The 70,634-nt window shown below is 54.5% G+C and overlaps 2 protein-coding genes across 2 annotated transcripts; both read right to left on the reverse strand.

Moving 5' to 3' along the window:
- Positions 1-380: 380 nt before the first annotated feature.
- Positions 381-3,987, reverse strand: LOC127212823 (cytochrome b-c1 complex subunit 10). Its single transcript, XM_051173007.1, has 2 exons — positions 3,821-3,987; positions 381-546 (listed from the first exon to the last, which is right to left on the reverse strand). The coding sequence occupies exons 1-2, from the start codon at positions 3,868-3,870 to the stop codon at positions 426-428; spliced, it is 171 nt and encodes a 56-aa protein (XP_051028964.1). The 5' UTR covers positions 3,871-3,987; the 3' UTR covers positions 381-425.
- Positions 3,988-6,605: 2,618 nt separating this feature from the next.
- Positions 6,606-31,025, reverse strand: Tcf3 (transcription factor 3). Its single transcript, XM_051172808.1, has 19 exons — positions 30,724-31,025; positions 28,284-28,418; positions 25,055-25,127; positions 18,634-18,707; positions 18,411-18,489; positions 17,242-17,309; positions 16,719-16,851; positions 15,732-15,784; positions 14,456-14,558; positions 14,226-14,383; positions 14,009-14,138; positions 13,595-13,653; positions 13,427-13,505; positions 12,415-12,488; positions 11,953-12,111; positions 11,747-11,873; positions 9,864-9,996; positions 9,477-9,712; positions 6,606-7,305 (listed from the first exon to the last, which is right to left on the reverse strand). Exons 2-19 carry the CDS (start codon positions 28,353-28,355, stop codon positions 7,163-7,165), a joined length of 1,953 nt encoding a protein of 650 aa, XP_051028765.1. The 5' UTR covers positions 28,356-28,418; positions 30,724-31,025; the 3' UTR covers positions 6,606-7,162.
- Between the last annotated feature and the right edge of the window lie 39,609 nt (positions 31,026-70,634).

Below are 70,634 nucleotides of genomic sequence, written 5' to 3' on the forward strand. Positions count from 1 at the left end.
ACCTTGCTTCACATAAAGGGGAGAAGACAGAGGAAGGCCCCCACCGCAGGCTCTGGCTCCTTTACCTGCGCATGCACATAAGCACCAGGCGAGGCAGGAGCGCCCTGAACAGGACTGTTTTATGGGCAACAAGCCACCAACCTATGCAAAACAGCTAGTTTGCTGCGGTTTGATGGGGGACACAGTGTCGCATGCCCCTCGGCACATCCCAAGAGGCTCCTGGCTAGGGGCAGCCCCCACTCTCCCATCTGTACAAAGGGCTGTCAGCATCTCACCCACCTGCTCTGCTGGGTGTCCACAGCTGACACAGAGTCCAAAATGCGAAATCCCGTTCCACAGCCAGGCCACCCCAGAATTCCCAACCCACGACAGACGGCCCAACAGGCAGACTCACCTGCGAGGCCTGCAGCTGAGGAAAGGGGCTCCTAATTCTCATTCTTAAACTTGCCGTTGATGTAGGGCACCCAGTCCAGGATGAGGCGCCAGTCCGTGGCCCACACCAGCCCCACGGCACCCACAGTGCCCCACATGCTGGCTGTGGGGATCCTGGGAGGAGAGAGACAGTCAGTCTGCTGCCGACTTAGCCTCTGAGAGCCCTTCTCCATCACGTCCCGCGAGTCAAAGGTCCTCGATGATGCTTCCTTCCCAGCGCCAGGGCGGGTGCTCACCGTCCACCAGCGTGCTCGGGAGGCAGAGGTGTGGATCTATCAGCATTTTAGCTCAGCTCAGTGGGAAAAGGCCCTTCCAACCAAGTGTGTTAGGAGTTGGAGCTATGTGGTGGAGAACCTATACTTTCAAGCTGCCCTCTGACCTCCATGCACACACAAATGTAATACATAAAACTGGGGGTGGGGGCTGGAGAGATGGCTCAGTGGTTAAGAGCACCACCTGCTCTTCCAAAGGTCCTGAGTTCAATTCCCAGCAACCACATGATGGCTCAGAACCATATGTAATGTGATATGGCACCCTCTTCTGGCTTGCAAGAGTACATGCAGAGCACTGTATACATAATAAATAAATATTAAAAATGGGAGCAGGGCGTGGGGCAGGTGTGGTGGCACACACCTTTAATCCCAGCACTCTGGGAGGCAGAGTTTGCTGTGAGTTCGCGGCCAGCCTGGTCTACAAAGTGAGTCCAGGACAGCCAGGGCTACACAGAGAAGCCCTGTGTCGAAAAAAAAAAAAAGAGAGAAGAAAAAAAGGTGGGGGATGGGGGGGGGGGTAGGCGCTGGAGAGATGGCTCAGTGGTTAAGGGTACTGCTTGCTCTTCCAGGGGTCCTGAGTTCAATTCCCAGCAACCACATGGTGACTCAGAACCATCTATAATGAGATCTGATGCCCTCTTCTGGCCTGCAGGTGTACATGTAGGCAGAGCACTCATACATAAAATAAATAAATCTTAAAAAAGAATTTCTTAAAAAAAGACAGAGAGAGAGAGAGAGAGAGAGAGAGAGAGAGAGAGAGACAGACAGACAGACAGACAGACAGACAGACAGACAGACAGACAGACAGACAGACACAAGACCCAATATGCAACTCAAGTGCACCTGGAACCTGTGATCCTCCTACCTCAGCCTCCCAAGCCTTTGGATGAGACAGCGACATGCTGCTTTAAGCCTGTAAACTCAGAGCCACTTGTTACACAGCATTTGTAACTGATACACTTGGCACTCGGCTTATGTCTGTGAAACCCCTGTGTGGGTCGAATGGGGGCTTGGGGCCGATTCATCATGGGACCCTTCCCTTTTGCGTAGTAGGACCAGGTTGCTGGGGTTCCAGTTCAACCACCAGTCTCCCTGGCTGTGTCCAGTGGGACATGTGCCAGGCTGGACTGGAATGTGAACTTGGATGACAGAGAGCACCAGGATGCCAGCCACCGAGCTACACACTCACCAGAACCTTACCTCTCCTGCCCCTTATGAAGACACCTAGCATGTCCCTTGCAAGCCACAGATACAAACAGTAGCTCCCACAGGTGGCTCTCTCTCCTGGTCTCCCAGCAGGTGGTCTCTGCCTCATCCGTGCTGCCTCCCACTGAGGTCACCAACCCACCCACCAGAGGCTGGGTGGGCCTGACCTCTGGTGGGTCAGGCACGGCATAGCTGTAGGCACTTACTTATTTGTTTATTGAGACAGGACTCAATGTATCCTACCCTGGCCTGGAATTGAATATGCCTCAGAGGGCAGCCACAAACTGCAGGTTCTCTGCCTGGGTCCCCAGTGGAGTGACAGGCATGCGGTGCTGGGGGTAGACCCTGAGACCTCAGAATCACATCAGACCCTGGAAGGGCGGTTTTGGGCCTGTTATATTAATTTGGTAACTTTAACACCCATACTCTGTTGCTTTTGAGATGGGGTCTCCTGTATCCAGGGCTGGTCTTGAATTCCTCATCCCCCTGCCTCCACGGCCTAAGTGCTGGGCTTGCACCACCATGCCAAGTTTGCTTACGGTGTTAGAACCCAGACCCTCAGGCACATTTTTGACACTCTTGGGTGACAGTCCTTCAGGGGACTGGAGGTATCACTTAGTGGTGTGAGCTCAACAGTAGTTCTAAGGCCCGAGTCTCACTGTCATCATTGCAAAAAGCAAAAACTAAAATTAAATTTAAAAATTTTGTGCCAGGTGTGGTGGCGCACACCTTTAATCCCAGCACTCAGGAGGCAGAGGCAGGTGAATCACTGTGAGTTCTAAGCCAGCCTGGTCTTACAAAGTGAACCTAGGTCAGCCAAGGCTACACAGAGAAACCCTGTCTTGAAAAACAAAACAAAAAACAAAAATTTTAAAGCCAGGCAGCAGGGACTGGAGAGATGGCTCAGTGATTGTGAGAGTTCACTACTCTTGCAGAGGACCCCAGCTCCAAGACACGCAACACCATATTCTGGATACTTCCCGCCCCTGCACTCATATGCGCAACTACTAACACATACGCATATAATTAGAAATAAGCTAAGCCGGGCGTGGTGGCGCACGCCTTTAATTCCAGCACCCGGGAGGCAGAGGCAAGTGGATCGCTGTGAGTTCGAGGCCAGCCTGGTCTACAAAGTGAGTCCAAGATAGACAAGGCTACACAGAGAAACCCTGTCTCGAAAAAACCAAAAAAAAAAAAAGGATAAAATCAGCTGGGCAGTGGTGGCGCACGCCTTTAATTCCAGCACCCGGGAGGCAGAGGCAAGTGGATCTCTGTGAGTTCGAGGCCAGCCTGGTCGACAAAGCAAGTCCAGGACAGCCAAGGCTACATCGAGAAACCCTGTCTCGAAAAAAATCAAAAACAAAATAAAATAAACCTAAAATCTAAATGGGAGATGATTCTTCTTCCAGAGGACCCAGGTTCAACTCCCAGCACCCACATGACCTCTTCTTGTCGACGCAGATACCAGGCACGCACAGGGTACACAGACATGCAGGCAAACAAAACACTAAGGTGATGGTGGGTGCCTGAGATTCTAGCATTCAAGGAGTGTGAGGCAGGGGGATTGCTGGGAGTCCGAGGCCAACTTGGGTTACAGAAACACTGTTTCAAAAAAAATAAATAAATAAAGACCGTAAAATCAAAGCCAAGGGCCACAAGCGGCTAGGCTGAAAGTCGGAGTTCCGGGCCGTAGGAAGCCAGGGTACCCGCGCCCCCCGGAGCCGCACAAGGCTCTCCAGGTCGGGCTGGGGAAACTGAGGCTCGGAGCAGCTCAGACATCGGACGAGGGTGATCGCAGTCTGACCTCGGATCCTCCACCACCAGCAGCTCCTGGAACACTTCTCCTGTCCCAGCCTCAGTTTCCCCCTGTCCCCAGGACGCACGGGTGGGACGGTGGGCGGCATCCTCACCAGTTCTTGGCCAGTTCCCGGTAGCGCGGGCCTAGAAACCTGGTCAGCATCGCCGCAGGGTCTCAAAATTCAGGGTCACCCTGTTCCACCACCCTGGAGCACCGCGCATGTGCAGACCGACGGCGCATGCGCAAGGGAAACGCAGCCTCTTCCGGGGGCGGAGCGGGTCGGTGCCTAAGACTTCCGGGGAGGAGAGCGAGGTAGGCCCCGCCTCTGTGGGCGGGGCTTCTAGCCTGCTGGGCACGCTGGGGTCGGGACTTTGATCCCGTGGTACTAATCTGGTAGCTTTAATAATACTAATACTTTGTTGTTTTCGAGACGGCGTGTCCTGTGTCCAAGGCTGGCGTCGAACTCCTCATGCCCCTGCCTACCCCATCCCCAGTGTAAGCCTGGTGTAAGCGGGCAGCGTGGGGTTGGCCCCCAGGGCCATGGCGTGCCACCGGGGTGCTGTACCCGGAGACCCAGCCCTGCCCTTGATCGGTTTAAACTGCAGGAACTCTGCAGAGTCCCCGAGGGGAGAGGCACGGATTTGGACCGCGGCTTTGAATGTCACCGAGTCCTTGTGGGACTCTGGCCTCACAGCAGGGCCCCTCCGAACCTCCATTTGTGTGGCCGTTTGCTGCAGAGACACCTTGTGTCTGTCCCCTTGGCCTACGCACAGGCAGGCTTTCATTGGTCACCTTTCCTGCTCAAGTTTTGGTGGTTTTTTTCCGTTTGGTCTGACCTCCCAAAACAGGCACCTCCTATTCAGTCAACCTCCTGACCAGACCGCTGACTGGCAGAGGGAAAGTGGGCACATCCCTCAGGATGCGTGGGGTGGGGGTGGGGGGCTGTTTAAGCCAGGCCCCGGGATGGAGAGACACAGAAACCCAAAGGAAGGGTGTTAGCGACTGGCACGTTGGAGTCTCCAGAGCTCCGGGACTTCGCTATAGGTTCTGTCATTGTCCTTAGCCAAGAACCAACACAGTGCTGGGACCCCAGGGGGTGCCTTGCTACTTGGTTGGGTTGTGGGGCGTAGAAGGAATAGCTCTCGTCCTCACCACTTAGGCTGAGAGCAGGCAGCTCAGTGGCTGTTTGTCACACAAACACGAGGAGCCGCATAAAAAGCACCCCGTGTGGTGGTCCACACCTGTAACCACAGTACTAGGAAGGCGGACACAGGACTCAAAGGCTGAGCCACTCTGGCCTAATAAGTTCCAGATTCAGTCAAAGACCGCGTCACGTGGCTAGGAGCACTGGCTGCTGCTGGCAGAGGACCCGGGGCTGGTTCCCAGCACCCACATGGCGGCTCCCAAACACTTGTAACTCTAATCCTGCCCACACACGGTACAGATACATATACAGACAGAACACCCATACACGTAAATTTAAAGAGAAAGCTGGGTACGGTGGCCGAACCTTTAAGTGCTAGCACTTGAGAGACCGACGGATCTGCGGCTGAGTTCATTATCAGCCTTGTCAACAGCAAGCTCCAGGCCAGCCAGCCACACACATACAGTGCGATTTTATTTAAAACAGGAAAACTCCCAAACCCGTTGAGGTAGAGGGGCTCAGGGACAAGGTGCCTGCCACACAGACTTACGGACTTTGGGTCTCCCGTACCTGTGTACAGATGTGGTCAGACACCTCCCTCTGTGACACTAGCTCAGGGAGGCAGAGACTTGTTACACTGGTGGTCCTCGAACCCACGGTTCACGCATACACGCTGAGTGCTCAGTCCAGCCCGCCCCCACCCCGGTCTTGCAGCTGGGCAGTAATGTGTGTGGAGTTGGCCTATGGGCCCTTCTGGACAATGACCAGATCGCCTGCCCTAACAGGGTGTTACCATGGTTCCAAACAAATCTCCCTCGCTGGAGATTTCTGGGGTTTTCCAGGGACAGTAGCTTATGGGGACAGAGGTCAGCACAGAGCAGGTATGAACAGTGTTGTTGGGGAGCCTCAGGGGCCTAACCTTTATCCTCTGCAGAGGCTGCTGGGATCTGAAAAATGGGGGGAGGACACTTGGGAGGGGGAGCTCTGGGGTGGAGGCATGCCTGCCGGCTGACCTCAGTGGCCAGCTTTCCAGCAGCAGTCAACTAGCCCAAGCAGCTGGCCACACCTGTGGTGGTGATGGGGTCTCTCCGCTGGACGCACCCCAAACCTGGGCCACACCTCCCGGCGGCAGCCCACATAAAAGGGGATGAAGGAGGAAGCGGGGGGGGGGGGGCCCTTTTGTTCTCACTCTCGCTGGCGGGTTCATCTACCCTGCCGCTGAGGCATCCTTCGCTGGGGTTAGAACCCAATTCTTCAGGACTCCAACACAGACGCAAGACCAGCGGTTCCCTCCAGCACGGGATCGGGACCGCGGAGACAGTCACCAGTGGGAATACCCAGACTATGGCCCGTAAGCCATACGAATACCCTCCCCACAGATCTACATGCCAGTGCGAGCAACTAGTCAGGCCCTGCCTCACGTGAGGCTTAGCTACAGACCACAGGCACGTGCCGATGGGCCCTGGGTGTGGTGGTGGGAAGTGGGAGGGGACACAGGCCATCCATACTGTCAGGCCTTTCGGTGGGGGTGACCCTTAGAGCAACACTGGGTCCTTTTTTTCCCCTTGTGTTTTTCGAGACAGAGTCTCTCTGTGTAGCCCCAGCTGTCCTGGACTCGTTTTGTAGACCAGGCTGGCCTCGAACTCACAGTGATCCGCCTGCCTCTGCCTCCCGAGTGCTGGGATTAAAGGCATGCGCTGCCACTGCCGGCAACACTCGGGTCTTTTGAATGCTACTTGTAGACCATGAAATAAGACGCTGAATTCTAGAAACAGAACAGACAGGAGACTTTTATACAAAAATTTGTTGCTTACAAAACATACGCAAAAGAAAGCTTAAAAAAAAAAAAACAAAACACAGAAGGCCTCGTTCTTGCTAACTCTTGTCTACATTTTTTAAAAAATCTGGTAACTAATGTTCTTTTATTCTTCTTTTAAAAAAAAAAACAAAAAACAAAAACGCTTAGGCACGATGTGCTGGGGCTCTGAACTAGAGGCCAGTCCCAGGCCGCCCCTCGCCAGGGCACGGTCCCGATTCTCCCGTCTTACATAGTTAAGGCATCTTTTCTTCTTTTCTGAAAAGTGAGCATGCTGCTTTGTTTCCAGTTTCGGTTAATCGAGGGGGGAAAGCTCCCTTCAGCTTGGTTAGTGGGGCCAAGACATGTGGGCTGCTCAGTGGCGCCCGAGGCCCCGCAATGTCCAGGAGCCCTCAGCTCACACCACGCTGGAGACCTGCCTCGTCCAGGACCATCCTGGGTGCACCCGGGGTAGAGCGCGGTGGTCCCTGGTCCCACGAAGACCCTGCGTCGTCTCACAGGTGCCCGGCCGGGTTGTGGGCTTCACCCAGGCCGGGGTGGGTGGCTGACAGCGCCAGTTGGGGATCTCCGACCACGCCAGACACTTTCTCCTCCTCCCGCCGCTTCAAGCAGGCCGCTTTGGGGTTCAGGTTGCGTTCTGGGGGGGTGGAGGAGAAAGCAGTGGGAGACGGTCCCCAAATGAGGACGGGGGTGGGGCAGGGGCTGTGCTGTGCTGTGGCCACCCCCAGCCAGCAGCAGGCCAGGGCGGAGCAGAATGGGGTGCGCGCAGCCTACCTCGCACCTGCTGCTCCAGGCCCAGGATAACCTGCACCGCCTGCTGCAGGATCAGCAGCTTGGTCTGCGCCTTATCCGACTTGAGGTGCAGCTGGCACATGCGGCCCAGCTCCCGGAAGGCCTCGTTAATGTCCCGCACACGCACCCGCTCCCGCGCGTTATTGGCCATGCGCCTCTCCCGGTCCCTCAGGTCCTTCTCCTCCAGGGACAGCGCCTCGTCCGTACTGCTGGGTCACAGCACCGAGCCTCCATCAGGGGGGGTCGGGCCACTGCGTGCCGTGTGCAATGTGTGAGCGCAGAGCTGGCGCTGTGCTGCTGGTGTGGGGACGTGGTTGGCGGCCAGCGTTGGGAGGAGTGTGCGTGGTGAGTGATGGCAGATCTGCCATGTGGACAACGGGGCCCTGTGCAGGTATCTGTCTGTGTGTGTCCTTAGATTCATGTCTCCGGGAGGCCGGGTGGTCGTTCTGGGAAGGACCGGGGCCTTACTGTGCCCTAACACACGCGGAGGGGCCCTTTCGGGGCAGTGGGGGTTTCAGCTGTTCCTATGCATGCTGACTAGTTCCCTGCTGTTCCCACACGCAGTTCTGGGTGATACGCTGCCCTGCAAGGCAGAGGCTCGGCCCCTGAGACAGGGCTCACAGGAGCAAACAGCACTCGGGCCTCAGCCCTGCCACCCTAGCTGGGCCAGGAGTGTGGACTCCCAGGCCCAGGGACCTGACTGATGTCTTCTACCGTGACAAAGCCCATGGCAGCAGCTCACAAGGAGAAGCCCTGCCGGTGTCTCACGCTGACCCAGATGCTTCCTGACCGGAAGCTGCGCAGGCGCAGTCCCTCCCTCTCCACTGAGCTGGCGGATGACCATCGAAGAAAGCCCTGGCTCGCAGGCTCTAAGGCCCAGCACCATACCCTTTGCTACTCATGTCTCCTGGGCGGCCACACTGGCCCCAGACCTCAGGACAAGCGCGCAGACCAAACTGCAAGTGGGCACCAGAGGTTGTGTGCTCAGAGGACTCTCTCCTTCGAGGCCCTGCAGGGCCTCATGGGACAAAAGGCCCCTAGGTCACGGTGCGGCCAGCCCTGCCCACAGGGCAGCAGGTGCGAGGTGAGGGGCGGCGGGTGGCAAGCGAAGGCATGGGGCAGCTAGGGTAAAGGGGACAGCATGAAAGATAGACAGCAGATAGGCGGGCTTTGGGGACGTGGGGTGGGCTATGCGCACGGCCCACCATAGAGACCTTGGAGCCAAGGGGACAGTGGGCGGCCGGGCAGATCCCACCATGCTGCAGAAGAGAAAGGGTTAACGGCAGGCAGGCCAGGACAAGTGCAGGTTAGGGAAGCAGCAGGGTCTGAGCTGTTGTCCTCCCTCACCGGCCCTGGGGCAGCTGGCTTAACACCATCTTGGATGGGGAAACTGAGTCAGGGACATGTTCTTGGGGGCAAGCTGAACAGTGAAGTTAGCTCAGATACCAGCTGGCACCTTTGGATTCTTGGGGGATGGGGGTGTCACTGGACCGTAACAGCCGGCCTCCAGGCTAAGGTTGGGCTGATAAGAACTGTAGGAGAGTCCAGGCTCATCAGAGGCCAGGAAGGTGGACAGCAACTCAGTCAAAAGGGGCCAGTCAGTGTGGGGAAAGCAAGTGTGGGACCAGTCAGTGTGGGGCCAATCAATGTGGGGACAGTTGGTGTGGGGCCAGTCAGTGTGAGGCCAATCAGTGTGGGGATAGTCAGTGTGGGGACAGTCAGTGTGAGGACAGTCGGTGTGAGGACAGTGTGAGGACAGTTGGTGTGGGGACAGTCAGTGCAGGGTCAGCTGGTAGGGTCAGTCAGTTATGAGGACAGTCGGTATGGGGTCAGCAGGTGTGGGGTGAGGACTGGCCATTAGGACAACAGTGTGGCAAACTGCGGAGGGGCAGTCAGCTCCGGGAAGAGCAAGTACAGGAGGGAACCGTCTGTCTGAGAAGGGGTGCAGGGTTGGTCTGGCTTGGGCAGCAGGGAGGGGAGCATCGCGGAGGCGCGGGGCGCGGGCCGCCCACTGACCTCGCACCTGCTGCTCCAGGCTGAGGATGACGGCCACCGCCTGGTGCAGGATGAGCAGTTTGGTCTGCGGCTTCTCGCTGCTGAGGTGCAGCTGGCACATGCGGCCGAGCTCCTTAAAGGCCTCATTGATGTCGCGGACCCGCAGGCGCTCGCGGGCATTATTGGCCACCCGGCGCTCCTTCTCCCGCTCGGCCTTCTGCTCTGGGGGGAGAAGGTCGTCCTCGTCCTCGTCTGGGCTATGGGGGAGGGGAGCCAGGGGCCAGAGGAAGACCATGAGGTGACACGGCGGCCTGTGGGGCCTCCCGGGGGTCTGTGTGCACGTGTGATGTACATGTGCTTGTAGCGTGTGACGTGTGCGCGTGAGACCCGCGGGGAGGGGCTTGGCACCTGGTACGCGTGCGTGGGGCCTTCAGGTCCTTCTTGTCCTCCTCGGGGTCTGCCACTGACGCATTCTCGTCGTCCTCTTTTTCCTCCCGCTTGATCTCACTGGTGCCCGCTGCGGCACCTGCCCTCCCGAGTCCTGCAACAAGCCTGGGGTGAGGGGTGGCGGCAGCAGCCAGGCTCATCTGAGGAGCCCCTTGCCAGGATGCAGCTTCATTTGTGGAAAATAAAACAGAGCAGCCAGGACTGAGCCTCATCTCGCCTCACCAACACTAGAGTATCACCCTGCCCTCAAGTCAAGGCCAGTGGCGCTCCCTCCCCACCACACAACCACCAAACGGAGCTCTTTAGAAAGCTCAAAAGTTGGGGAAACAGCTGGCCAGTGTTGGGAAAACTGCTGGCCAGTGGCGGCGCACTCCTTTACTCCTAGCACTCTGGAGGCGGAGGCAGAGGCAGGTGGATCTCTGTGAGTTCAAGGCCAGCCTGGTCTAGAGTGAGTCCAGGGCTACACAGAGAAACCCTGTCTCAAAAAATCAAAATAAAAACCAAAACCAAAAAAGAAAAAGTAAGAGGGGGAGAAAAAAAAAGGCGGGAGGAACAAGCAAACCCTGCTGGAAACTCTGGGACAGGGGATGAGTCTGTGGAATGCTGTAGGAGCTCCCAGAGGGCACCCTGCCTGTCAACCCTAGCTCTTGGAGGTTGAGGTAGGAGGGCCACAAGTTCAAGACCAGCCTGTGACACACAGTGAGGTTATCTAAACACACAAAACCATAACCTGATGTGACAGCGCTTGCCCTTGGGTGATGAAGGCCAGAGACCAGAAGTTCAAGGTCATCCCAGCCTGGGCTACATGAGACTGTCTCAAACAGTAGAAGACTGCACGGTGATAGCGAGATGCACAGGCGACAACGAGATGCACAGATGAGGCGCTGAGCCTGAAGCAGCCTGGAGACCGACGGCTTCGGAAATACTGAGGGGACTTACACAAGGCCATTCACAACTGACACCCAGGCCTGGGCCTTCCTCAGCTGACGTCATCCCTGGCCTCAGCCATGCCAAATCTCGTCCCTAACACTGCCAGCAGCAGTGGCTCCCGACGGCCACCTGTAAATTCTAAGGTAAGCCATTCTGGTCTTACCTGCTGCTTCCGTCCCACCACAGCACCCCGGGGCCTTTGCACAGGCTGCACGGCCTCCCAGACTCAGCAGCCCTGTCACCCCCTCTAGGACACTCCTCCTATTTCCTCCCACATGTACCCTACACTGTCCTGCTGTCGCTCATGAGAAACACACCTGTCCTAGGCCCCCCCACCTTGAGCCTCAGGGGCCTCAGATCGAATCAAAACACAGTAGTCGCAAGCTTGCAGGCTACAGCAAGGGTCAGAACAACAGAGTTAGGCTACCTGACTGCTCTTGGTCCCTTGGTGGCAAATGGCCGTGCGTGTGTGCATCTAACACTCCAGACTTATCCCTGAGACGATTTCTCACTAAACCTGGAAGTTGCTGATTTCCAGTGAAGCTGGCTGCGAGCTCCCAGCATCCTCCTGCCTCTGGCTTCTCAGTGCTGGGATACAGGCTGCCACACCTGACCCTTCAGTGTGGGTTAGAGATATGAACTCAGGCCACCATGCTCATGTGACAAGCACCAACAGAGCCAACTCTCCACCACTGCCTTTTCGCTATAGGCAGGGGCTTCTCAACTGCACCCTGTGGCAGCTGAGCGGCCTGTCCCTGCCTCCCAGCATGCACGTCCATGCGCACACGCCTGTGCCTTCTTCAAGGCTCCAGCAGCAGGTTAACTACCACTAAGTCACCCTCCAGTCTCGGGGACAGTAGTTCTGTCCCTCCTGATTAGGACTGAAAGGCCTTCAGCTCCCCATGGGGACTCACCGCTGTAGGAGTCAGGAGGCCTCTGGGAGAGGTCGGGGAGGGAGCTGGGTTGGCTTGGGAGGCTGGCGTGATTATGCAGAAGACTGGCACTGCTCGTGAGGCCGTCCTCAGGGTGGCTTGCACCGACCTGCGGACGAGGAGAGGGACGCGTCAGGGTGGATGGAGTCCCGACACATCACCCTTCCCTGACCCTGGCTGCTACTCACCAGGCCTGCGTGCCGCCCGCCCAGTGGCATGGGGCCCGGGAAGCTTGTGGCCAGCGCCCCGTGGCCAGGAAGGAGTCCGTGGAGTTCACTGGCTGTGCCGACAGCGTGGCTGCGAAGAACGTGGATCGCCTCGTCCAAGCGGTCCTCCATCTTGCTCTGCTGTGAGGGTGGGAAGGGCAGGCGCTGACGGACATTTTTAGTTACTCTTCCTCTGTGGCCCAGGTTACACCCAAACTTACTCCTGCAGACCCTCCGCCTCCCCAGCATGGGCATGAGAGGTGGGCACCCTAGAACCTCTTCTGCTGTGCATGTGCCAGGCAAGCACTCTGCTCACTGAACCCCCGGCCTGCTGTGGCAACTCATCCCTCCCCTCCTTAAGGCCTGCACTTCCGGAGGGTTCTGCACTGCGTTGGGGATGGGAGTGGCAGCTGGTGCCCTGGCTGGTGGGGAGGGGACACTCACCAGGCCATGGAGACCCCCATCGTAGTTGGGGGATAAGGCACTGGGCGCTCCTGCCCGGGGCCACTGTGATGTCCCTAGAGAGGACGGAAGGCTGTGAGTGGGCAGAGAGGCAGCGAGTGGGCAGAGAGGCAGCGGGGAAGGGAGGAAAGCCCTGCCCTCCACGCCTGACACGGTCACCTGGACACAAGACACTGCTCGCTATTCGAAGCCTACCTCTTCCCTGCCTGGGGAACATGTCCCACCACAGAGGAGCACCCTGTGGGATATAGAGGGGCCTCAGGAGTGGTTTCTATCCGCACCCCCAACACCTGGACTCACTGCTCCCAACTAAAGCAACAGGTAGTTAACTCCCGAGAGGATCATACAGACCAAGGTGAGGACAGATGTGGCACTGCAGACCAGGCTGGCCTCAACCCCATCCGCCCCCCTCCCCTTTGGTTTTTTGAGACAGGGTTTCTCTGTGTAGCCCTTGAACTCACAGAGATCCAACTGCCTCTGCTTCCCAAGTGCTGAGATTACAGGCGTGCGCCACTGTGCCTGGCTCAGAGTGGTTTTTTTTGTTTTTTTTTAAGATTTATTTATTTATTATTTATATAGTATTCTGCTGCATGTGAGCCAGCAGGCCAGAAGAGGGCATCAGATCACATTACAGATGGTTGTGAGTCACCATGTGGTGGCTTGGAATTCAACTCAGGACATTTGGAAGAAAAGCCAGTGCTCTTAACCTCTGAGCCATCTCTCCAGCCCAGAGTGGGTTATTTTTAACCCCAACCCACAGGACTTATAGAAGCCTCCAGCTCCTGCTTTCATGTGTCCGTAGGTGATGACCCCGCACAGCCACCCTAGAGCAAGCAGTATGGCTCACGAGAGCCAAGCCTGGAGCCAAGAGGTCGGAACCCAGGCGGAGGCGAGCCCACCTCACCCAGGTGCCTGCCACCTCTCACTACTTGGCCAGGGTCCCAGAATGGGGGTAGCCTGGGGACCACTCAGGATTCCCGTGTCCCCCACACACCTGGCAGGCCCTGGGGTGAACCCACAGGGGTTGAGGGGCTGGGCGAGAAAGTATTGCTGGAGTGGTCCGGAGAGTAGATCTGTAGTGGCAGGGACAGAAGGACGGACAGTCAGGGCCACCGTGAGGCTACCAGAAGCCCCGCCCGGCGCTGCCCAGGCCCCTGCTCACCGAGGCCAGTGCCTTCCCAAGGGCATCCCCTGAGCTGCTGGCTGTAGTCCCTCGGGTGCCTGTGGGAGAAGACACGTGAGCCCCACGCTGGGAGTCTCCATCCTGAAAGTAGGATAGGACCCCTACCCCGACCCCGTGTCAGCATCAACAGAAGCAGCAACCAGTGTTTGGGTCTTGCGTAACACTGACACCTGCCTTCCAGGTAAACGAGGTTCCCTTTCTGACTCAGTTTACCCCAGAGTGAAGTGGAAAACCTTCTTTTCGCTGGGCATGTGTCCCTAATAATGTACCAAGGCCATCCTGGGTCAGGGAAGGACCATGCCCTCTGGTTCTGGGTCCAGCAAGGGTCCCTTCTCTATGGAGATCCGATGCCTGCCCTGTGGCGTCCACCAGCAAAACCCCGTGTGGCCTCACCCATGAGGCTGTCGGCTCCGCTCACAGGTGGCGTGTGGCCAGATGTCCCACCGTAAGTGCCCGGGGCGGCTGAGAAGCTGGACACAGCTGGAAGTGTGCCACTGACCTCAGATCCGTGCAGCTGGTAACTCTGAGGGGACAAGGGGCAGGGTGATGGCTAAGGGGCAGGCAGGACAAGGTGCTGGCACTACACAGGTCCCCTGACCATGGCACCTACCATCCGTTCCTGCTGCTGGAGGGCCCCAAAGGCACCGCTTCCCACAGAACTGCTGCCAGGTGCAAGGGGCAGAGGGGACGAGCCATCACCTAACATGGGCCCAAAGCCAGCCTGGCCCGGGGAACTCCATAACTCCGCTGAGGGGTGCAGGCTGCCATCTGTGTAGAGGGGGACGGTGAGGCAAGGGACCTTAGCCCTGCAGAGCACCCCCGCCCAGGAGCCCCACGCACCTGCCACGTAGAAGGGGGAAGGGTAGGCGCTGCTGGGGGTCTTGGCGGAGGGGTAGGCTACAGTATCCCTGCTGTAGCTGTCACCTGAGCTGGGTGGATACACCTGCAGCAGGAGGGTACAGTCAGGCCGGAGGCGTGGGACAGGTGCTCCTGCCTCATTTTCCTTTCCTGTCAGTTCACTGTCCAGCGAGCCCAGGCCCTGCAGTCTGGTGCTCACTTCTGGCAACCTCACTTCCCTTCGCTACCTCTTAGAGGCTTCTCCTGTCTTTCAGGACACTCTCGCCCACCCCATATAGACACTCCTAGTGAATCCTCACAGCCCCACCTCTAATGCTCATTTCTCTGTTTTGTCCCTCTGGCACATAGGAGCCTGGGCCATGGAGGAAGAGTCCCAGCACAGCATCTGGCCCTCCAGCAATGACCTTGACCAGTTGGCATGTCTGGAACTCTTGCACAGCTTAAAGAAACTGAATGGTGATCTGCCCTGGCTCAGGACTCCGGAGGGGATCAGCTGCTCATGCCTGCCCTGGCACAAGCCTCAGGAGGGGATCGGCTGCTCATGCCTGCCTTGGCAGAGGAACAGGCAGCAAGTCTGAGCTGGCTGCAGGGTTAATTTCTACCTACCTCAAGTGGGTTCTGTTGGTCAGCGTCTCTGATCTCAGAGCTCTGACCCCCACCCCCGCTCCATGCATGTGTTTCTGGGAAGCTTTGGTCTATACTCTCCTCTTGCCCACTACAGTCCTGACATCAAAGGAAACTGCAGGGTTCTGGAGGTGCTGGAGGCTTCTGTAGATGAGGTGCCATGGTGACGTGCCTGGCTGTACCTCCCAAGAGCTGGGGGAGGTGGCCAGGTCAGAGAATCCAGCACACTGCCTTTCTTAATGTGATTAAATTAGAGGCGCATGGTGCCTTGAACCACGGAGGGACAGCCACCATCTGCTGGGGTTGGCAACCTGCCAATCACCAAGCTGGTGGGCGGGGACACTTATAGCCTTGGCAGGTGGGTGTGGCTAGAGAACAGGCAGGACCTGCCCCGCCCCTTGTGGCCCACCTTTGTTCTTAGCCACAAGAACCCACTCCTAAAGTGAGGGAGGTGGGACCTGAGGGAGGACATCCCTGGGGTAAAAGGGAGGGGGCACAGCACATGCTCAGTTCAAACACATCTGGCTTTGGCAGCCCTCAAAGCTCAAAGCCTGGTCACCCTCAAGAAGCAGCCACAGCTCCTGGAGTAGAAAACCCATGGCAATCATGTGCACCGGGCCTGTCCCACACTCACCGAGGAAGGAAGACCAGGCGGAACTTTCCGGACCTTCTTGGGCTGTGAGTCTGCTAGGAACAAGAGCAGGGTAGAAGGTCTGGCCACTGCCCTCTCCACATGTCCTCATGTGGACACTACCAGGCTAGGGTCAGGTCCCAGGAGTGCCACACCCCTAGGACTCGAGGGGCCTCCTTAATGCAGCCACTAAAAATCTGTTTTCTGGCAGCACTTGGGAGGCTGAGGCAGGCAGATCTCTATGAGTTTGAGGCCAACCTGATCTAAATAGAGAGTTCCAGGATAGTCAGGGCTACGCAGAGAAACCCTGTCTCAAAACAAACAGGGGCTGGAGAGATGATGGTTAAGAACTGTCTGCTCTTCCAGAAGATCTAAGTTCAATTTCTAGTAACCACATGGTGGCTCACAACCATCTACGCTGGGACCTGATGCCCTCTACAGGCAGGGAGGTGTACATGCAGATAGAGCACTCATATACATAAAATAGCACTGGCTGCTCTCCCAGAGGTCCTGAGCTCAATTCCCAGCAACCACACGGGGATCTGGTGCCCTCTTCTGGTGTGCAGGTGTATGTGCAGGCATTACACTCTATACATAATAAATAAATCAATCTTTAAAAACCAAGTAACAAATAAACAAATCTAAAAACCCAGGATGCCACCCACTGAAACTCCAAGACGTAAAAAAAAAAAAAAAAAAATCTTGGGGCACTACTAGCACAGAAGAGCTTGGGGGACACGTTAGACCAGCAGTCCCAGACTGGCACAGACAACAACTTTGGTGCACACCCTGTGTGCTCAGATCCAGCGCCCAGTGTGAGGCCCTCACTGAAAGCACCACCCCAGCTCATCCCACCCTGTGGCCACTGCTGCACCCCACTCCAGACTGACCTACAGGCGTCTGTTTCCACGCATGCCTGCGGCCAGCCCAGGCATCAGTCTCTGCCACAACTGCCCCTCCACCATCTCCATGTTCCCAGCCCTAACTCACCCAGGCCACCGTCCGCAGCTCTCCGCCGAGGGTTGCTGGGGTATGAGGGGTAATACTGGGAGCCACTCTTGACGCCCGTTGGGGACAGTGGCCCGGGGCTGCTGAGGCTCAGCTCGCCAGGCAGGAAGCCAGCCTGGGGGACAGGGGGTGGGGTGGGGGGAGGGAACGACACGGACAGTGTGCGGAGGTCAGACCCAAGGCCAAGCCCTACCTGGAGACCCTACCAGCTGTGGAGGCACTGCCACAGAGCTGGGCCCACAAGCTCTTAGGACACATGCTCTGTTCCCACTGACACTGGCCCATGTGAGCAGCCAGGTCAGGGCCTGTGTGCTGCACAGCTCTGCTCCTCGTGTGGGCTAGGACCACTTAGGAACATCAGGCATTGCATGAACATGTGACCATCTGTGATGGACGGTCTGGTCCCAGCAGCTGCTAACAGCTGCGGCTCCCCTGGCACAGTCTGAGTGAGTCCTAAGGGCCTCCTCGGAAGTCAGGCCAGCTGTACCCCTCTGCCTCAGTTTACCTGACTCAGTGCGCCAACGCTGGCATCTCTCCCGAAGGTGGCATAGGCACTCCGCTCACCGCCCTTGCCTGCAAGGGACAGAAGAAATTTGTATGAGGCCCCAGGAATGTCCCTCAGACAAAGGGGGTCACACATGGTGGGCCTCTGGCAAAGCCCTGCATGTACAGGCCCAACTGCCTGGTCCCCCTGGATACAGGTGGGGGACAAGGGTTCCCTAGCAACAGTGGAACCAACTGATCTGCACATTTTTTAGTTTAAATTTATTTTATTTTTTTAAGATTTATATATTTATTATGTATACACAGCTCTGCCTGTACATACGCCTGCAGGCCAGAAGAGGGCACCATATCACATTAAAGATGGTTGGGAGCCACCATGTGGTTGCTGGGAATTGAACTCAGGACCTTTGGAAGAACAGTGCTCTTAACCTCTGAGCCATCTCTCCACCCTAAGATTTATTATTTTATGCGTATGTGTTTCGCCTACTTGTATGTATATCTGCATACCACATACCTGCCTAAAACAGGGCATCAGATCCCCTGGGACTGGAGTTATGGATGCTGTGAGCCACCACGTGGGTGCCTGGCCTGAACCTGGGTCCTCTGCAAGTGCTCTTAAACACCAAGCCAACCTCAGACCTGTTTTGAGGTGGGGTCTCACGTAGCCCAGGCTAGCCTTGAGCTTGCCGCTCCTTCCTCAGTCTCCCGAATGCCTGGATTCTGAAGGCTGTGTACCCCGCCAGCACCCAGGGCCCACCCTGGGAATGGGAGATGAGTGAACAGACACAGCTGGACTCTGTGGGAACTGCCCTATGGCCCTGCCACCCTGTCAGGCAGGATGCTAGAGGGAGGCGGGAAAGGAAGCCCAAAAGGGAACATGCACCCCACTGCGGCAGAGGCCACTCTGGGCCACGGTGAAGGAGCCGGGGTCAGCACTGACCAGTTCCGGACTTTAGAACAGAACCCTTTACACTTATTCCAGCCTGGTGACCGTCCCCCCACAGCACCTAAGGGTGAAGACAAAGCTAACAGCCACTCATGTGCAAAGCGGCATCCAGCACACTGCCTGCCTCGATTTCCAGGCTGGGCTGCTGACGTGACGGCAAGTGCTCCACTCTCCCACTGTGCCCCGAGGCCCTCTTGGGGTTCCCACAGAGTGGCCACGCTTACCTCCAAGCCCAGGACCCGGGAAGGCGGAAGAAGACAGGCTGCTGTGGGAGCCACTGAAGTGTGCGCCTTCGCTGTACGCCTAAGGAGACAGACAGGGTGAGAGGGGCAGGTACCGTGGGCCACGGGCTCAGCCATGCTGTCCCAGAAGGCAACCACGAGCTTTTCCTCACCCCCTGCCCAGGGAAGGAGACCCAGAACTCTGGGCCTCACAGAGGCGTCTCACCCGGCTGGGGTCGAAGGAAGAACTGTTCTGATCACTGTTGCCCCAGGAGCCTGAGCTGGGTCGGTCCTCAAGTCCTGTAGGAGACAAAGGGAAGCCTAGCCCAGTTCTCAGGGGACCCAGAAGGCTCTGGGATCCCTGCTTCACCCAGATATGCCCAGCGGCAAGAAGGTCAGACCCCTCTGTCCTACATAGCCTGCCAACTGTCACTCCTGGCAGACTTCTACTCATCCACTAAAATCTCAGTTACTGTGCCCACTCTTAGCCCCATGGCCAGGCCTCTTGCTCAGGCCAATATCTCTGAGTCAGAAATGGCTGACAAAGGTTCACAGGCCCTCAGGGACTTCAGAAGTAGGGTCTCCCTGGCCCAGGGCCTCCACCAGGGAGGCTCACTAGCTCAGCGGGGTTAGCCAGGGACAGAGGCATGCCTGACTCTGGCTCCTGCAGCCTCAGAGAAAGGTCACGGCTTTACTAGTAAGGCAGGGGTTAAGCAGCCTGCAGAGGAGAGGACCTTGTCCTGAGGGGCGGGGCCAGGCAGGGCAGGGCCTTTATCTCCCCCAACAGTCCTCACAGGCAGCTAACCAGCTAACGGCCCACACCTCCAGCACACTGGCTTCCCCTGGTCCTGGACCTTGTCCCTACCTACAGGGACTACAGAGTCCAAACTTGATTCCAGCCTACAACTTGGCTACATGGCCCTGCCTTGTGCCTCAGTTTCCCTACTGTGAAACTGAGCCTCTGAGCAAGAACTGAAGTGTCCACACCCACATTCTAGACTCCAGGGGGTCTCCTGTGCTTGCCCTCCCCAGCTCCACACCAGAACCCTTCAAACCCCAGAGACTTTATTAGGAGCCTTTGTGCTCATCATCCCCTCCCAGGAGAACTGTGTTTAATTGTGGCCTTATTTGCATAATTATGCATATTAATCTCCCAGTCTCATGAATATTCACTCATCAATTACACCTTATTTCTTGATCAAGTTCCAGTGTGTTGGCAGTGGGGGGCTGGGATGCAGACCTGGGGGCTTCCAGGAACCCCTTCAGCATCAGGTATAGTCTGTGGGTATCTACACCCCAAAATATTTAGCTGTCCACTAGGGTTTGTGGTGAGGCTGGGGAGCCAGCCCTCACACTGGCTGTTCCCATAAACCTCCATTCAATATGAACCCTACTCTGGAAGCTCAGACCCAAACGATGGTCAGGGCCACCAGCAGTTGTGACCCCAAACTCATCAAACACTGCCCCATCCCTGAAAGCCTGGCGATGCTGAGGCAATACACAAGACCCCAACACCCTCAAGCACAAGCCCTGTCAGGAGGCCCCTCCCCCACCCCATTAATACAGTTATTAAAATCACCCCACTGATAAATTATGCATCTTAATAACCCCAACATGAATATTCATGGAACAGTTTCACTTGTGTACTAATTAAAACATTCTAATAGACTATGTTGATGTCAGTTTCTCTCTCTCTCTCTGACACACACACACACACACACACACACACACACACACACAGAGTTTCTTTTCCTGTCCTTCAAGGTGAAGCACTAAAGGAGAAACAGCACCTCCTTGGAAAGAGGCACAGGGCTCACCCCCCAGAGCTGGCTTAGTCAAGCCCAGATAACCTGAGGGTGGACCAAAAGGCCCAGCTTGGAGTTCCATCCTTGTGCACGAATTATTGGCACTTTGGCTCCTGACTTGTTTTTATAAATAAAGTTTTACTGGCACATGGTTCTCCTGTTCATGAGCTGCCTACAGCTGTATTCATGACAGGGATAGTCCCATTGAAAGGTTTATGTATTCGTTACCAGGCCCATCACGGAGATAATCGCTGCCCTGGTGTGGAGGAAACGTGGGAGCTCAGCACAAGGGCATCACACGGTATGGAAGAACCATCCCCACAAAGTCTCAGGACATCAGCTCACAGCACTAGCTTTGCACCAGCCTTCCAACCAGGCATGTGGACTGAGCCGCCCACCCTGTCACCCTCTTCCTCACTCCCACAGCCCACTCAACAGTGACAGAGCAATGTTACTTGCACCCAAGGCCCAGTTGATATTGTCCCAAACAAGCATGACAAAGCTCTCAAACAAAACCTGCCTTCTATCCCGTGAGCTCCAGCCTGGACTACTGAAGAGAAAAGCAAGCTTGAGACTGCCCAGTCTTCACAACACATCTCAAAAAAAAAACCCCAAGTGAACCAAAGAGTGGACGCAACTTCTGAGGGCCTAACAAGTAAGACCTGTGCTGCAAACAGCACACTGTACCTGTGTGGGCTCAACCTCAGCCTATCAAGGCACCTAGGCCAGGCTCCACCCATGGCCACGGCCCCAGCCCCTCACACTGGGGAGAGCATAGCAGGTGCTCCACCCATGGCCACGCCCCCAGTCCCTCACGGGGGGGGGGGGGGGGCACGGGCGGTTTCTAGACAGAGACCCCACCCGAGCCACGGCCCCACTCTCACCTCAAAGTAACTCTTTGGTCTGAGGGCGGGGCTCGATGGTCAGCTCCATCCTAACACACCCTCCCCCATCTAGTCAAAAGGATTAGTGAACACTTGGATTCTAAACTCTGGGAAAGAAAGATGAGAACTTTAAAAAGAGGAATTAAGATGAAAGGAGAAAGGAGTCGATGGCAAATATCGATTCTCCAAGGAGCAGATTCCACAGTACGAGATCAATACACAGCTACAGGAGACGGAGTCAAGGACAAAGGGACAGGACTGTAAAGTTTTACAGGCAGCAGTGGAACACTCAGACTGACGGGAACAGATGGTCCTGCTTTTGTTTTGGGGCTTGGGGCTCACGTAGCCCAGGCTGGCCTGGGACTCATGATACTCCCTGCCTCCTCCTGAGAGGGATGACAGGATTACACACTCACACTTGGCTTCAGTGTTCTCCTTCTACGTGACACAGTGGGCAGGTGGAGAGGACTGGCTGGCTCTGCTGACCGGGTTGTCTGACTGAGAGGGCATGTAGGGCAGGCTTGGGATGCAGCAAAGGTGAAGAGCTGAAGGTGGGGCTGGCCAATCAGATCAGAGGATGCCTGACTTCCATCCCCAGAAGCCACCTGAGAGCCAGGCACAGGCAGCACTGGGGAGGAGGAGAAGGGAAGACTCCTGGGGCCCACTGGCAGGCCAGCTTAGCTGGAGGTGAGTGCCAGGTGCAGAGACCCTGCTTCCAAAAGCATCGAGGGGAGTGATTAACAAAGACATTGCTGCCAACTTCCAATGTGTACTCACAGACATACACACAGACACAATCACAGACACACAGACACAACCACACACACAGAGACACAACCATACACACAGACACAATCACACAGACACACACAGACACAACCACATACACACAATCACAGTCACACAGACACAATCACAGACATACACACACAGCAAGGTAACAGTCACAGAAGAAAAGCCACCAAGAGGACACTAGGCCGCAGAGGCACCAGATAGCACAGCTCAGACTCTGCTTAGTTTTTGTCAACTTGACACAAGCCAGGGTCATCTGGAAAGAGAAATCTTAATTGAGAAGACAACTCCTTCAGATGGCTCTATGGGGCATTTTCTTGAACTGTGGTTGACACTGAGGGCCCAGCTCACTGTAGACGGTGTCACCAGGGATGGAGAGCTGGTCCTGGGCGCTGCAGGAGAGCAGGCCAAGCAGTCACGGGGAGCAATCAGGGAGCAGTGCTCCACCATGGCCTCAGCTGCTGCCTCCAGGTCCATCATGATGGACTGTGATGTCAGAGTATAAAGCAGAGACCCTCTCCTCCCCAAGCTGCTTTTGGTCACGGTGGTCACCACAGCAACGCACAGCACAGCAGGACTCTTACGAGGCAGACTGTGACACTGGTCAGCCATTCTGGAGGCTGTTGATTCAGTCCCTAGGGGCCGTGGTGGCGCACACGTTTAATCCCAGTACTCGGGAGTCAGAGGGAGGTGGATCTCTGAGTTCGAGGTCAGCCTGGTCTATAAAGGGAGTCCAGGACAGCCAGGGCTATACACAAAGAATTCCTGTCTCAAAAAACTAAACTAAACTAAACTAAACTAAACTAAATATAAAATGAACCCCATTGGGCTACACAGCTGCCTCAGTGGGAAACAGCCCGGCTGACCTTCCAGAGGCCCCAGGATCAGTTCCCAGCACCCACACGCATCTGTAACTTCAGATCCAGGGAATCTGACGCCCTCTCCTGGACACTGTGGTACCAGGCATGCATGTGGGGCAGATATACACACCAGCAAAACACCCATGCACAAAAACAAATATACCGCAGAAAGCTACCCAGAGAAGGAAGCTCTCAGAGGCATTTCAAACACTCCATGAACCTTCCCACATCGGTCCTGTCGTCTGACTCAAGCTCCCCCGTTCCTCCACGTCTTACTCTCTCTGCTCTACTGAATAAAATTCTAGAGAAGCCTTCATATGTAAAGTGCGACTGCAAATCAACAAGGGTTGTGTAGGATAGGGCACGGGGCAGCCCTGTTCGGTGAGAAGGAACCGTAAGTTTCAGCCTCCTTATCATCAGCGCAGGAGCAACACCGCATCCCGCATCCATGAGGAATGGAGCTCCAAGGACCCGAGTCATCACACAACACACGGCACTTTAGAAAAGGAGATGGAAACTGTTCTCAACATGCAGTGGGTTTGGTTGGTTGGTTGGTTTGGGTTTCGGAGACAGGTCTTTTTTTTTTTTTTTTTTAATTTAAAACAAGGGTCTCAGGACGGGGGTGGCGCACGCCTTTAATCTCAACATTTGACAGCCAGAGGCAGGCAAATCTCTGAGTTTGAGGCTAGCCTGATCTACAAAGCAAGTCCAGGACAGCCAAGAATACACAGAGAGACCCTGACTTGAAAAACCAAAAAGAAACAGTGATAGGAGAGAAAGATACTGACAAAGCCCACAGCTTGAACAGGTCTCCAGGAACCTTCTTGACCCCTTGAGGCACCTGTGTCACAGAATGATCCCATTTTTGCAGCAGCACTGGGGTCAGGGACACTGGACAGAGATTAGAATCAGAGCTCCTTCCTATGTAAAGATCTCCTACAAACCAACATGTCACACAAGTTCCTATGTAAAGAGTGACTGGAAGTCAACAAGGGCTACAGGGCTACAGCACAGGAACCAGCTCTCAGGACCTTTTATGAGTTCTTACCCCTTCTCTACAACTCAAGAATGATTTGAAATGAAAGTTATCAAGGAAAAAGTCCTGACCAAATGCAGGAGGCCTCAAGTCATGGAGACAACTTACTGCGAAACTGACAGCCCTGAGCCTGCCTTCCCGTCCTATGCTCCTGTGGGATTGCTCCAGACACCCTGTACTGACAGTGCCGGGGGACCTGCTCTATGCGCTCCTTCTGGATGTGCCTCCGTGGTCAAGAATGGGGGGCGATGTCTTTTCTGCAAGCCAGGTTGGCAGAGGCGATGTTGCTCCGAGGTGACACGGCCCCTGCAGGCCTTCTGCAGTGGTCCTTGTGCTCTGGACACCCCCCACCCCCAAACTCGGCTGACTGTGAGGGCCAACAGCGTCCCCATGGCAGGCTCACACAGCCCCAAGGCAAAAGGGCCACGTGCTAACCTTCTCAGGACCTAAGGAAGGGTCCAGGGCCTGGGTGAGGACGGGGCTGGAGGGTGAGACAGGCCGGACGGCAGCCAGTGAGTGACGGCTTCACAGTCCCACTCTGCTAGGCCAGGCTTGCAGGGAGAGGCCCAACAGGCCGTATCATCGCCAAGGAGCCAGCTCCAGGCCTGGGGGCAGGTCTGGAGGACAGTGGCTGTAAACAGGGCAGCCCTCCACCCTGCCCTCACAGGAGCTGCCAGCCTCACTTTACCCCCGTTGTGGCAGGAAGCCTGAGCGCTGCGGTCTGGGGGCGACTTCCGGGGCAGTGGGAGCCTGTGGGGATTTCCAGGCCCCCAGGAGTGCCCAGATGGCCCTCCATCCACTTCCTCAGGCCAGGGGAAGACCAGCAGCAGAGCGACGGTGGCACTGTCTTAGGGTGGGGTAAGCACGGGTCACCCCACACCAGTCCCCCAATACATCCTCCACAGGCCACGCACGAGCCGGCGGACAGCAGCCCACTGTCTCCCCATCCACGTCAGCTTAGGTCTATGAGGCGATTCCTCATCAAGACCTCAGAAGTCCTGGTGCAGCCCAGCCGGACCATGTGTATACACCACGCGCCTGATACTTGTTCAAAACGCAATCACTGGGGGAGACCAGGCCGCACCCTGGGCCTCATAGTTGGAACAGACAAGACACGGAGGCCTGGGTTCCAGGCAGCCCGGCTCGCTGGGCTCTAGGACAGCCACGCTGCAGTGGGGCACAGCGTGAGAAGATGCCACTGTCCACAGGGCCAGCCACACAGATCTGTCACAGTTCCCATGACCGCTCTCCCAGCACCCCTCGGTCTTACCTGAGCCTGCAAACTGAGTTCCAGCCAGGGAGGCGGGCCGGCCCTTCCCATTGGCCACAGGGAGTGGAAACATCTGTGGGGACAGAGGAGAGGGTGGTGAGTGGCGCAGTAGAGCTGGTGGGGGTAGTGGAGGGGGTGTCTCCGGCTGAAGGCCCAAAGACTGGGTTTCCTGCATGAGGCTAACAGAGCAGCGGCCAGGGTGAGGCCAGCTGCAGGACAAGCTTGGAGCGGGACCTCACACTCACGCTCTCAAACTGGAATGTCCAGGCCTCTAGGCCTCTAGGTTAAAGGGGAGGGACAGTGACCCACTTGCTAGGGGGCATGACTTCAACAGTTTGGTCTTGTGTGTGCACAGCCTTGGCGGTCATTCCTCAGGAGACGCGCTTGGTTTTGTTTTTGAGACAGGGTCTCACCTCGAGTGACCTGGAAATTGCTATGTAGACTGGGCTGGCCTTGAACTCCCAGGGCTCCACACGCTTCTGGTCCCTGAGTGCTGGGGTTAAAGGTGTGTGGCCATCTTGTTTTTGAGACATCATCTCTTGCTGGCCCGGAGCTTGCCAAGCAGGACAGACTGGTGGGCCAGAACTGTGGCGATGCTCTTGTACCGCCTTCCCCAGCGCTGGAGTTACAGGTGCCGCACGCCGCTTTATACATGGGTGCTGGGATTGAACCCAGGTCCCAACACTTTACCCACGGAGCTGTCTCTCCTGCCCCGATGTTGTTTCTCGGATGGGTACTCTGTAGTCTGGGCTGGCCTTGAGTTTATGATCCTCCTGCCTCAGCCTCGGGAGTACTGGGCACCAGGGGCATGTCACAGGCCTGACTCAGCAGACGCCAGGCACCCACACTGGAGGGGACATGGTTCCTCCCATCCCAGCAGGACTACAACACACTTCTGTTCAACAGGTGGTCAGTCAGGAGCCTCAGGCCAGCTCTGAGAAGCTCGCTCCCTGGCCAGCACACCCATGGATCTGGACATCCCCAGACACCAAGGAAGACCGTGAGACCCTATGTCATCATGTCACTCAAGACACACACTGCCAGGAGGTGTGACCCAACGTTGTAAGAGAAAACTGAGGCTGTCCCCCAGCACTGGGAATTGGAGGCAGGAGCATCAGGCCATCCCTGGCTACACAAGAAGCTGAAGACCAGTCTCAAACAAACAAGACAGCAAGAGGGGACTGAGGCCCTGAGTGGTGGAGCGGGGTGTGTGTGTGAGGGTCCTGTAGGCAGCCTCTGCCACATCTACCCACGCCCACCAAGCTCGTCCATGGTGCTACGTCTCCGCTCAGAGGCAGACAGACTACACGCTTTACCACTGTGGGGGACCCAAGTGACAGGAGGGGCGGGAAGGCCACACGCTACCCACCCTGTTCCCTAGACAACTAAGCAGTGCCAGGCAGGACATGTAGGGGGGGCACCATCACAGAGGGAAGAGCAGTGGCAGGGGCACAGCTCAGTCCGGGGTGAGCATGGGGCTACAGAGTGAGACTGGAGGCCGGAGAGACGGCTCGGGGTCAACACGCTGGCTGCTTTCCAGGGACTGGGTAAGGCTCCCAGCACCAACACGACCGCTTACAACCATCTGTAACTCCAGCTCCAGGGGTCTGAGGCCCTCTTCTGAACCTCGAGGGCACCGGGCATAAACACGGCGCGCAGACACACGCACGCACACGCACACACACGTGTACTTCATTAACTAAGGAAAAAGTTATAAACAAAATCTGGACAGTGCGGCGCAGTCCTGTTTTTCCAGTACTTGGAGGCAGGAGGGCTAGGAATTCAAGACCAGCCTGGGTTATATAAGGTGCTAGCTCAAAAACAAAAGAATAAGAACTTTAAAACAGGCTAGGTAGTGGTGGTGGCGCACACCTTTAATCCCAGCACTCAGGAGGCAGAGGCAGGTGGATCGCTGTGAGTTCGAGGCCAGCCTGGTCTACAAATTGAGTCCAGGATAGTCAGGGCTACACAGAGAAACCGTCTCGAAAAACCAAAAAAACAAAACAAAACAAAACAAACTTTAAAACACAACCCTCCAAAAAAACAAAACAAAAAAACCTGCCTCCCACTTTGGCCACATGAGCTCTGCCGTGGGAAATGACTCTTGCTCTCTGCTTCCAGCCTCAGCTTCTGACCGGGGCCATGGGATGTTCTCTCTTGACCTAACTCAGAGGAGACCCTGAGCCTTGCGGACTGAAGACAGGGTGGCCCAAATGCTTAGGGTGTTCCCATGGGTCCAGCAAGGCTGAGCTGCACCCCCAAGCTGCTGTGTTCCGGGCCAGTAGGCCGTGACCTGTCAGTTTAACAACAACAAGAACCCCAGCAGGCTGGGGGGCCTCTGCATGTGCAGCCAGGGGCAACCAGGGGGGCAACAACAAAACGGGCCTTGAAAATACCAGCAGAGCCTTCCGGAACCTCGGGGCTCTGTCCCCAGGGCCGCATTTCCGCAGGGCGGCTGGGGCTGTTTCGGTGTGGGCACAGTTGTTTTGTCAGAACTCTGCGGCCTGGGCCCCTTGTGGGGATGAGCTGGGGAGGTCAGACCGAAAGTCACCCTAGGAGCTTTCAGGGCACCATGGTGCTTCTGGGGGTGGGGCCGAGATCTCGTGACTCTGGAGGTTAGGAAAGCATGCTGATTCTTAAGGACAGGCCCAGTGTTCCCCGACATGGGTGCCCACTGCACCGATGGGTGACCTGAGAGTCCCAGGCTCATCACTGGGCGGTTCTATGCAGTGTAACTGGTGTCAGCCAGCAACCTCTCTGGGCCGCCATGGACTGGGCGCGGGGCTGACCCTCTCTCCCAACCATCCCTGACGGTATGCTAAGGAGCAAGGTTGCTGGAAGCCTCCCCCAGGCCAGGGGCTAGTCATGGCTCCCCCTCACTTGCTCAGATGGACAGGGAAGAGTAAGTTATGGGTGTGCCAGAGGTGCTCGGTACCTTCCTTCTCTGAGGTCCCCAGCATGGGCCAGAACAGCCTGAGGCCTCCTCCTCACCATCTGTAACTTTGGCAGTCACCTTCTTGACTGCATATTCAAGGCCACCAACCCCAAAGCCACAGGGGCTTCTCCAGTGAACAAGCTGGGTAGGGCCCAGAACTTTCTCTCTGGCCTCAGTGCCCCCACCTGTAGAGCAGTAGTGCCCCCCCATGGTGGGGGCTCCATTCCCTCCTGAGACACCCCCCCCCGCCCTGCCCTTTGAGCCCTCAGCATTGTAGGATGGGGGCTAGCTCACCATGCTGAAGTCTAGGAGGTCACTCAGTTCTTTGTCAGAGCCCACAGGTGCCATCCTCTGAGACTGGTTCATCGTCGTCTGGCCAGGGCAGCAGGCGTAGGAACTGGGGTGAGTTCCCTAGGCCTAGAGACAGCCCTGTGTGGTGACACCCAGGGACAGGAGGGGAAGAGTTGGAGGACACAGGGATTAGAGGCAGGAGCCTGGGGTCTATGGGGCCCTGGGGAGAGGAAGTGGGGAACCTAGGGTCGGGAGGAGCCACTGTAAATTCTTCCCAGAGCAACTGGACAGCTCCCACAATGGAGGGGGGGGTACACATATGAACTCTCTCCATTCCCACAGGACCACCAAGCGTCAGGTTGCATATTTTAAACTGGTGTGTGTTGGGGGACAGGGGGTAACTAGGAACACTCCTATCATGCCCTGGGGGCCATTCATGGGCCTGTCTGGGAGGCAAGGACCAGACTAGACTCTGAGTCTTCCAAATAAATTTTGTGGAACAGCAGCAGCAGCTGTCACTGAACACTCAAGATCCAAATCACCCCCAAATTCAAAGCAAAGCAAACACCTAGCTTCAAGATTCCACCAGGTTGGTGAAATAGGCGTAACCTTGAGACCCGTAACTTCTCCCTTTCATCCCCCCCCCAACCCAACCTCATTCAGAAAAGTTAAAAAAAAAAAAAAAAAAAAAAAAAAAAAAAAAAAAAAAACCCACACAAAACAAAACCTAGTGGGCTGTCTTATTGTCAGGATGTATCCGGGAATTATCCCTAGCCGAGTTTAAAAACATCCTTTTACCAACATCACCCTGGTGGGGGAGGGGGTCCCCAAGTCCTGGGGTTCCCCTCAGGTCCCAGGGGGCCCTGCTTCTCCAGCGGGGAGGGGACCCACCTGCCAGGCCCACCCCAGGAAGAGCATGGAAAGCGTGGCCGCCTAGCACACATTTAAGAAATTAACTTTTTCCAGGGTCCCCCCAGAAAGGATCGGGGAAGGAGGTTCTGGGGTTGAGGGAGGACCCATGTGCAGAAGCTCAGGAACCCCAAGTCTTTTGTTTGCCAACTCAGACATAGAGTGTGAAACAGGTACCTCCTCCCCCGCTGTTTTTTTTTTTTTCTTTCTATCCTTTTTGGAGGACGTGTGAAACTGACTTTTTTTTTTTCCTTTTAAGTTGTATGAAACCACATTTTTTTTTTTTGTGGGGTATTTGAAACCGATTTTTCTGGGTAACCCCAGGAGAGGTAAAACACTACTTGGAGTCTACAAATACTCAGGGTGCCATAAACACTTTTGAGAGGGAAGGAATGGGACAACCTGAGACTTTGGATTAAGGGGGGGCAAGCAGAATTGGGGACAGCCCTCCCTTCTCTTCCCTCCCCCACTCCAGCAGCCAGTGCGGGAGGGAGAGGAAGGCTGGAAGCTCTCTGAGGCTCGCAGAGGCCACCACCGTGTCCCAAACCCTAAGCTGTGCCGCGCCCCACATTAACACGGAGCAGATGTTTCCATCTCGGGGTCCCCGCGTCTGCCCTGCTTCTCTGTAGCCAGAGATCCCTTTTTAGCGACAGACAAAAGGACGTGTTCTCTCCTCCTGCGAACTCCAGCTTGAATCAAGGGGCCCATCCCTAAGTGTGTGTAAGGGGGAGACGTATCTCCCCAGACCCCCAGGAGTTGGGGGACCCCAGCTACGGAGTTGAAGAGATTCTCCTCGCTCTTCCTTCCACACTCCAGCTCAGATGGAGGGTTGGGGGCCTCCTTGGCTGAGGGTGGGTGGGAAGGAGACACCTCCCTCCAAATCCCCCAAGAGTTAGGGAACCCCGGGTCGCGGAGTGTGAGGATAGCCCTCATCCCTCTAAACTCCAGCTAGGACCAAGGGACACCTCCTTGAGTGAAGGGCTGGAGGTGGGTGGTAAGAGGACAACTCCTCTAAGAGAACCACGAGTTGGGGAACCCTTAGCTGATGAGGACATGGTCCTCTGTCTCCCCCGCCCCACCACCACAAACTTCAGCTCCGATCAGGGGGACCCCACTCCTTCAGGGTGGAGGTTGAGGATAGAAGATAAGAGAACACCTCCCCTAAGATCCCTACGAGTTGGAGAACCCCCTCCCGATGAAGTTGGGTGACCGTCCAAAGAGAGCCGTCACAAAAGAGGCCTGGGCAAAGTTTGCTCCCAAGTGCGCGCGTCCCCTCCACGTCGCCCCCCTCTCCAGGCGCGCAAAGTTGAAGACAGAGAACAATGCGCCGCCGGGCCCGGGGCCCTGTGCAAGGGGGACGCGTGCAGCCCTCCCCCGGGGGCTCGCCCCATGCCCAGCCTCCCCGAAGACCCGAGAGAGACCCGGAGGCAACTTTTCTTTTCCCATGCACTAAGCAGAGAAGGGGGGGTCCCCACCGTGCGCGCGTCCCCGTGTGCCCCACGCGCGCGCCCGGGGCCCCTCCGCGTGCGCTCACCTGCTGGGCGGGGGCATACACCGGGTGCACCGGGGCTCCCTGCTGCCCACCGCCCTCGGGGACCCCGGGGACAAAAGGGTGGCGGGCGCGTCCCCGAGGGTCGCGCGTGGGCGGCGGGAGCGCGCAGGGCTCGGGGGCGCGCGTCCTTCCTCCTCCTCCTCCTCCCCACTCGCGTTCGCGTCGCCTGGCCTCTTTCGAGCTTCTCCCAGAGCAGGCCCCGCGGGAAGGGACCGTAGCAGAGGCGGCGGCGCGCGGCGGTGGCCCGCGGTGGCCCGCTACGCCCGCAGCCGCCGGCGCTGCCTCATCTTCCTGCGGCGGGAGACATGTTCCGCCCCCCCCCCCCGCCCCGCGCCGCCCGCGGAAGCCACGCCCCCTCGAGGCCACGCCCCCTCCATCCCAAAGCCACCTCCCCTAAGTCGCCGCGGCCGCGCCCCGGCCGGATGCACTGTACGGATCCCTCCACCGCCTCTCGGGGAGACGCTACCGTACACCACCTCACAACAGTCGCTGCCAAGACACCCACAGGGATTACCATGGCACCCAGAGCCACCCAGTATCTAAGACTAAAGTGCTTCCGGCGGAGATACTAGGTATCAACCGAGGCAGAGCCTTAGGGACTATCTTCCTACGCGGTGGTGCACACACACGCGCTGAGCCAAGCGTCCATGACGCAAGCGGGAAGGACCATGAGATTGAAAGATAAGGGCCACCACAGACAGCCAATGGGCGGATGGGGGGCTTTGATTGGCAGTTGCTCCACCCATTCACCACGAAGTACCGCCTACGCTCCCGCCCTACAGCAGAGGCGGGATTCTCAGAGCGAGAGGCCGCGAGAAGCTCTCTCGCCGGGAAGGCGGTGGAAGGGCGGGGGGTTGGGACTCTTATTTTGTGGTTGTTATGCCCGCCGGCGCAGCCACGTCTAGTGGGTTCTATTTGAGTTTCTAGAGTGGGCCCTGGATGTTATGTGTCGCGAGCGGGTATCGCAAAGTCGGGTTGGGATATCAGGTCCTTAATGAGAGGCTGGCAAACTATTGGTCCTTCTGTTTAGTGCTGAGGGACCCCACGTTGGTCAGCTTTTCCTTCTCTTGAAAATAGATGATCTAGTTGGGCGTGGTGGCGCACGCCTTTAATCCCAGCCCTCGGGTGGAGGCAGAGGCAGGTGGATTACTGAGTTCGAGGCCAGCCTGGTCTACAACGTGAGTCCAGGACAGCCAGGGCTACACAGAGAAACCGTGTCTCGAAGAACCAAAAAAAAAAAAAGAAAAAAGAAAAAGAAAATAGATGATCTGTGATGGGTATAGTAAAAAATGCCGGGCGATGACGATGCACGCCTGGGAGGCAGAGGCCAGCCTGGTTTACAGAGTTAATCCCAGGCCAGCCAGGGCTACACAGAGAACCACTGTCTCGAAGAACCAAAAATAATAAATAATAAATAATGAAGGCAGAAGAGGGAACTGTGGCCGGGATGTAATATGTGAGAGAATAAATTAGGAAAATGATGAGACCAGGCATGGTGGCACACACCTTCAATCCCAGTGCTCTGCAGGGAGAGGAAGGCAGGTCTCTGAGTTTGAGACCAGCCAAGTTGTAGACCCTATGTCCCCCCCTCCCCTCCCCCATCGCCAGCCCCCCACCCCAGATTTCTCTGTATAATAGCCCTGGCTCACCTGGACTCACTTTGTAGACCAGGCTGGCCTCGAACTCACAAAGATTCCAAGCAGCAGAGACCACATCTTTAAAAAAAAAAAAAAAAAAAAAAAAATTTAAAGCGAGGAAACACTTCCGGCTCTGCCTGAGGGTTCTAGAGAAAATTGTCCCCTCTGTCCTCACTCCTAGTGTCTTTGGGACTCCCCACCCTATGAGTACAGCTGAAAGAACGATGGAAGAGCAAGTGTCAAGGCTTCACGGTGGCTCTCTTCCTACACACAGACAGATGCAAGGACAGATGCAAGGACATTTCTCGCGCCTCGCAGGAAGGGACCTATGTCCATCACAACTCTAGTTCCAATCCTTTTGGGGCCGGCATTGGTGGGGGGGGGGTTGAAAAAGGGGCGCGTGTAGCCCAGGCTAGCCTCCAACTTCCTATGTAGCCAAGGATGACCCTGAATTCCTGTTGGCATCCCACACCCCACCACCCCCACCTAGCACACCTGCTTATGGGGTACAGGAAAGAAAGCCAGGGCTACTTTGTGGATTCTAACTGAACTCAGCCCTGGCTCCGGGCTCCAGTTCCAGTCCTTTAAACTCCCTCCCCCCCCATGCCTCAGAGCCCTTGGGCAGGCTGTTGGGACTCAGGGTACCCATAAAGGAAATCAGAGGGTATAGTCATGGCCATGCAGAAGGTGTCACTGAACATGTTTTGCCTGGCTCTTTTTGTTTTGTTTTGTTTTTTGTTTTGTTTTGTTTTTTGTTTTTTGAGACAGGGTTTCCCTGTGTAGCCCTGGCTCCTGGGCTCACTTTGTAGACCAGGCTGGCCTCGAACTCACAGCAATCCCCTGCCTCTGCCTCCTGAGTGCTGGGATTAAAGACATGTGCCACCACGCCTGGTTCAGCCAGGCCCTTCTATGTCCCTGCTGAGGGACTTGGGTCTCTGGATTGAATCTCTGTCCCTTCCTGCGGCTCAATGTCGATTCCAGGAGTTTGACTGGGCCGCCTGCAACATGCTTTGCGGTGGGGCTCCGGCTGGCACCCTGGTGGCACCTCCTCCTTCGCCCGCCTCTGACGGACTCTTCAACCTCAAGCTGTCCTGTCCTTCCCAGAAAGTGAGTCCATTGTACAGAGACAGAGACTGAGGTTCCTGGAGCTCCCCGGGCTCCTCGGGGGGCCTCACACCTGCAGGGAGGCTCTCCGGGCGCTCACAAGCCAGCATTGTCTTCCCCCAGGAGGCCTGTCTCGGGGCTGAGTCACCCTGCGGAACAGCCCTTGGTGGGGAGCACCTCTGCCCAGCCCTGAGGCTTGGGTGTGCCCTGGCATGAGGACAAGCTGCCAAAGGCTGGAGCCAGGGCCCCTTCAGGGCTGCCCACGGCCTCCCCGCCCCCGCCCACCCGCCCTCCTGACTGTGCCCTTTGTTCTGCTGTGGATGCTGGGGGAACCCGTCCACCTGCCACGGATCCCGTCTCATTCGGCCATATGCACTGTGTGTGCAACCTGGAACCTGAAGCCATTTTTGCAGGAGTATAAGGCACCAGGACTAAGGAGTAACCCCCATCAAAGAAGAGGGCAGGCAATAGAAGATGGGCCTCTGTACATCTCCGCTACTCGGGAGACTGAGGCAGCAGTAGGGCAAGCGCAAGGGCACCTTGGATAACTTACTGGGTGTTTGTCTGAGAAGCTAAAAGGAAGGCTTAGGGTGTCATGGGTTGAGAACTGAATGTTGGGAGCGCCAGGTGAGGGGCAGGGGGCGTGGTCAGGGTGGAGCCCCGCCTAGAATCCCCCAGTGAGGGGGCAGGGGCGTGGTCAGGGGTGGAGCCCCGCCTAGAATCCCCCAGTGAGGTGCTGGGGGCGTGGTCAGGGGTGGAGCCCCGCCTAGACTCCCCAGTGATGGGCTGAGGACTTCTATGGACTGGGGCCTGGGCGCCATCCCCTGTAGTGGGTATTGAGCAACAGACACAGTTTTCATCTCCTTACAAACTCCAGCAGTTGGCTCTGAGGACTGCTGCCTCCCTCGTCTCTTAGTGTAGGAAAAGAATGGTTTGACACTGGGCTTTTCCACCCTGGACTTGGCCAGGGGCTCTTGTGAGTCAAGAGAGCTGTTGGGGTGGGGAGTGGGAAGTAGGGGTGTGTGTGTCAGGATCAGCTACCTTCAGGGCTCGGTGGAAGTGACAGAGGTTGCCTTAGGGTTCGGGAGAAGGAGGAAACGGGGAGCAGGGGTTTCATGTTTGAGGTTTGTGGCCTTGAGGTGGAGCCAAGGTACAGCCAAGAGAAACTGGGTGAAAACTGCCTGAATGCATAGAGTAGCCAGTATCACAGCCGATCCCCGACACTGGACAGGCCTTGCGCCAAGTCGAACCCCAGTTCTTGTTTTTCTATTCCATTTCCTTTTGTTTTATTTAGAAAGGGTCTCTTGTAGCCCAGGCTGGCCTTGAATTCACTAAGTAGCCAAGGGTGACTTAGAACTCCTGATCCTCCCTCCTCTGTCTTCAGGATGCTAAGATGATGGGTTATGTGGTTCTGGGAATGGAACCCAGCGGTCACGTGCCCTACATGTACCCTAGTTCTACCCCCTACCCCCAGTTCTGAGCTCCGTTTTAAAAGAATAGGCATATATTTATTTTTATGGGTATATGTGTGCCTGAGTGTATGTATGCACCACAGGGCGTGCAGGTGTCCTCAGAGGCCAGAAGACGATATCAGGTCCTCTGGAACTGGAGATACAGATGGCTGTGAGCCGCCATGTAGTCACTGGGAATTGAACCCTGGTCCTCTGCAAAAGTTGTGCAGCTCTTAACTGCTGAGCCGGTTCTGCAGCCCTGACCTATGACCCAGCCCTGGCCTCAAGGTGAACCCCACGCCCCAAACCGGCCTTTAGTTTGAACATGAACCCAGCTTGATGGGGATGGGGATTAAGGAGACCCCACTGTGGTCCCCAACCCCCTCCCAGTGCACCACAAAGGCAGTGTCACCTGCCTAGGAAAACAACAACAGCCTTACTCCTGGCCAGGTGCCTCAGGCCCTGACTCAGGTCCCTGGGGGCCTGCTCTGCCACATTCCAGGACAATATGAACAAACACCGGGCTCCTCCCTGTCAGCCCCCACAGGCACTGTCCGGCCTAGTGACCCCAGGGGAGGCACAGCAGGGGACAAGGAGCCCAGCCTGGTTTCTACCTACACACCAGCACGGTGCAGCGCATCCCACCTGACTTCTGCTTGGTGAAAAGATGCCTTTCAGACAATGCCAGGGTGTCCACCCTTCCTCCCAGAAGCTGCTCTCAGGGACTGAGCAAACCATATGCTACTTACCTGGGGAAACTGAGGCTAGGAGTCAGGGGTCCCTTGCTGGAGAGTGGACTGGGTTTCTATGTCAATTTCTCCTTGTCTCAGCTCACCTACCTACACAGATGAGGGGAAAGAAGTCTGGACTATTCTCTCCCGTAGGGCCAGAGGGCAAAGGTCAGAAGTCATTGGTGGCCAGCTCCTTCAGGCACAAAGGACCTGCTGTGAGTGGAACCTAACTGTGGGAAGATGTCGGGGTGAAGAGTGACAGACAAGGACTCCATTTGACATCCTGGAAAAGGAGACCCCACAGGCAGCAAGAAGAAAGTCCCTGAGACCACATGGGATAAACAGGACACAGATACCCCCAAACCCATAGCTGAACTCAAGGTGAACACTCAGAGCTGGGGCACCCTCAGGGCCCGGGAACCGCTGGCAAAGGCAAGTCACCCATGAATCGCACCGACTGACGTCCCCTATCGGTGCAGGTCACCCTGTTGGGAGCCAGCCTCCCAGCCTCCCACGGTGCCCCAGTTCAGCTCTGCAACTCAAAACACCCAGGGGCAGTGGAGTGCCCTTAGCCTCATGTCCTTCTTGCTCATCTGTGCCCTTGGGCCAGCCTTGCCTCTCCCATTCCCTCCCAGCTGGCCTGTTCACACTCTACGGCTCCCTCACAGGGTTATGTCCCCTCTCCCAGCCTCTGAGTAAATCCCTCAAGTCCTCAGCGTAAGGAACAGGCCACCAAAATGACTTCTGACCTCTCAACACTAATCTCCAGTGGCCATTGGCAGATCAGCCCCCCACCAAAGGCAGGAGCACCACAGCACTGCTAATTACAGGAGCACCACAGCACTGCTAATTACAGGAGCACCACAGCACTGCTAATTACAGGAGCACCACAGCACTGCCAATTACAGGAGCACCACAGCACTGCCAATTACAGGAGCACCACAGCACTGCTAATTACAGGAGCACCACAGCACTGCTAATTACAGGAGCACCACAGCACTGCCAATTACAGGAGCACCACAGCACTGCTAATTACAGGAGCACCACAGCGCTGCCAATTACAGGAGCATCACAGCACTGCCAATTACAGGAGCACCACAGCACTGCTAATTACAGGAGCACCACAGCACTGCTAATTACAGGAGCACCACAGCACTGCCAATTACAGGAGCACCACAGCACTGCTAATTACAGGAGCACCACAGCACTGCTAATTACAGGAGCACCACAGCACTGCCAATTACAGGAGCACCACAGCACTGCCAATTACAGGAGCACCACAGCACTGCCAATTACAGGAGCACCACAGCACTGCTAATTACAGGAGCACCACAGCACTGCTAATTACAGGAGCACCACAGCACTGCCAATTACAGGAGCACCACAGCACTGCTAATTACAGGAGCACCACAGCGCTGCCAATTACAGGAGCATCACAGCACTGCCAATTACAGGAGCACCACAGCGCTGCTAATTACAGGAGCACCACAGCACTGCCAATTACAGGAGCATCACAGCGCTGCTAATTACAGGAGCACCACAGCGCTGCCAATTACAGGAGCACCACAGCGCTGCTAATTACAGGAGCACCACAGCACTGCCAATTACAGGAGCACCACAGCGCTGCTAATTACAGGAGCACCACAGCGCTGCTAATTACAGGAGCACCACAGCGCTGCTAATTACAGGAGCACCACAGCGCTGCTAATTACAGGAGCACCACAGCACTGCTAATTACAGGAGCACCACAGCGCTGCCAATTACAGGAGCACCACAGCACTGCCAATTACAGGAGCACCACAGCGCTGCCAATTACAGGAGCACCACAGCGCTGCTAATTACAGGAGCACCACAGCACTGCCAATTACAGGAGCACCACAGCGCTGCTAATTACAGGAGCACCACAGCGCTGCTAATTACAGGAGCACCACAGCGCTGCTAATTACAGGAGCACCACAGCGCTGCCAATTACAGGAGCACCACAGCACTGCCAATTACAGGAGCACCACAGCACTGCAATTACAGGAGCACCACAGCGCTGCCAATTACAGGAGCACCACAGCACTGCCAATTACAGGAGCACCACAGCACTGCTAATTACAGGAGCACCACAGCACTGCCAATTACAGGAGCACCACAGCACTGCCAATTACAGGAGCACCACAGCACTGCCAATTACAGGAGCACCACAGCACTGCCAATTACAGGAGCACCACAGCACTGCTAATTACAGGAGCACCACAGCACTGCTAATTACAGGAGCACCACAGCACTGCCAATTACAGGAGCACCACAGCACTGCCAATTACAGGAGCACCACAGCGCTGCCAATTACAGGAGCACCACAGCGCTGCCAATTACAGGAGCACCACAGCGCTGCTAATTACAGGAGCACCACAGCACTGCCAATTACAGGAGCACCACAGCGCTGCCAATTACAGGAGCACCACAGCGCTGCCAATTACAGGAGCACCACAGCACTGCCAATTACAGGAGCACCACAGCGCTGCCAATTACAGGAGCACCACAGCGCTGCTAATTACAGGAGCACCACAGCGCTGCCAATTACAGGAGCACCACAGCACTGCCAATTACAGGAGCACCACAGCACTGCCAATTACAGGAGCACCACAGCACTGCCAATTACAGGAGCACCACAGCACTGCCAATTACAGGAGCACCACAGCGCTGCCAATTACAGGAGCACCACAGCGCTGCTAATTACAGGAGCACCACAGCGCTGCCAATTACAGGAGCACCACAGCACTGCCAATTACAGGAGCACCACAGCGCTGCCAATTACAGGAGCACCACAGCGCTGCTAATTACAGGAGCACCACAGCACTGCCAATTACAGGAGCACCACAGCACTGCCAATTACAGGAGCACCACAGCACTGCTAATTACAGGAGCACCACAGCACTGCCAATTACAGGAGCACCACAGCGCTGCCAATTACAGGAGCACCACAGCGCTGCTAATTACAGGAGCACCACAGCGCTGCCAATTACAGGAGCACCACAGCACTGCCAATTACAGGAGCACCACAGCACTGCTAATTACAGGAGCACCACAGCACTGCCAATTACAGGAGCACCACAGCACTGCCAATTACAGGAGCACCACAGCGCTGCTAATTACAGGAGCACCACAGCACTGCCAATTACAGGACCACCACAGAGTGGAATACAAGCTCTAAGGTTCTGGGGGGCGGAGGGGTGGCGCTGGTGAGATGGCACAGCTGGTAATGGTGATTGCAGCCGAACCTGACCACCTGAACTCGATCTGAGGCTCCACACAGAAGAAGGAACAAACTGATTCTCACACTGTGCTCTTTGGCTAATGTGCATATGCACAAACAAAAGCTTTTTTAAAAATATTTTTTAATAGCTGGGCATGGTGGCACACTCCTTTAATCCCAGCACTCAGGAAGCAGAGGCAGGAAGATCTCTGTGAGTTCAAGGCCAGCCTGATCTACAAAGTGTAGTCCAGGACAGCCAGGACAGACAGAGAAACCCTGTCTGGAAAAAATAAAACAAAAACAAAAACAAAAAAATGATTTTTTTTTGTTTTGTTTTCTGAGACAGGGTTTCTCTTGTGTGGCCCTGGCTATCCTGGACTCACTTTGTAGACCAGGCTGGCCTCAAACTCACAGAGATCCTCCTGCCTCTGCCTCCTGAGTGCTGGGATTAAAGACGTGTGCTACCATGCCTAGCCAAACAAAACCTTCTGTAGAAAAATAAATAATAAGGGGCTGGAGAGATGGCTCAGTGGTTAAGAGCACTATCTGCTCTTCCAAAGGACCCGGGTTCAATTCCCAGCGCCCACATGGCAGCTGACACCTGTCTCTTTCTCCAGTTCCAAGGGATCTGACACTTTCACAACAATGCACATTAAAAAAAAGTAAAATAAATTATTAAAAATAAATAAATAATGTTGATGTCTCCCAAGGAATTACACCCAAGAAACACGTGCGCGCGCGCGCGCACAAACACACACACACACACACACACACACACACACACAGAAATTGATTGATTCCAGGCAGGGTGAGGAGGCCTGCTTGGCTCTTAGGGTCTGAGTTCTAACTCTAACGTATTCTCAATGTGTGATATTCGGCCAGAGCTGACCCTCTCTGATCTCCACTCTCAAGCCCCATGTCAGTGCTCTCAGACGTACTCAGATGCCAAGAGGCCAGAAACATATTTTCAGATGGGGAAACTCAGGGAACCCCGTAAACCACATCCCAGGGTGTCGATGCATAGCTCATAGGCTAAGGGAAGAGAATCACACAGGAATGTGCCATTGTTGCTGGCACCACAGTGCCGCCTTTACACTGGGGTCTCCTGGATCATCTACTGGCCTGTGGAGGAGGGCGATGTCAACCTCACCCCCCCCTTTTTTTTTTTTTAACTATTTAAGGATTATTTGAGCAGGGCATGGTGGCGCGTGCCTTTAATTCCAGCACTCGGGAGGCAGAGGCAGGCGGATCAATGTGAGTTCGAGGCCAGCCTGGTCTACAAAGTGAGTCCAGGATGGCCAAGACTACACAGAGAAACCCTGTCTCGAAAAAACAAAAAAAACAAAAAAAAAAAAGGATTATTTATACAGTGTTCTGCCTGCATGTAAGCCAGCAGGCCAGAAGAAGGCACCAGATCTCATTATGGATGGTTGTGGGACTTGAACACAGGACCTCTGGAAGAACAGCCAGTGCTCTTCACCTCTGAGCCATCTTTCCAGCCCAGCCCCTCTTAACGCATGAAGAGCTCAGCATTGAGCACACATGGTTCTTCTTGCCCCAAGCGTTGCCTTTGGCTGAAGAGAAACGGGCTGCAAAGTGTGCAGGAGGCACATGGGCCTCCTGTGGTCGTGCTGTGGAACCCATCGAGAGGTTCTGTAAGTGTGAGCGTGTATGCTCAATTTTTTTTAACAAATATATTTTATTAAGGACTTATTAACCGAGCAAATGTCACTTATAACCCGACTAACCGAAACAATAGGAAATGAGGATTAAAGAATACAATAACAAAACCGTAAGGATATCAGTTCCGAGGTACGATTTTCCTGGTGTAATCAGCAAGATTTCTTCTGCTGGAACCTGGAGTAATCAGAACCTGGAACCTCAGCAGGAGCCAGAGCCCCGAAGCCTTCCCTCGAGCGGTTCTCTCTAGGAGCATCTTGAAGTAGAGCAATAAACAGCCAAAACTATCCCAAGTCTCCAAAGGCCCCGGCCCCAGTTTGGGGCTCATTAATATATCTCCTCCCAGAGTCTGTTTATGGATCTTTCCAGCTGGCAACAATCAAGCTTCCGCAAGAAGTGGTTCTTACATGACTGTTCCGATCCCACACTTGGGATCCTAAAAAACAGGTTTATCTTTCCTTCATCTCCCCCTTTCTATCTAATACAATAAGCTATATACAACAAAATAAGAATTATCTATTAAGTCAACATTTACAAGGACCAGTCCATTCGTAGTAAACACTTTTAAAGAAATTATTCCACTATCCTATGCTACTGATTCTTATCCTAATGTCTAACGTTTTTTCTTTCTTTTTCTTTTCCTTTTTTTTTTTTTTTTAACTAAACTTATATTAATACTGTGGCTATCTAGTCTTCAACCCCATCAGAGATGCCAGAAGGAAAAACTATCTAATATGAAGGAAGTGCAGGCAAGCAACTTCCAAATGTATTGACAAGACAGAGAGCTGACTGTCTGGACAATGACAAGTTCCTCTCCATTGTCGGGGCATCCAGTGTTCAGCCAGCCGGGCCCAGGTATCTGACAGACTGCTTCTTGATTGTTACAAGTTTCTGTCCATCCTAGGTGCATCCTGCCTTCAGCCAGCTCAAAGCATCTCACAGACTGCTCTGAAGCAGGAATCCTGAAGGACTGGCCCACCTAATCTCTGCAAGGCTGGGCAGCCAGTTTCTCAGTGTCAGGCTTGATCATAGCAGACGGTCATTCTCTCATCAGCAGTAGAGATGCGCACAGTTCCTCAGTCCAGTGGCTATCTGCCACTATCATTTCTTGATGCCCACATAATTACACTGGAGGTGCTGCCAGGAACGGATGTGTCTCTCTGTCATAAAAGCCCTTATTATTAAATGTCATTTTCTGTGGATCTCTGAAGTGTTTGAAGACTATTTATCTATTTATTTTATCATCTATCTATTCCTTTGAAAACATATACAAAAAACCAAATAAACCTTATTCTATAATTAAGTAATTTAGTATCTAGTAAGATTTATAAGTGATCAACTACCAATTTCTATCTCCTACCATCATGAACAAATTATAAGTTATTTTTCACCTTTTCAAATAAGTTGTACATGTACAATACATTAAATAAATGTCAAACAAAATGATCTTAAGTTTCTACCAACATACTACATACAATTTAAGTTTCCATTAACATACCATATACAATATATAAAGCAAAAGTTGAAAAAGGGAAAATCGTACATTTCCATCAATCTACAATACCAATGTGAAATATTTGAGGCTAGTAGATTCAATAATCTACTTTTCATTCTATAAATCTAACTCCTCCCTCATATCTTCCCTTCTCCCCCCTTTTCCCTAACGTTAGATAAGATAGAAAAATGAGAAAGAAGGATAGAAGAAATCCCTAAGTGAAAATTGTATTAACTTATAACTAACCCCCCCTAGGCAAAAATGAACATTGATAACCCACCAAAAACCACCACCTCACCTATTGGGAATAGGGGCGTCATTCTCTCAAAATTGCTTTTTGCTGTTTTGAGGAAAAAAATTTTAGGGTACCCTTAGAAAAATAAGATATTGGCCAAGCACTGCAAAAGCTAGCTGTATCTGTTTCGTCCAGTTTTTTTGTTTGTTTGTTTTGATCGATCCTTGGGGCTAGCCCTTTTTAAAGTTGATATGCATCCAGTTTCCTGAGGAAACAGCAGCTGAAGCAGTCTTTGATGTTGAACCACCTGGGCCACCTGCTTTGTCTTCATAAGTATCTGGTTTTTTGCTCTGAAAATAAGCAAACTCTCACAAGTATTAGTATAAGTACTTGTGTGTGTATATGTACACACACACACACACACACACACACACACACACACACACATATATGGAATTTTCAAGGTGTACAAATTATTTAAAGATAAACGTCTGCCCTGTTTCTGAGCAGGTGTAAGCCATCAATATTACACATCTGTTTGAGCTGTAATATCCAAGCTGTAAGAAAGAATGTGATGTCATAAGGACCAGATATCCCCTATTATTCCCTTGTTATATGAACACATTCATGTATAATGTACTAAGAGGTCTTCCCTGGTCAGATCCAATCTTTATAAGTTTTGTCGGCAACCATATTTTTTCACTCCCTGTAGAAATATAGGCATAGCCTCGGCCCCACCGCAAAACTTTTGCAGGTTTCCAGTCCATGGTCGATAAATCTTTATAGTAAATTGCTTGTCCTAGTTCCTCAGTTTTTTCTATAACCCCATGTCTCTCAGCTGCTGTTGTCCCTTCATCACCAACATTCAGAAAATTTAAAGTCAACAAAGCATTATTTAATCTCTCCCTGGGGTTCTTTACCCTTCCTTTTTGTTTAATAAGCATCTCTTTTAAAGTATGATTAGCTCTTTCAACAACTGCCTGCCCTGTTGGATTGTGTGGTATACCAGTTATATGCTTAATATTATAACATATAAAGAATTTCTTCACCTTAAGGGTATATATGCAGGAGCATTGTCAGTTTTTACTTGTGCAGGTATTCCCATGATTGCCCATTATTTCCAATAAATGAGTAATTACACAACCAGTCTTTTCACAACTTAGGGCAGTTGCCCATGTAAGTCCCAAATATGTATCGATAATATGATGTCCGTATTTTAGTTTTCCAAATTCTTCAAGATGAAACACATCCATCTGCCAGATTTTGTTCCTTTTTTTTCTGGAAAGCTAATATTAACTGTTTTTCTTACCCAGTCATCTAATGGTGCTCCTCTTTCCTTTAAGGGTCTGATTGCCCTCTTACATTCCGTGTTAGCATTCTCATATGCCACAATGAGTTTCAATGCCTGTTTGGTGTCAGCATCTGCTATTGCACTACCTAGCGCTGATCCCAATCTCTGCAAAAATTCTGTGAAGGCTTCCCCAGGCCCTTGAAATATATTTTCTTAGTAAAGGGAACGGTTATCTTACCAGGCTCCTTCACCATCTTCCAGGCTCTTAAGGCTGCAGCACGACATTGTTTGATCACTGTGTCATCCTATTGGACTTGTTGTCTTAAGTCAGCATATCGCCCTTCCCCAAGCAATTGCTCTTTACCAACATTTATGTCCCGTCTCCTATTTTCTTGTTCTAATCTCTCTGCCTCCCTTCGCCACCATGGTAACCACTGCAGCTGTTGTGTAGCTTCTAATACCACTGAAACCAAACTTTTCCAGTCTTGGGGGACAAGTCTATGCTGCGTGGCCCAGGTACTCAGCATTTGTTTAACAAAAGCTGAATGTAGTTCATACATTCCTTAAAGTGTTTTAAACCTGACATATCTGTTGGACTCCATGCCATTTCATCATAACCCTCAGCTCCATGCTGAGCAGGCACACGTCTTACAGGAACTGGAAAAGCCGATGGTGATGGTGTGACTCTGGGGGGTTCATCTATGGGAACCTTTTCCTCTAAAGACCCTTTTGTTTTTCTGCTCTCCTGTTCCTGTAGTGTTTTTACAGCCTCTGCAGCGTCCCCCTTCCACACGCTGGTGCTCTGACTGCCTGGTCCAGGGAGCAGGGTGGGGCGGCAATGGTGGGAAACACTCACTCTCAGTCACCAGGTTTTTCTTCCTTCTCAGTGGCACAATTTGTTTTCTATTTGCTTCAACCTCTATTTTCAAATTTTCTAGTCGTACTGCCAACTCTGCCATCTTTTCCAGAGCAATAGGATTTACTGACCCTTCCAGTTTTTGCATCTTTTTGGTCTTTTTTCCAATCCTTTTAAATATGTTAAATAGTAAAAAGACCAAGAAAAAACAAAAAATTCCATCTGGGTATAAGGCAGGAAAGGACTTTGTAACAGCAGCTGCAATTTTGCCAACACCCTGAAAAAGCATTACTATCTCTTGAAAATCATTATCTTCCCCCACAACATTAGAAGTTAAGTTACCCAGGATGCTCAGAGCACATTAGGCACCACTTGTAGGCTCAATTTTCTTAACAAATATATTTTATTATGGACTTATTAACCGAGCGTACCTCACTTATAACCCGACTAACCGAAACAATAGGAAAAAGAGATTAAAGAACACAATAACAAAACCGTAAGGATATTAGTGCCGAGGCTGATTCTGCTGGAACCTAGAGTAACCAGAACCCAGAACCTCAGCAGAAGCCCGGAGCCCTGAAGCCTTCCCTTGAGCGGTTCTCTCTAGGAGCATCTCAAAGTGGAGCGATGAACAGCCAAAACTATCCCAAGTCTCCAAAGCCCCCGCCCCCAGTTCTGGGCTCACTTATATATCTCCTCCCAGAGTCTGTTCACGGGATCTTTTCAGCTGGAAACAATCAAGGTCCCACACAAGGTGGTTTGTCTTCTAGTGGATTAACCTCACCTGTTCTCACACAAGACCGTTCACCATCCCACACTTGGGATCATAACAAAAACAAGTTTATCTCTCTTTCGTGTGTGTGTGTGTGTGTGTGTGTGTGTGTGTGACAGACAGACAGACAAAGAAACAGAGACAGATATGTGGCCAAAGACATACACACACACACACCTACACACACAGAGAAAGAGAGAGAGTGAGCTGGTGGCTGGTGGGCAGGAAATGTCTACACTCAGCTGAGCTCCCTGTATTCTGGGGTCTTTGTCTTCTTCCCAGGGCAGGAAAAAGGCTCAAACTCAAAGATAGAAGAAAAGATGGCACAGGGAGGGATGGGGCTGTGTATGGCGGTTCACACTTGTCATCCCAGCACTCAGGAGGCTGACTGAAGTGTTGACTCTCCTGTTACAGACCAGCCTGGGCTACAGATTTGCTAGCCTGGGCTACAGAGCAAGACTCTGTCTCAAGCAAATAAACAGCAGAACAAAGCACCCTGAGTATGGCTAAGCATCGAACACTCCCAACCGCAGCCAAGGAGGAGCTGAAGGCAGAGAGATGTGACAGTTCAATAGAAAAGACTTTGTCTCATTAAAACCCTTAAAGTGTTTGTGTCCTTCACAAAAAAAGAGTTCCTGCAAATCAATAAGAAGAGTAAAAATTTAGAACAGGGTAGTAAAAACAAACAAAGAGCTGGGCGGTGGTGCCTTTAAACCCAGCACTCGGGAGGCAGAGACAGGTGGATCTCTGTGAGTTTGAGGCCAGCCTGGTCTACAAAGTGAGTCTAGGACAGCCAAGGCTACACAGAGAAACCCTATCTCAGAAAAACAAAACAAAACAAAACCCAGAGAACATTAGAACATAGGACTGAGGCTCGGGTCTAGTGGGTAGAGCACTTGCTCATCATCCAGGCCCAGCACTGTATAAACCCACATGGTGACACACACCTGTCACTCTTGTACTTGAGTGCTGGATGTAGGAGGATCAGCGTTCAAGGTCATCCTCAACTACATATACATAGAGAGCTTGAGGCCAACCTGGGCTACATGAGACTTTGTCTCAAAAATAAATAACTACAAATAGACACTGGATGAGCAGGAATGTCATCCTGGCTCTTGGGAAAGCTGAGGCAGGGGGATCATGAAGGCAGCCTGGGCTGTCATATGTGAAATGAGGCCTCTTCCCACACAAACAAACAGAAATGTCAAATTTTTCAGATATTACTGATGTTTAGAAAAGTGTAGGCGCCGGGCAAGGAGGCGCACGCCTTTAATCCCAGTACTCAGGAGGCAGAGGCAGGTGGATATCTGAGTTTGAGGCCAGCTTGGTCTACACAATGAGTTCAGGACAGCCAAGGCTACACAGAAAAACCCTGTCTTGAGAAAAAAAATGTAACATTTAAAAAAGAGAGAGAATGGAGCCGGGCATGGTGGTTCACGCCTTTAATCCCAGCACTCAGGAGGCAGAGGCAGGTGGATCGCTGTGAGTTCGAGGCCAGCCTGGTCTACAAAGTGAGTCCTGGATGGCCAAGGCTACACAGAGAAATCCTGTCTCGAAAAACAAAACAAAACAAAGAGAGAGAGAGAGAGAGAGAGAGAGAGAGAGAGAGGGAGAGAGGGAGGGAGGGCTGGATAGATGGCTCAGAGGTCTGCTCTTCTGAAGGTCCCAAGTTCAATTTCCAGCAACCACATGGTGGCTTACAACCACCTATAATGAGATCTGGTGCCTTCTTGTGGTGGACAGGCACATGTGTGGGCAGAATACTGTATAAATAATAAATAAATCTTTTTAAAAAGTAAAAAAAAAAGGGAGGGTTGGAGAGATGGCTCAGTGGTTAAGAGCACTGCTTGCTCTTCCAAAGGACCCGGGTTCAATTTCCAGCACCCACATGGCAGCTCACAACTGTCTGTAACGCCAAGATCTGACACCCTCACACCAATGTGTGTTAAAATTAAATAAAATATTTTTTAAAGTGAAAGAAAGAGAAAAGGCTCATTGAAATAAAATAACTAGTGTCCCTTTAGCCACCCCCAAACACGGCCAATCTTTCTTAACATTTTTATAGGTTTATTTCGGGGGGCGGGCTTTTCCCTGTATCATGTGGATACCTGCTGTCCACAGAGACCAGAAGGGGACGTCGGAGCCTCTGGGGATAGAGTTACAGAGGGCTATAGGCATAAGGTTATTGCGTAATTCAAACGCTGATTTCTGTATCCACCATATCTTGTTCTGAGAATCTCCTGTCTCAATTTAAATAAACACTGCTCCCCAATTGTCCCGTTGTATGCCAATAAAGCTGTTTACAGCCAATTGCTGAGCACGGGAGAGAATAGGGCGGGACTTCCTGCCAGCCAGGGGAGGAGGAGCTAGAGGAGGAAGCAGGGGATCCAGCCACGGGCAGAGACGCAGGAGAGATGAAGAAGATTCAGCCTGAGCAAAGAAAGAACTAAAAAGCAAGCAATGTGGAGATTTTGGCAAAGATGGAGTCAGGATAACAGGGAGGGTTAAGAACAGACTTAAACTGCTCAAGATTGTGTTGTAAAGCTCTATAAACAAATATAAAAGTCTCAAATTATTTGTGTGATAGCAGGGTTGAGAAATAAACTAAGGGCTGGAGAGATGGCTTAGAGGTTAAGGGTACTGACTGCTCTTCCAAAGGTCATGAGTTCAATTCCCAGCAACCACATACTGGCTCACAACCATCTATAATGAGATCTGTGTATATATAATAAATAAATAAATCTTAAAAAAAGAAAAGAAATAAACTAAGAGAAACATATAATGTTTATATATAATAAATAAATAAATCTTTAAAAAAAGAAAAAAAATAAACTAAGAGAAACACACAGTTCTATAAAAATAACTGTAACAAGGGCAGTGAGCCACCATGTGGGTGCGAGGAACTCGGGTCCCCCCTGGAGGTGACCGCCTGCTCCGCCATGTCCTGCTCCCTTCTGATTGAGCGACTATGTAGAGAAAAAGAGTAGGGGGGGGCTCCCTCGCGAGCCCAGGCTAGCTTGGGACTCTCAATTCCCTTGTCTGGGCCTGGAGGGCATCTCAGGCTTGCTCACATTACTTGGCTGAAGGGTAAGTGTTTATGAAGATGAAAAATAAAGTATGGAGAGGAGAGGAGCAAAGGAAGAAATGTTGGGGTGCTGAGCAGAGGCCGGCTGCCCTGGAGGGAGGGACTTCCAGCTCTCTGTGTTTTGATTTGAGAAGTCGGATCCCCAGCTAGTTCATGGTGGCTTCGCTCTCTGGTGTGTTTCCTGGGCTGTTTTGGTTGGTTGGTTTGTTTTGGGTTTTTGTTTATCTCTCTAGGACCATGGGCGCTTGCCTGTGGTCAGAGAGTCAGAGGTCAACACAGGGTGCCTCCCCGGATTGCTCACCAACTTACTTATACATTAAATACACACACACACACACACACACACACATATACATACATACATATGTATATGTGTGTGTGTGTGTGTGTGTGTGTGTGTGTGTGTGTGTATAAAATATATTAGCCGGGCAGTGGTGGCACATGCCTTTAACCCCAGCACTCCAGGTGCAGTGAGGTGGGGGGCTGGGGAGGGGGTGGAAGGTGAGGTGGGGGGTGTGAAAGGGGAGGGGGGCCGGCAGATCTTTGAGTTCCAGGACAACCTCGTTTACAGGGCTAGATAGTCACTGTCTAGACCTTGCCTCAAAATGAAGAAATAAAAGAAATCAAATGTCCTCCTTCGGTGTACGCGTGGGCGGCGGGCACATGCGCCACCGCACGACTGTGGAGGTGAGAGCATTGCGTGGGCATAGGTTCGCTCTCCAACCTCGGGTTTTGACACTCAGCCTCTTACTGAACTTGGGGCTCCCCAGTTCTGCCAAGCCCAATAGCCAGCAATCCCCGGGGGCTTACAGCCCTGTCCCCCAAGTGTGCACAGTCACCAGCCTCTTATGTGGACTGTGGGGCTTAAATCCAGGATCCCAACCCTGCATGGCAAGCAGTTTACTGGACAATCACACTGTCACCCTGTCACCCTTCCTACTTTTCCTTTTTTCTTTCTTTTTTTTTTTTTTTTTTCTTTTTGGTTTTTAGAGACAGGATTTCTCTGTGTAGCCCTGGCTGTCTTGGACTCGATTTGTAGACCAGGCTGGCCTCAAACTCACAGTGATCCACCTGCCTCAGCCTATGTCATAGAGTTTACATGCTAGACTGGGACTCGAAGTTCCACCTTGGGATCATCTGTGGTTGGAAGGTACCTGGACACCCCTGCCCCCAATCCCGATAGCCAAGGGAAAAGGAGGTCACAGGGATGCATGGAGGACTGAGCTTAGCCTCTCCTTCTACCACTTTTGTTTTGTTGGTTTTTCAAGACAGGGTTTCTCTGTGTATCCCTGGCTGTCCTGGGCTCCCTTTGTAGACCAGGCTGGCCTCGAAACTCACAGCGATCCGCCTGCCTCTGCCTTCCAAATGCTGGGATTAAAGGCGTGCGCCACCACGCCCGGCCATGCCTGGTCTTTTAGGCAGCAGAAGAAACAGAGGTCAGCCAGGTCCCAGGCGGTGGAGGCTGGAGGCCTGCAGGTGTCTGGGGATTGAGAAGGGGCAGTCCCTTCGAGCAGCCTGGGAGCCTAGGGGGGCCCCCTAGGGCTGCACAGGAGGAAGTGGCCTGGCCCTGGAGGCTGGAGAGATAGGTAGATGCTCAGAGGCTAAGGACACTTGCTGCTCTTCCACTAGATCTGGGTTCTGATCCCAGCACCTGCATCAGGCAGCCTATAGCCAGCTGATTCTAACTCCAGGGACCCAACGTCCTCTTCTGGCCTCCAACAACACTGCGCTTATGTGGCAGACACACAGACACATCCATGTAGTAGAGATAGATAGATACATAGATAGATAAATAGATGGAGCCAGACATGATGTCGCATACCTTTAATCCCAGCGCTTGGGAGGCAGAGGCAGGCGGATCACTGTGAGTTCGAGGCCAGCCTGGTTTACACAGCGAGCCCAGGACAGCCAGGGCTACACAGACCTTGTCTCGAATAACTAAAAAAAAAACAGCAAAAAACCAAACCAAAACAAAAGTGGTTGAAGGAGAGGCTAAGCTCAGTCCTCCGTGCATCCCTGTGACCTCCTTTTCCCCCAGCTGTCAGGGGTTGGGGGCAGGGGTGGCCCCAAGGTGGAGCTTCGAGTCCCAGTCTAGCATGTAAACTCTGTGACATAGGCTGAGGCAGGAGGATTGTCATGAATTCTGAGTCAGCCTGGGCTACACACAGATCAAGACCTTGTTTCTCCATGACAAAACTGAAGGCCAGACATGGCACAGGGAAGAGTGTCAGGGATTCAGAGCCATCCTCCAGGGACGTATGACTCCCCTGTCCTGCTTCTTTGGTGTCGTGGTCTCCGTGGACCACTGGCCTCTTGTATTCGCCAACCCCAAAGCAGCTGTGACACTTCCCCCCCCCCCCCCCCCCGGCCAGCACCGGCTACTGACTTCTTAGATAGTAAGATTATATATACTAATTATGTTTCATTTGTATGTGTGTCTGTGCGTGGCCTCAGGAGTGCCACAGTCCATGTCCGGGAACTGGTGTTTTCCTCCCACCAGGTCATCATCCCCAGCTGAGGCCTTCTGAGCTGCAGACCCTTGGCAGCCTTGCACTCCATGGGGAAAGAGAAGCAGGGGGAGGAGGAGGAGCAGGACGAGCAGGGGGAGGAGGAGGAGTAAGAGGAGGAGGAGCAAGAGCAAAAGGAGGAGCAGGAGCAGAAGGAGCAAGAGCAGGAGAAGGAGCAGGAGAAGGAGGAGCAGGAGGAGCAGGAGGAGGAGGAGCAGGGGGAGGAGGAGGAATAAGAGGAGGAGGAGCAAGAGCAAGAGGAAGAGCAGGAGGAGGAGCAAGAGCAGGAGGAGGAGGAGCAGGAGGAGGAGCAAGAGCAGGAGGAGGAGGAGCAGGAGGAGGAGCAAGAGCAGGAGGAGGAGGAGCAGGAGGAGGAGCAAGAGCAGGAGCAGGAGGAGGAGGAGCAGAAGGAGGAGCTGGAGGAGAAGCAGGAGGAGGAGGAGCAGGAGAAAGAGCAGGAGGAGGAGGAGGAGGAGGAACAGGAGGAGGAGCAGGAGGAGGAGGAGGAAGTATTCAGGTCTCCATTTCACCAATGAGGAAATCAAACCTCCCAGGACCAGTCCACGGACCGCACTGCTGGCCCCGGCTTCTGGGCAGTGCACTTTGGGGGTCCCAGGCAGGGAGAGCAGCAGCTGCAGGGCCTGAGGGGAACTGAGACAGCAGGTGCTGGCTGGCACTATGCCAGCCGGAAAGCGCCCTTGCCTCCGCCTCAGCAGGGCTCCCCCCACCCTCTCATATGATGAAAGGTTCAGGTTGGCCTTGAACTATCTGTGTAGCCAAGGATGACCTTGACCTCATGATCCTCCTGCCTCCTCTCCCAGAGTGCCGGAATGACAGGTGTGCACCCCCAAAGCTGGTCCTGTCTGTCTCTCTGTGTCTCTGTTTGACACCCTGTCCAGTACGCATCCTCTGTTTCACTCTATCTAGTCCCCTCCTCTGCTGTGCCTCTTTGGCTTGTTCCTTCTGTCTTCTGTGGGTGACTGAGCTGGGCCAGCTTCCGGTGACTACAACGTCCCCTCTTCTGGATGCAGGCTGGGGGACCCTGTGCAGCCTGCTGCCCGGGAGGGCTGGTGTCTGCAGGATTGTTCTCTGGGCGCAGTGACAGAGTTGTGGTAGTTCACGGTTTGTGGCTGTTGGGAGAGCATCCGGTCACACAGGGTCACCTCGCAGCCCTTGCAAGCTTCCCTGAGGCGGGAGCCTGTGGGGAGGTGAGACCCACAAATGCAAGGCCTTTTCCTAACCTCTGCTCCCACGGGACTTGGGGGGTGCTGGCCTCGTTAAAGCACTCTCGGTGACCTACACCCCCATATACAGGGACACCCTAACCTCTTACAGACAACAGACTCATCTCAGTGGAAACATGGGGGCAGAGCTGGTGTAATTATGCCTCACTGGCATGTTTGCATAATTATCAGGGCAGCTGCAGCTTTGGCTACCCTTCCTGGGAACCTGCCAGTGCTTGGGGCCTTCCTCACCTGGCCTGGGGTGTGTCCTCAGGTTCTGGGGTCTCTGCCCCAGTGGAGTCACTTTCCTGAGGCTCCCAGGGACCACTCTCTCTCCCCACCTTGACTTTAGGCTACCCCCCCCCAGATCCCAGCATGGGCATTACACTCCTAAAGTTTTCTTCAAATGCTCTGTTAGTTGAGAACTGAGATCAGAACACCTTGGGGTCCTTGGTCCCAGGAGACCCCCAAATCCCGCGAATGTTCCCACCTCTTGCATTCGGGACAGAAGCCTGGGCCTCTCAAATCCAGCCTCGCCTTGGAGCACCAGCCACGGCGGTGCCTTTGCACATGCCTGTGGACCTTTGCCGCCTCTGGAAGGGCCCCCTCGGTAATCTCAGACCAGCTTGCTGCATATCCACTGGGGAAACTGAGGCGCAGAACTGATGCCACATGGTTATGGTCAGGCAGCCTCTAATCCCCAACCTCGGGGACTCCCAGTGGACTATAAAGAAATGGGGCCGGATTTGGGGTCTTCCTGTGTGCACCTAGGCCCAAGTTGCCACCTAGTGGTATCTGTCTGTGGCCGACTATATGGCATGAGAAGTCGGGGCGCGAACTCAAGGCAGGAGCAGATGCTGAGGCCTAGAAGGCTTGCTCAGCACGGGACCTCCTGCCTAGGAGTGGCCCCGCCTCCCGCCCCTCCCACATCAATCATCCATCAAGAAAATGCCATAAAGCTATCCTCACAGGCTACTATAATGGGTGCATTTTCCTACCACTGCTCCCACGGGAGTTGGGGGGTGCTGGCCTCGTTAAAGCACTCTCGGTGACCTATACCCCCACTACAGAGACACCCTAACCTCGTACAGAGAGACCCTCTTTCCAGATGGCTCTGGCTTGTATCAACTTGACAAGCAAGAACTAACCAGGACAGAGCCCCACCACCACTCTGGGTGGGAAAGCCTCAAGGATACGAAGTTGACGCCCCCAAACCAGAGCGCGCACAGACCCAGGCAGAAGCACTGGGGGTGTCCTTCCTGTCTGCCCTGCCTTTGACCCCTCGTCTTGTCTCCGTTCCTTACGGTTCTTAGTCCAGCTAAACCATGCCACACGCTGGCCCCCAGGAGGCGGGTGGGAGGCCTCACCGGGGCCCCAAGTATCCCCAGATGGAGCTGCAGTTCAGCTTCTGTCCACTAGATGGCAAACGACGCCCAGAAACGCTCCACAGTACGAGGCGCGAGGCTCCGTGTGCGCACGTGCAGTCCGTAGGCCTACCGGGAGGCACCTGTGCAAGTTCACGTGTTCAGTGAATTCATGCTTCGTGCACGCCACGATCGAAGGCCATGCGGAGTCCCATCACGCTAGAGGGATGCACAGGCGTGCTCGCACCCACGCATGCTTGTGCTTACATGGTGCTGGTGCGTGCACACGCATGCTGAGCACATCTGTCACACTCACATTCCATGTGTAAGCCCGTGTGTCCTCTGTTCTGGGCGATCCCTGTGCTGGGGACGTCATCGTGTGAATGGTGCACCCTGACGGACATCCACAGAGTTTACGCTCCAGGGGCCACTCACTGACTCCCGCGGCCTTTACCTCATAACCTCAGTCAGGACCATAGCTCCTGCCTCAGTTTACCTGTTACGCCAATTTCCACCTTAGAGGCTCCCTTGACACTGCTGAGAAGCCAGATTCGTGCCTCTAGTGTGCCGTTGTACCTAAAGTCAACCATTCAGAGGCCTAGCCACATACAGGAAATCCCCCTGCCTCAGTTCCACAATACGGTTTTCAGCAGGGAATGCCTGCAAAACAGAGACCAGCCTCGGGGCCAGAGGAGGGGAGTGGCTCCTTCCAGTAGGCACCAGGCTGGACTGTTGATCCTGCAGGGTCCTGGGACATTGGCTTTCCATCTCCAATGCCTTCTGTGGCCTCCTGGGAGTGAATAGCACAGGCTTTTGGGGAAAGCTGGGCAGCATGTCACCTCCTGGGTGTCTCTGGTGGCCACTGGTTGGGCAAGCACACCTATGGCTGGCCAGCAGATCTCTGGAGGTGCGCAGGTGCCCGCCCTGCAGACCTCAGCGGTGTTTACCACACGGCCAGGAAGCTGTCCAGAGTCTCTGATGTGGGCCCTGCCTATTCCAACCGCCCTCCCTGTGGTGTCCCTTGTCACCCTTGGTGGCCATAGGCCATCTCCTAGGCAACGGCAGCTGCCAGGTCACCGTACCATCGACCACAGCTCACCCTTGCAGCCCCAATACTGTACCCGGAAGGTGATGAGGTTGGGGGTCAGCTAGGGTGTCAGGGAGGACCTGTGGGAGCCCGTGGGGATAGGTCAGCAGGATCAGAGGGCTCCTGCATATCAGTGTCTATTACTGGGCCTCAGTTTCCCCATACACTCAACCTGGTCAAGGGGTCACCGGAAATCAGTGGCCAGCAAGCCCACTGCCGTAGCTCCTGGGCAGTCAGCATAGCTGCTTTCTGAAGGTTTGGCCTACCATGGCTCTGTCGCTGTTGTTTCTGAGTAGGCTCCCATGGCTATTTCTGGAAGCTTCCATCAAGCCAGGTCTGGGGCAGCTTTCCATTGCGGCTTCCAGAACATTCCACACCAGATGCCAAGGCAGAGAGAGATGCAGGTGTGGGGGGCTTTCCTGAGGATACTCTGGCTCCTACTGGTCCCCATCAGGTGGGCACATAGGACATTTGAATAAACCCTAGGGAAGGGCTTGGGGTTTGGGGTCTGTCCCCGAGGTAGGATAAAGAGGACACAGGGCAGGTAGGCTGCAGAAGGGGACAGCAGCTAACTCCCACCTTTTCTCAGTTTCTGCGCTTCGGCAGACCCTCTGGGCACTGACATTTCTGATTGGTCAGGCCTTTTGCCTGGAGCCACACAGCCATGGGCTAGGGGCCGAGGGGGACAGTGGAGAAGCCAAGGGGTCGGTGGCAGTGACCAGGCAGGATGCTGGCCCTTTAAGAGCCTCATTTTGGTGCTGCCTGGGGGTTATTGATCGATGCCTTGGAAACGAGATTAGATTATTGGTCTGAGAACGGCAGCCTGGGGGCCCTGGGAAGAAGGAGGGCTTCTTGTAAGTGGCTCCCCAGGGTCGTGGAGACTCATTTTTGGGGGGGGGAATCCCCAGATCCCATGCTCCCTTGGACTTGGGGAGGCTGATGCAAGATTGGAAACTGAGGCACGGAGTGACTGCGTCATTCTCCAAAGTAGCCTGGCCAGAAAGCTCTGTTCATGCATACGCCTTGGCTGAGCACTGAACGTGTGCGGTAGAGCAATCTCCTCACGCTTGTGCGTGTGCGGTAGAGCAATCTCCTCACGCTTGTGCGTGTGCGGTAAAGCAATCCCCTCACGCTTGTGTGTGTGCGGTAAAGCAATCCCCTCATGCCTGTGTGGGTCTAGGGTCTTGCTGGGCTGTCTCTCAGCACAGTCTCCACCCTCAGTGTACACCTGGAATGGGAAACTGAGGCCCATAAGGGAGGTTGCTCTGTCTGTCTCCAAATACTGTCCAGGCGAGGTGGCCAGAAGGCCCTGTATACAGCAGGAGCCCAGTAAATGCACAGCTGGACTGGCATACTGGCCCAGCGTTGGGTGCCCCGCCTCTGGTGTGAGAGGGACCCCGTGTTCTTACACAGCTATCTAAGGTGCCTGTGCCCCTCATCAGACTCACTCCTTCCTTGGGGTCCCTGGTGCTTCATCTCCAGGCAGGAAGAGCCACCTAGAGGAGCTGTGACGACCCAGGAGGAGCTCGCAGATTCTGCAGTGAAGAGCTGTGCCCCTCACGAATCCCTCTGTCCATCAATGTCCCCTTCTGACAAAGGGACTGAACAAGAGTGGGGGACAGAGCAGCCAGCAGGCTCCGTGTTGTCCTCTGTCTACCAGGGAAGACTCCAGGGACAAGCAGGGCCAGCCAGGTGTCTGTCCAGGAGAAACTGAGTCTCACAGATCCCAAGACTCAGGGGATGGATGGAAACCTTTGATCTAGTTTTGCTTGTTTTTGAGACAGGGTCTCATGTAGCCCAGGCTGTCTTGGAACTTGCTCTGTAGACCAGGCCGGCCTCCATCTTAGAGATCTGCCTGTCCTTGCCGCCCAAGTGCTGGGCTTAATGAAGTGTACCACCAACTCCCACTACCCCCATCTATTTTTTAAGTCATTCAGATGATCCAGGTCCCAGTGGACCCCCAGGCAACTGATCAAAGAAGGAATCGGCTAAAACATCAGAAGAGACAGGCAATCTGAAGGGAAGACTTGGTCACCCCAGGGCAGCTGGGATCTAGGAGGGCTTCCTGGAAGAGGAAGGGGAAAAAGGCAGCCAGCCATCCACCCACACTCACCACCCACCAGCCACCCCACCCACCCAGCCCCCAGCCACCCCACTGCAGCCACCACCCACCCAGCCAGCCACCCACCCACCCAACCCAGCCAGCCATCCACCCACCCACCACCAGCTCCAGCCCTCCACCCACCCACCCACCCACCAGCCACCAGCCACCCACACCCAGCCATCCATCGAGCCACCCACCCACCCATCCAGCCACCCATCCAGCCACCCACCCACCCACCCAGCCACCACCCAGCCAGCCAGCCACCCACCACCCACCAGCCATCCAGCCACCCACCCATCCACCCACACATCCAGCCATCCACCCACCCCACCACCCATCCAGCCAGCCATCCATCCACCCACCCACCCACCCACCCAGCCACCCAGCCACCCACCCACCCAGCCAGCAGCCATCCAGCCACCCACCACCCACCCACCCACCCATCCACCCACCACCCACACAGCCAGCCATCCATCCACCCACCCACCCACCCACCACCCACCCACCATCCATCCACCCACCCACCCAGCCAGCCACCAGCACCCACCCACCAACACCCACCACCCAGCCACCCATCACCCACACATCCATCCATCCATCCACCCCACCCACCCACCCAGCCACCACCCATCCATCTCCACCCACCCACCCAGCCAGCCATCCACCACCCACCCACCCACCCATCCAGCCAGCCAGCCACCCACCCACCCACCCAGCCATCCATCCACCCACCCACCCAGCCATCCACCCAGCCACCCACACAGCCAGCCATCCATCCAGCCACCACCCACCCAGCCACCCATCCACCCACACATCCAGCCAGCCATCCACCCACCCACCCACCCACCCAGCCACCCACCCATCCATCCATCCACCCAGCCACCCACCCAGCCAGCCATCCACCCCACCCACCCATCCATCCACCCATCCACCCACACAGCCAGCCATCCAGCCAGCCACCCACCCACCCATCCACCCATCCACCCACACATCCACCAGCCATCCACCCCACCCACCCACCCACCCAGCCACCCATCCATCCAGCCATCCACCCACCCACCCATCCACCACCCACCACCCATCCAGCCCACCACCCACCACCCCACCCACCCAGCAGCCAGCCCACCCACATCCACCCACCCACCCCCACCCACCCACCCCCCCACCCATCCACCCACCCACCCACCCTCCATCCACCCAGCCACCCACCCATCCAGCCAGCCACCCACCCACCCAGCCAGCCATCCACCACCCACCCACCCACCATCCCCACCCCCCCGCCAGCCATCCACCACGCACACCCACCCACCCGCCAGCCACCCCACCCACCCACCCACCAGCCACCCATCCACCCACCCCCCATCCATCCACCCACCCACCCACCATCCAGCCACCCCCCACCCATCCATCCAGCCATCCACCCACCCAGCCACCCACCCACCAGCCATCCAGCACCCACCCACCCACCCACCCAGCCACCCATCCACCCACACATCCAGCCCAGCCATCCACCCACCCACCCACCCAGCCACCCACCCAGCCAGCCATCCACCCACCACCCATCCATCCACCCACCACCCACCCACCCACACAGCCATCCACCATCCACCCCACCCACCCACCCAGCCACCCACCCACCATCCAGCCACCCCCCACCCATCCATCCACCCATCCACCCCCCATCCATCCACCCATCCACCCCCCCAGCCATCCATCCAGCACCCACCACCCACCATCCACCCACCCATCCATCCATCCACCCACCCACCCAGCCATCCACCCATCCACCCACCCACCCATCCACCCATCCACCCACACATCCATCCATCCATCCATCCACCCACCCACCCACCACCCAGCCACCCACCCATCCACCATCCACCCACCCACCCATCCATCCAGCCATCCACCCACCCACCCATCCACCCATCCACCCACACACCATCCACCCACCCACCCACCCATCCACCCATCCCCCACATCCATCCATCCACCCACCCACCCATCCATCCATCCACCCACCCACCCAGCCACCCATCCACCCCACATCCATCCACCCACCCACCCACCCACCCACTCACCATCCATCCATCCACCCACCCCCCATCCATCCATCCACCCACCCACCCACCCACCCATCCACCCACCCACCCACCCATCCATCCACCCACCCACCCACCCATCCACCCACACATCCATCCATCCACCCACCCACCCATCCACCCATCCATCATCCATTCTGTGTATGGGTGTTTTGCCTGTATGTAAGCAAGTATACCACATGCCCACCTGGTGCCCATGGTGGCATTTAGAAGGAAGGATCAAATCTCTTGGGGTTGGAGTTACAAATGGGTGGGTGAGACATTTCTCTAGCCCCTAAAAGGGGAATTTTAAGTTGTTGTATGAAGAGCTGAGTTCTTGGCAGGACAGGAAACATGAGAAAGTCCCTGAGGACATGCTGTCTGGAGAGGACATTGTGCAGCACCCTGAAAAGATGGCTCTTTCTCTGGAGGATGCGGAGGAAGACAGGGGGCTGGAGAGTAAGAGACAGATTGTTGAGTGTTGAGGCACCCAAGGTTTGCTCGTGCTCCACTCTGACTTAGCTCCTCACTGAAGGATTCTGGGTGGGTGGGTCTCCACCCTGACCACGCCTCTCAGCACGAGGGAATTCTAGGCAGGGCTCCACCCTGACCATGCCCCCAGCTCCTCACTAGGGAATTCTGGGCGGGGCTCCACCACTGACCACGCCCCTAGCCCCTCACTGGGGGATTCTAGGCGGGGTTTCCGCTCCTGAGCTACATCTTACTAGTCCCTTCCTTGGATGGTGGCTAAGCTGAGGGGTCATGAGCTTGGCACAGATGTGTCTAGGAAAGGAAAGTAGTGTGGACTTCCTACCCACGCTCTCAGTCAGCCCCGCCAGGGGGGCACCTCGGTGGACTGTGAGGGACCCTGGCTGCTGGGCAGTAGCAGGGCTGCTAGCCCCATCGCAGCAGTAATTAAGGGCTCTGGGCATCCCCACGGTGTGATGTATGTGTGCCTTAACTAATCATTTATTAGGTCACTGATGGCTCGTCAATATTAATTCATTTATTTAAACAACTCGGTCCTGTAATGAAGATGTTGTCTGAGAGGGGAGGCGGGGAGGGGGGCGGGGGACACGGCCCTGGCTAAGGGTGTGTTCAGAGATAACCAGGCAGGTTGCGGTGATGTGATTGCCCCACCTAAAGGCCCCACTTGTTCCAGTGGAGAGGCCAAGGCCACAGTCCGGGCAGCTTCCTGGACATAGCACCTGGCTGGGGAGGGAAAGGGGCCCCCATCTGGGCTCAGTGGTTCTGTGAGACCTATTCCTCCATCCTGCCCCAGAAAGGCATGAGGCCACCTGGAGCTGCTGAAGGTGTCATCTGAGCCCATTGAGTAGTGGGTTTGTCACCAGGGGACATTTAAGAACAGCAGCCACAATGAGAGAGGCGGCATGGTAGTTAAGGGCACCGGCTGCTCTTCCAGAAGACCTGGGTTCAGTTCCCAGCACCCAAATGGCAGCACACAGCCATCTGTGACTCCAGCTCTGTTGAATCTGATGCCCTAGGCAGGAACACTTCATGCATATGCATGACCAAAGGCAGACCACTTACATGGAATGACCTCAGCTGGGCATGCAGTGTGGAGCCAGAGGCAGGCAGAGCGCTGTGAGTTCGAGGCCAGCCTGGTCTACAAAACGAGTCCAGGACAGCCAAGGCTACACAGGGAAACCCTGCCTTGAAAAAAACACAAACAAACAAACAAGCAAACAAACAAACCCAAAATAAATAAATAGAAGAAGAAAGAAGGAACAGCAGTTAAGGCTGCCAAGAAGAACCAGTGGGTAAAAGTGTGTGCGAGTCTGAAGACCCAAGTTCAATTCCTGGAGCCCACATAATGGTAGAAAAGGGTCTATCGAGTTGTCCTCTGCCCTCCACATGTGGGTCATGGCCCACACGTAAGCGTGCACACATACAGAATAACAAGAATTAGACTGGGTCGGGTGACACACAACTACCTGTCATGGCACTTAGGAGGCTGAGACAAGAGGATTATGACAAGTTTGAGGCCTGTCTGGGTTACATGGTAAGACTCAGTCTTAAGTCTATTAAAAAAAAATTCAGATCTACAGCCGGGCATGGTGGCGCACACTTTTAATCCCAGCACTCAGGAGGCAGAGGCAGGTGGATCTCTGAGTTCAAGGCCAGCCTGGTCTACAAAGTGAGTCCAATATAACCAAGGCTACACAGAGAAACCCTGTCTCAAAAAACCAAAACCAAATAAACAAACAACCAAACAAAACACACCACCCCTCCCTGCTCTACAGTCACACATGGCTCCCTGGTGCTCTGGGGTCACTGACCCCAGCTGGCTGCGAGCCTCCACAGGCCTCCCAGCCTCACACCAACATCCTGGCCACATCACTCCATGACCACACCTGCCTGTGCTTCCAGGAGAGCCAGGTCCGGTGTCACCTCCTGACCCTCCTCCACCCAGGACCCTCTGCCATCTCTCCATCTGCCTTCCCTCCTGGAGCCTAGTTACGTCACCGCCACCCCAGAGCCCGTGGCTCCTGGAGTTATCCTCAGTCATCTGGTCATCCATTTTATGTTTTTAGATGCTGTGGCCCTGGCGGGCTGTGATGACGAACAGGTGAGTGCGGACCCCCACTAGGCTGACGTCACCTCAGGGTGAGGGACACACAGGTCAGGGACACACCTGTAAAGCTGAAGGCAGGGAAATGGGGGCTGGTGCACAGAGAGGTCACTTCAGCTGCCTGAGGTCACACAGCCTAGACCTGTGCTCTCCGCTGAGAACCTGCGCTCTGTCTCCATACCCTGGCACTCCTGAGGCTCCCCATACCCACAGGACCATCCACCAGGGCTCTCCGTACCCACAGGGCCATCCACCAGGGCTCCCCGTACCCACAGAGACATCCACCAGGGCTCCCCAGACCAACAGGGCCATCCACTAGGGCTCCCCGTACCCACAGGGCCATCCACCAGGGCTCCCCGTACCCACAGGGCCATCCACCAAGACTTTTTGTTTTGTTTTGTTTTTCGAGACAGGGATTCTCTGTGTAGCCCTGGCTTTGTAGACCAGGCTGGCCTCGAACTCACAGAGATCCAGTTAGTATAATTTTAAAATCTATTTTTTTTTTTAATTTCTCTTTCTTTCTTTCTTTTTTTTTTTTTTTTAAAGATTTATTTATTATGTATACAGTGCTCTGCCTGCATGTACACCTGCAGGCCAGAAGAGGGCACCAGATCACATTATAGATGGTTGTGAGCCACCATGTGGTTGCTGGGAATTGAACTCAGGACTTTTGGAAGAGCAGACGGTGCTCTTAACCTCTGAGCCAGCTCTCCAGCCCTTATTTTGGTTTCTAATATCTCTTTATCCCTTCTCTACCCCAGTCCCTTCCAACACCACAATACCAGGTAGGAGAGATAGGTTAGTAGGGAGAGGGGAGTGTAGTTTTCCTTAGCTACTTCGGGTGGTCGGGGTTCCTTGGGTGCAAGTCCAATTTTCATTTCAGCGCCTCTCCAACTTTCTTGGCAAACTGCATCAACAGCAACCGGGAGCAGCAGAGGGAGGAGGGGCAGCCTTCTTTCTCTGAGGCCCCAGTCTTTCGCTGGTCTGGCATTTATTGCCGGTGGCAAAGACCCCACCCCCGCACGAGGCAGTTCCCAGCTGACAAAGCTCATGAAGCAGTTATCAGCTGTGGACAAACTGGAGCGGCCCCTATCGCCCACACCTGGGATTAAAACAAAAACATGTCTACACATCACAACCCAAAACTTCCACAGCACCACCCCAACCTGCTCTTATGTACAGGGCACCCCTCTTCTGAAGGCTGGCCTGCAGGCACTCCTGGGACTCTAGAGCCCTGGCCAGGGGGAAACCTCAGCTGATGCCCCCAGGAGGAGAGTTCCAGAAGAGAAACTGAGGCCAGAGGAGGAAACTGAGACTGGAGAATACCAGTCAGTAGGCACTAGACAGCAAAAACAGTGAATAAGCCAGGCGTGGTGGCACACGCCTTTAATCCCAGCACTCGGGAGGCAGAGGCAGGCGGATCTCTGTGAGTTCGAGGCCAGCGTAGTCTACAAAGTGAGTCCAGGACAGCCAGGGCTACACAGAGAAACCCTGTCCAAAACAAACAAACAAACAAGCAAGCAAACAAACAAACAGTGGAGGATGATAGGAATAGTGAGGTTTTCAATCGGTTATGATACCAGGAGACCCATGCAGCTGCTAATCCCTGCGTCCCCTCACTCCGTCCCCTCGCACCACTCCTCGCAGGAGCCGCTTAGAAAACTGTGGCACTGCGGATGGTGAGATGGCAGCCAGCAAAGGCACCTGCCACCAAGCCTGGGGACTTGAGTTCAATCCTCAGAAACCACATGGTAGGAGACCATCCACTTCTGTAATGTGTCCTCTGACTACACGTGTGCTGTGGCACACCAGTGTGCATGCATGCACGGACACAAACAGGTAAGTGTGACAGTGGTTTGTGGTTTTTGTTTGGTTGCTTGGTTTGTGGAGGTTTTTATTATTGTTGTTTTTTTGAGACAGGGTTTCTCTGTGTAGTTTTGGCTGTCGTGGAACTCACTGTGTAGACCAGGCTGGTCTCGCACTCAGAGATTCACCTGCCTCTGCCTCCTGAGTGCTGGGATTAAAAGTACATGTCCCACTGCCCAGATTGTAAGGTTTTTTTTGTTTTGTTTTGTATTTTAAGAACAAAATCTTTGGCACAGCATTCATTGGTTAAGCACCTGCTGTATACATTGTTCCAGTATCCAGCAGGGCTGGGACAGAGTGGCCTGCTCGGTGTTTGCTTTGCTCTTGTGCTGTCTCTGAGTCTGCACTGTGCACCGGGCACCGCATTTGGGCTCAGATTCCACACATGCAGGGAAAGTCTCTGTCAGAGCGTGGTGGCCAGGAGTGGGCCTCAGTGGCCAGCCAGGCTTCTGTCCCAGACCTGACCCAGGTGGCCTTGTCCTTCCAAAAGAGGACAGAAGCCTGGGGTCTCTGTCTGAAGGGCCTGGTGGTCAGGGCATTAAAGTTAACTTCCTGTAAACAGGCTTGATTAGCGTTCTCCAGCCCCACATAAATTAACCGTGGCCAGCCACGGAGGCCCGAGCTGGATCGATGGTGCCGTTCACTCGGCAATTCCCGGACGGTCCGGCCCATCCGTCACCGCATGCTGCTAACAGCTTTATTTGCTCCAGCCAGGCAGTGTGGGAGGGTGGACAGAGAGGCCTGTGCACGCAACAGTCCCCCGGGACACCCTGGCCATATCTGTAAACATAGTGGTTCTCAGAGCCCAGGAGCCTGGGAGACATGGCTGAGAGTTCTGGTCCAGCCTGAGCTACAGGATGAGTTTGAGGCCAGCTTGGGCTACATATGGAGGGGGTCTTGTTTGTTTGTTTGTTTGTTGTTTTGGTTTTTGTTTTGTTTTATTTTGTTTTTCAAGACAGGGTTTCTCTGTGTAGCCCTGGCTGTCCTGGACTCCCTCTGTAGACCAGGCTGGCCTAGAACTCACATTGATCTGCCTGCCTCTGCCTTTCGAGTGCTGGGATTAAAGGTGTGTGCCACTGTGCTCAGCTATAGAGAATTTTTACTTATTTATTTATTTAGTTAATTAGTTAGTTAGTTACTTAGTTAGTTAGTTGGGCGTTTAGTCTCACTATGTAGTCCTGGCAGACTTGGAACATCCCACTATATGGACCAGACCGGCTTTGAATTCACAAAAGATCTGCCTGTCTCTGTTAGCACCAGGATTGAAGGTGTGTGCTGTCACATCTAGGGCATGTCGGGGCTGGGGGTGTAAGAGAGCAACTTCCAGGGCTGGCTCTGTCTTTCTGTCTTGTTGAAGAGGCTCTCCTTGCCTGGTCGGTGCCGGCTAGCTGGTGAGGCGGCTCTGGTCAGCGCTCCTGTGTTTGCTTTCTCTCTGTAGAAGGGCAGAGGGTGCGGACGTGTTCCATCGCATCCTGGTGTTTGCGTGGTCAGGCCCATTAGTGAAGACTGAACTGTCTCCCCAGAGAAGGTGATGGAAGCCTAGAGGGAGAGTTCAAGGCCAACCTAGGGTAGATAGCAAGTTTGAGGCCATTCTTAGCCACACAGCGAGCTAGAGGCCAATCTGGCCTACATAAGGAATTTGAGGCCAGTGTTAGTCACGTAAAGAGTTCAGGGCCAACCTGGGCTACATAGTGTGCTTGAGGCTAGCCTGGGCTAAAGCTTGAGTGCAGGGCCTGCTCAGGCTTCATGATACCTGTCTCAAAAACAAACAAACAAACAAACAAACAAACAAGAAAAATAAAGTGGTAGCCTAGGGCCACCATTGAGAGTCGGTGGGGGACACAGCCAAGCCTGATCCTGTTCCGTGCAGCAGCCTCTAGAGACAGACCTCGAGTTACTCATCTGCCCAGAGAGGCCTCATGAAGATCATTCTGGAAAGAGACTGCAGGCAGGTGTGGGCAGCTGGGCAGGGATCCCCATATCCCTCCAACCATAGGGTGTATAGATGCCCTGGCTCCGGGGCCAGCACAGAGCTAGACAGAAAGGCTGTGTTAGCTTGCTCATATACAATGCATTTTCTGCTGCCAGGTCTCAGTTTCCCCATCTGTGGCAGTCGAAGATGCATGAACTTGCAGAGCAGCCAAGGCCTGAGCCCAGGTGCTCTCTGGCTGAGTCTGGTTGGTACCGGACAGACAGCAGCCATAGCAGCAGTCATAACCCTGTCCAGCCGGGGAGGAGAGGAACCTGCAGGTCCCGGACTATGAGCCAATCAGCTTTTGTCCTGAAGAGCTAAGGAAAAAAAAAATGGGTGCTGAGACCTGGTAAAGGAGCACATGCTTCTTTTTTTGGGGGGTGGTGTTTTGAGACAGGCTTTCTCTGTGTAGCCCTGGCTGTCCTGGGATCACTCTGTACACCAGGCTGGCCTTGAACTCACAGAAATCGGTCTGCCTCTGCCTCCCTAGTTCTGGGATTAAAGCGCACTCCACTGCTTCCTGGCTGTGGTATATGCCTTTGATCTTAGCGCTCAGGAGGCAGAGACAGGTGGGTCTCTCTGAGTTCAAGGCCAGTGACCACTACATTGTGAAAGCCTATCACCAAAAAAATTAAAATTAAAAAGCTTGTCGGGTTGGGGTGTAGTGGGCAGAGCGCTCACCCGATGTGCTGGAGGCCCTGGGTTGCACCCGCAGCAGCACATAACCCAGGAATGGGGGTGCGTGCCAGTCATGCCAGCACCTAGCAGGCAGGGGCAGGAGAATCCTGGGCTACACAAGACCTTGTCTCAAACCAAAACTGAATGTGTTAGGGGGTTGACAGGCGTGGTGGGAGGACTGCTGTTTTTCCGAGCCCCTGGGTCCTGCCTGGAGCAGTGAGGTCCTACAGGGCACCTCATGTGGCCGGGACACAGGACGTGAGGCCGGGCCCTGCTGTCCCTCCTGTCAGTTCTCACAATGTCCCCCCAAAAAGCGCTGCAGCCTGATGACCTTGCCACCTCTCCTTCGGTGCTCTGGGGTGCTCTGTCCCATCCTACCTTTCACCCCACCTGCTGCCCGGCCGGGCTCTTCTCTATCCGAGAAAGGGACAACGCCTTCGCTCAGGGTCTGTCCACAGCTCAGCCTGAAGGGCCGGGCTAGACACGAAGGGCCTCCTTCTGCCCAGTGGGACATTTCTTAAGTGTCCCAGCCAGGGAACTCAGCCACGCTCAGCTCAGGGACCCTCTCACGTGTCTCCACTGGTGGCTCTGGGCAGTGACTGCAGAGGTCCAGTTGGGGACGACCACACTTGGGCCCACATGAGCCAGCTATTCTTGACTTCACAGGGACAACATGTGTCCACTGACCTGTGTGTCCTTTCTCTGTCCCAGGTCACCCATGTGTAAGACAAGGAATCAGGGGTCCCTGACGCATGCAAGTGATGACAGACTTCGGGGTGGGCAACTCTAGGAGAGAGAAAATTATCTGACCCAGTCTAAAACCGAAGACTGTGGCCTCGAAGGCACAGCCTGGGCCTGTCCCCTGCCCACAATCCAGGCCCTTCTAGAGACTGACCGTGTACAGTGTCACAGGAGTAGAACTGTGTGGCACAGGCCTGGATCAGTGCTTTGCACAGGCAGCTACAGCCTAGGGCGTCAGTTGCGGTGACTGATAGACTGGTTCGTGTGTCTGTGTGATTGGGTCACATCACATGTGTGCAGGCCACAGGACAACTTTTAGAAGACAGTTCCAGGGCACCAAACTCAGGCCCTCGGGCAAGTGCCTTACCACACGGAGCCACCTCGTCTGCCCTTGATGTGTTAAATGGCTCAATGGGACCCGAGTGTGGTCCCCAGCACCCACAAAAAAAAAAAAAAAAAAAAAAAAAAAAAGCCAGATTTGTCCAGGCAGTGGTGGCGCACACCTTTAATCCCAGCACTTGGGAGGCAGAGGCGGGTGGATCTTTGTAAGTTCGAGGCCAGCCTGGTCTACAGAGTAAGTCCAGGACAGACAAGGCTGCACAGAGAAAACCTGTCTCGAAAAACAAAAATGAAAACAAAAACAAAAAATCCAGACCTAGTAACCTGAGCTTGGGGATCCTAGCACTTGGAGGCCAAGACAGGAGGATCACTGGGGCCCTCTGGCCAGCTAGTCTAGCAGGTTCTTTGGTGGGCAGCACGTGAGGAATGACAGGGTTCTAGCCTCCACATGCATGAACGCATGTGCGCACACCCCCACGCACATGTGCGTGCACACAAACATGCAAAAAGTGAAGGGTACTCGGTGCACAGATCCAAGGGTCCCATGGACCCCTGAGAAAGCCCATGCTGTGTCAAACATCTGAAGCCGAACCAAGGCCCTGTGGCGTCCTTGGCTCCCGCTAGCCACCTTGGTGCAGTCACTCAATTCCCTGTCCACCATGGTCTGTGTGTGTGTGTGTGTGTGTCCATGGTGGAGAACATGCCCAAGCCACACACCTGTGCCCAAGCTCGGCTCAGTGTCCTCCTGTGCACCCAGGGGACCTACTGGGGACCCCAGTAGGTGCTCATGTGCATCTAGGAAGTTGACTGTCACCTGAGAGCTTGGACGGTTCATAGTTCTAAAGATGGCCGCCAGGAGGCAGGTGGTGGTAGCGCACACCTAAACCTAGCCCTCAGGAAGCAGAGGCAGGTGGATCTCTGTGAGTTCGAGGCCAGCCTGGTCTACAAAGTGAGTCCAGGACAGCCAAGGCTACACAGAGAAACCCTGTCTCGAAAAACAAAAAAGGAAAACAAACAAACAGACATAAGATGGCCGTCAGGGTCTCCAGGGGCCATCAAGAGCTCCGGCTAGCCCTGGTGAGGGTGCAGGTCTGAGGACTTCGCTTTTTATACTTCAGCCCCAAAGGAGAGCCGCCTGCCACTGCCTCACGCCTTTGTCCCATGCCACTGCCAAATACCTTTGGTAAGGCCCGAGGGCCTGAGTTTGGTGCCCTGGAACTGTCTTCTAAAAGTTGTCCTGTGGCCCGCACACATGTGGCGTGACCCAATCACACAGACACACGAGCCAGTCTATCAGTCACCCCAACTGACGCCCTAGGCTGTAGCCGCTTGTGTCTTATGTAGACTTCATATAAGTCAGTGACTATAAAGATGGAACGATAAAACTTTATTCAAAAAAAGAAAAAAACACAAATTAGGGACCAGATGCAGCCCTTAGCCAGAGTTTGCCAACTCCTAATCATTCCTCAACACTCATTTCAGGGACCGTTTTGCTACCTACAACAACTATGCTTGCTCTGTTCCAGATCTTTCTACAGGTTGGCATTGCTTAGACGAAGGTCCCGCCCACTATTCTGAGGTGGAATGGATTTTTTTTTTTCTTTTAAAGATTTGGAACTGACTTGCCCCCCGTCGTACCTGTTTCCTTACATACACGCATAAGTGCGGGTACAGGTGCCCATGCCAGTGGGGACCAGAGAAGAGTTTAGAGGCCCCGCTTTGTCTTCTGCGCCTTACTCTTTAAGACAGTGTCCTCGCTGAAGCTGGAACGAGACAGGTGGCCCGCAAGCGCCAGGCATGCTCCTGTCTCCGCCTTCTCAGCGCCACGTGTGCGCGGTCACCTCCTGTTCTGGGCACCAAAACTGAGTTCCTCACACCCAAGCCCCAAGCAGTGAGCACACTTGCCGTGGAGCTACCGCAGCCTACAGCGATGCTTTTGAACCCCAACCCCCCACCCGACCCGTCCCCCGGGAGCAAAGCCACAGAAATTCCCACAGTCCGTCGTGGGAGGACCCACATGTGCCTCAGAGCCCTGAGCCCCAGGTTGGGACCCTCCCTGGCCACGGGCTCTTGGGCTTCTCCTGACTCGGGCCTGTCTCCCCCCCTGGCACAGAGGGCGATGTGTCAAGGATGGCAGGAAGATGGGCCGAGCCCGGGCCAGCCGACGATCAATAACTCCATCAGCTTGGGCCCAGCGGAAGCCAAGGCCCATCCCCGCCCTCCTGGGAACGGATAAGCCCCAGGAACCCTCTTGAGGGACGCCGGGCACCCGCCCGTGCCAGCAGGCCATCCTATCTCCAGTGGAAGTGGCCAGTCCCTAAATTGCCCCGACGGGCTGCGCCGCAGGCCCACATTGAGGGTTTTAATAGCGGGGACTTAATGTTTTATTGTTGGTTTTAAAAGCGTAATTAGTTGCAGTGTAAACAGAAAAAAAAAACCCTGCTTAATTAAGAATTTTTAAACAGGGGCGTATAACTGCCGGAAACATCGACAAATCCTCAGGTACCTTCATAAAATCGATCCGGGATGAGGCTGGGAATGGAGGGGCCGCTCCGGGCACTAAGGACACTGCTGGGGGACACACTGAGATGCGTAGCTCACCCCCTTTGCCTGGGACCCCAGGGAGTTGGTTCTGTACCAGCAGGGTCTGAGAAGTCGGGCCTGGTGGCTTTTACGCATTGGTGGAGGTGACAGTTGGCTAGGTGGCCGCCAGGAAGCGCCTGTAGGTGGCTGGGAGCCAAGTCCTGTCTGTGATCCTGGGGGTGGCCGGGTGAAGGCAAGCCTTGGCCACTTCCGGCTAGCTGTGGACACAGATCCTGAGGTTGGCCACCAACACACAGCAGCTTGGATGGTGTCTTGGAGTCTCTCTGGGTCACCTCCCCAACACCCCAGCCTGTCTCAGTCGGGGTTTCAGCTTCAATCATGCAATCATGCAGACATGCTATTCTGTTTTTTTATTAAATTTATTTTTTTTATATACATGCGTGTGCATGTTCATGCCTCTGTGTGTGTGTGCATGTTCATGCCTGTGTGTGTGTGCATGCTCATGCCTGTGTGTGTGTGTGCATGCTCATGCCTCTGTGTGTGTGTGCATGTCAGCTTTATGTCCTTCACATGTTCATGCCTGTGTGTGTGTGCATGCTCATGCCTGTGTGTGTGTGTGCATGCTCATGCCTCTGTGTGTGTGCATGCTCACGCCTGTGTGTGTGCATGTTCATGCCTGTGTGTCTGCACATGTTCATGCCTGTGTGTGTGTGCATGCTCATGCGTGTGTGCATGTGTGCGTGGAGAAGGTGGAGGCAGTGTCCCAGGTGTTCCTCCATCTCGCTCCACCTTGTTTTGGAGTCAGGGCCTCTTACTGGCCTGGCTCACTGACTCAGCTAAGCAGGCTTCCAGGGGAGCCTGAGCGATGCCCCTGTCGCTGCCTCCCCAGTGCTGGGATCGCGGGCTCACCCCCGCAGCATGCTAAGCATGGAGCCCAGTCTCCACGCTAGTGCTTTGCCCACTCTGTCTTTGTCCGACCTTTTGTTTTGCTTTGTTTTAGTTTTTGAGACAGGGTCTCTCTGTGTAGCACTGGCAGTCCTAGACTCGCTTTGTAGACCAGGCTGGCCCCGAACTCACAGCGATCTGCCTGCCTCTGCCTCCTGAGTGCTGGGATTAAAGGCCTGTGCCACCACCCTGGGCTCTCTTCCCTGTCTTTTGTTGCTTTGTTTTCCTGAGACATGGTCTCACTATGTAGCCCAGACTGGCCTTGGAACTC

This window comes from Acomys russatus, chromosome 31, assembly GCF_903995435.1.
Source record: "Acomys russatus chromosome 31, mAcoRus1.1, whole genome shotgun sequence".
NCBI classification, from domain to species: Eukaryota; Metazoa; Chordata; class Mammalia; order Rodentia; family Muridae; genus Acomys; species Acomys russatus.

Coding starts and splice junctions, on each gene's coding strand:
- Tcf3 (XM_051172808.1), bottom strand. CDS start 28,355: ATGAACCAGTCTCAGAGGATGGCACCTGTGGGCTCTGACAAAGAACTG. Junction 25,128..28,283: donor ACCTCCTAGACTTCAGCATG/GTGAGCTAGCCC, acceptor CTGTCCCCACAG/ATGTTTCCACTCCCTGTGGC. Junction 11,874..11,952: donor GCGGGCGGCACGCAGGCCTG/GTGAGTAGCAGC, acceptor CCTCGTCCGCAG/GTCGGTGCAAGCCACCCTGA.
- LOC127212823 (XM_051173007.1), bottom strand. CDS start 3,870: ATGCTGACCAGGTTTCTAGGCCCGCGCTACCGGGAACTGGCCAAGAAC. Junction 547..3,820: donor CGGGAACTGGCCAAGAACTG/GTGAGGATGCCG, acceptor CTCTCCTCCCAG/GATCCCCACAGCCAGCATGT.